The 60,079-nt window shown below is 36.0% G+C and overlaps 3 protein-coding genes across 6 annotated transcripts; 1 reads left to right on the plus strand and 2 right to left on the minus strand.

The window, feature by feature from the left end:
• Positions 1 to 30,503: 30,503 nt before the first annotated feature.
• On the plus strand, positions 30,504 to 33,922 carry LOC112697412 (uncharacterized RNA-binding protein C1827.05c). Its single transcript, XM_025750575.2, has 9 exons — positions 30,504 to 30,760; positions 31,792 to 31,911; positions 31,995 to 32,109; positions 32,203 to 32,258; positions 32,492 to 32,539; positions 32,633 to 32,730; positions 33,120 to 33,189; positions 33,288 to 33,398; positions 33,517 to 33,922. Exons 2-9 carry the CDS (start codon positions 31,807 to 31,809, stop codon positions 33,562 to 33,564), a joined length of 651 nt encoding a protein of 216 aa, XP_025606360.1. The 5' UTR covers positions 30,504 to 30,760; positions 31,792 to 31,806; the 3' UTR covers positions 33,565 to 33,922.
• Positions 33,923 to 34,454: 532 nt separating this feature from the next.
• On the minus strand, positions 34,455 to 39,019 carry LOC112697413 (uncharacterized). Of its 4 annotated transcripts, none has more exons than XM_025750579.3 (9): positions 38,650 to 38,848; positions 38,490 to 38,542; positions 37,426 to 37,500; positions 36,926 to 37,052; positions 36,775 to 36,828; positions 36,068 to 36,141; positions 35,842 to 35,959; positions 35,437 to 35,495; positions 34,455 to 34,823 (listed from the first exon to the last, which is right to left on the minus strand). In XM_025750579.3, exons 4-9 carry the CDS (start codon positions 37,016 to 37,018, stop codon positions 34,745 to 34,747), a joined length of 477 nt encoding a protein of 158 aa, XP_025606364.1. In that variant the 5' UTR covers positions 37,019 to 37,052; positions 37,426 to 37,500; positions 38,490 to 38,542; positions 38,650 to 38,848; the 3' UTR covers positions 34,455 to 34,744. The 4 variants fall into 4 exon arrangements, with proteins under 4 accessions (XP_025606364.1, XP_025606362.1, XP_025606361.1 ...); XM_025750577.3 differs by having other exon boundaries at positions 37,342 to 37,500; positions 38,650 to 38,826; XM_025750576.3 differs by lacking the exon at positions 38,490 to 38,542 and having other exon boundaries at positions 37,342 to 37,500; positions 38,650 to 39,019.
• A 1,204-nt stretch (positions 39,020 to 40,223) lies between these two features.
• On the minus strand, positions 40,224 to 49,407 carry LOC112697414 (histone-lysine N-methyltransferase ATX5). The gene is made up of 23 exons (XM_025750580.3): positions 47,558 to 49,407; positions 47,404 to 47,459; positions 47,063 to 47,276; positions 46,590 to 46,718; positions 46,393 to 46,461; positions 46,229 to 46,297; positions 46,033 to 46,124; positions 45,757 to 45,849; positions 44,772 to 44,907; positions 44,179 to 44,281; positions 43,975 to 44,074; positions 43,513 to 43,637; positions 43,137 to 43,282; positions 42,890 to 42,994; positions 42,635 to 42,699; positions 42,242 to 42,455; positions 41,860 to 41,946; positions 41,668 to 41,724; positions 41,497 to 41,586; positions 41,291 to 41,377; positions 41,110 to 41,184; positions 40,773 to 40,873; positions 40,224 to 40,626 (listed from the first exon to the last, which is right to left on the minus strand). The coding sequence occupies exons 1-23, from the start codon at positions 48,497 to 48,499 to the stop codon at positions 40,536 to 40,538; spliced, it is 3,246 nt and encodes a 1,081-aa protein (XP_025606365.1). The 5' UTR covers positions 48,500 to 49,407; the 3' UTR covers positions 40,224 to 40,535.
• Positions 49,408 to 60,079: the final 10,672 nt, after the last annotated feature.

Here is a 60,079-nt window from a genome sequence, read left to right on the forward strand (position 1 = left end):
GGTAGAGGCCGTGGTAGAGGTCGTACTAATGCTCGTGCACCGGAGGTTAACCCTAATGACCCGGTGAACCTTATGACTACGTTGGAAAACATGGCTGCTACGATGCAAGCCACTGCTGAAGCTCTTGGGCAACGGATTAATAATCATGGCAACAATAGAAATAGAGCTCAGGGACCAATAGACGTTAGAACTTTCTCTGTGATGGTAAATAGGTGTAGGGTGGCTGAAGAGTGTGTGAAGAAGGCAGCCGCTGAGAGAGGAAATCACAAGGGACCATTCCCACAGAACCGAGGAAAAAACTTTGCACCTAGAGGTCTGCCTTTCAAGTGGGGAAGTTCTTTCAGGAGGCCCAACAACAACAACTCCCAAGGGAAAATGTTTGGGAAGCAACCTCAGAATGAGCAAGCTTGTGCTAGATGTGGAAGTCACCATCCGGGAGCCCCGTGTATGGCCGGATGGGGTTTGTGCTATTACTGTAGTAAGGCGGGACATAAGGTCCCAAACTGTCCAGAGAAGCAGAAACAAGGTGCTAGGAAAGCACAACAGACTAGTCGGATATTCACCACCTCAGCTATAGGTGTCGTGGGATCTGATACACTCATCCGAGGTAACTGTGAAATGACTAGTCAAACTTTAAATGCTTTATTTGATTCGGGAGCATCGCATTCATTCATTGCATTTGAGAAAGCCCATGAGTTAGGATTGAAGATCGTAACTTTAGGTTATGATCTAAGAGTATATAATGCTACCCATGAAGCCATGGTGACTAGGCTAGGATGCCCGAAAGTTTCCTTTAGGTTCAAGCAGCGTGGTTTTGTTTATAATTTAATCTGCTTACTGATGATCGGTCTTGATCTTATCTTGGGATTGGACTGGTTAACTAAGAACCATGTCCTGCTTGATTGTTCTACAAAGTCGGTGTACTTTATGCCGGAAGATACAGAAGGGCCGGTCGTGGTAAATAATTATTACTTGAATTCGATGATGGTGAACTGTTCTGGAATCGAATGTCAGGGTATCCTGTTGTTAACTGCGGGTGTTTCAGGTGATGATCAAAGGTTGGAGCAGATTCCGGTTGTGTGTAAGTTTCCGGAAGTGTTTCCCGATGATATTGATGAGTTTCCACCTAACCGAGAGGTTGAGTTTGCTATTGAATTGGTGCCTGGAGCGGGACCAATTTCAAGTGCTCCTTATAGGATGTCACCGTTAGAGATGAACGAGCTAAAGTCTTAGTTAGAAGATTTGTTGGGAAAGAATTTTATACGACCAAGTGTCTCTCCGTGGGGTGCGCCAGTGTTACTGGTAAAGAAGAAAGATGGGAGTATGCAGCTCTGTGTGGATTACAGGCAGCGGAACAAGGCCACAATAAAGAATAAGTACCCATTACCGAGAATTGATGATCTCATGGATCAGTTACAAGGAGCTGGAGTTTTCCCCAAGATCGATTTGCGATTCGGTTATCACCAGATAAGGGTGAGGGGTGAGGATATCCCTCAGACCGCTTTCAGGACTCGTTATGGTCATTACGAGTACACTGTAATGTCCTTTGGGTTGACGAACGCTCCTGCGGTATTCATGGATTACATGAACAGAGTTTTCCGCCCGTTTCTGGATAAATTTGTTGTTGTCTTCATTGACGACATACTGATTTACTCCAAGACTGAAGAAGAGCATGCGGAACACCTGAGGACCGTGTTGCAGATTCTAAAGGAGAAGAAACTTTATGCAAAACTGTCTAAGTGTGAGTTTTGGAAGAGTGAGGTGAAGTTTTTGGGTCACGTGGTGAGTAAGGAGGGAATAGCCGTGATCCAACTAAGGTGGAGGTTGTGATGGATTGGAAGCAACCAACCACCGTAACGGAGATAAGGAGTTTTCTGGGCTTAGCTAGCTATTACCGAAGGTTTATCAAGGGCTTTTCACAGATAGCCTTGCCAAAGACAAAGTTAACCCGCAAAGACACTCCATTTGTTTGGACTCCTGAGTGCGAGGAGAGCTTTCAGACATTGAAGAAAAAGTTGACCACTGCACCTGTGTTAGTGTTACCTGAGCCGAATGAGCCATTTGAGGTGTACTGTGATGCCTCATTAAAGGGTCTAGGGTGCGTGCTGATGCAGCATCATAATGTGTTGCGTATGCCTCACGACAGTTGAGACCTCATGAAGTTAATTACCCTACGCACGATTTGGAACTCGCTGCGGTTGTGTTTGCCTTGAAGGTGTGGAGGCATTATCTCTATGGGGTTAAATTCCAATTTTTCTCCGATCACAAGAGTTTGAAATATCTCTTTGATCAGAAAGAGCTTAATATGAGGCAGAGACGGTGGATGGAATTATTGAAGGACTACGACTTTGAGTTGAATTACCATCCGGGAAAGGCGAATGTAGTGGCGGATGCGTTAAGTCGGAAGTCGTTATATGCGGCTTGGATGATGCTTCAAGAGGAGAAGTTGATCAAGGGATTCGAGAGTCTAAAAATTGGTGCTCGAGAAGTATCCGGAACCTTATGTTTGAGCCGATTAGAAATCTCAAGTGACTTTAAGTTCAAACTCCTAAAGGCTCATCAAAATGATGAAGCGTTATGGAAGGTGTTACCGGCTATTGAGCAAGGAAAACAGTGGAGAGTGTTGGAAGAAAAAGATGGGTTATGGAGATTCAAGGGTAGGATCATTGTGCCGGATGTTGGCACTTTGAGGCAAGATATTTTAAAGGAGGCACACAAAAGCGGATTCTCCATTCACCCGGGAAGTATTAAGATGTACCATGATTTAAAGGCGATGTTTTGGTGGCCGGGTATGAAGAGTGATGCGGCGGAATATGTTTCAAAGTGCTTAACTTGTCAAAAGGTAAAGATTGAACATCAAAGACCGTCCGGGATGTTGCAACCTTTAGAGATTCCACAATGGAAGTGGGAAAGTATTGCAATGGACTTTGTGTCGGGATTGCCAAGGACTAGGGCTGGTTTGATGCTATCTGGGTGATTGTGGACCGACTGACGAAGTCAGCTCACTTTTTACCCATTCGTATGACTTACGCCCTCGAGGAGCTAGCACGGTTATACATAAAGGAGATTGTGAGACTTCATGGTGTACCTGCTACTATAATCTCTGATAGATATCCTCGTTTCACTTCAAGGTTTTGGGGTGCATTTCAGAAAGCTTTTGGAACCCGATTAAGCTTGAGCACGGCTTACCATCCTCAAATAGATGGTCAATCCGAGAGGACGATCCAAACACTAGAGGATATGTTGAGAGCTTGTGTTTTGGACCAACCGGCGAGTTGGGATCGGTATATGTCATTAGTGGAGTTTGCATACAATAATAGTTATCATGCGAGCATTGGAATGGCTCCGTATGAGGCCTTATATGGGAGGAAATGTCAATCTCCGCTATGTTGGTATGAAGCTGGAGAGAAAAGCTTGTTGGGGTCGGAAATGATAGCTGAGACCACTAAACAAGTCAAGAAAATCCGAGATAGGATGCTTACGGCGCAGAGTCGTCAAAAGAGTTACGCCGATCAGAGGCGAAAGCCCTTAGAATTTGAGGAAGGAGACCATGTTTTCCTTAAGGTTACTCCGACTACGGGAGTAGGTAGGGCGATTAAGGCAAAGGAGTTGAATCCTCGATACATTGGTCCATTTCAAATCCTAGAGAGGGTTGGACCGGTGGCGTATCGGATGGCTCTACCACCTCATCTTTCGGACCTGCACGACGTGTTTCACGTGTCGCAGCTTCGGAAGTACACTCCTGATGCTAGTCATGTGCTGGAACCTGAATCAGTTCAGTTAAGAGAAGATTTGACGCTTCCAGTAACTCCAGTCAGAATTGATGATACTATAAAACGGTTGCGTGGAAAAGAGGTTTCATTAGTCAAAGTGGCATGGAGTCGAGGCGGTGTTGAGGAACACACTTGGGAACTTGAGTCGGAGATGCGAACGGATTATCCGCACTTATTCTCAGGTAATTGCATTTGAATTTTGTGGGCAAAATTCCCAATTAGGTGGGTAGAATGTAAAACCCAGTTAATTAACAGCTAATTAACCCATAAATGAGAATTTATTCTAGAAAGCCTAAAATGTGATTTTTATGGCTTAATATGATAGGGGAGATTGAGACGAGAATTTCGGTACCAATTTTATAGAATTCGGACCAAGATTGGACCGAACGGTCCAAACTGAGCCAACCGGACCCAAAGTGGGCCCTTGGCCCAACTAAACTAAATCAAAACCCTAGTTTTCAGCACTCTCTCTCCTCATTACACACACACACACACGCTGAAATGGAGGCCATGAGGGAAGAATACTCTCTCAAACTTCTATCTCTCACTTGATCTTCAAACCACCATAACTTTTGATCTAGAGCTCCGATTGCCGCACCGTTTATGGCCACGCGTTCACCGCGGAGAGCTCCACAAAACCCATACAATCAATCTTGAGGTAAGCCACGTTTTGCTCTTCGAATTTCTATCCTTATTTTCGAGTTTCATGAGCAAAAATGTTGAGACTTTAGGCTCTTTGATGTTATAGGACCCAACTCTCTTGAAGGAGAAGGTTAATCTTGTCCCCTTGGACTTTGGGTGTGGTAAGATTCTCAACCCTAGTGTTATTTGTGGTTCTATGATGTTTGGATTTTGAGATGTTGTGTATGGGTGTGATTATTGTGGCTTAGGTTGTGTATGTGTGAATATTGGAGCTTGAGTGGTGATATTGAAAAGCTTAAAAAGGGATTTGATGGTGAAAAATCTGTTCTTGGAGGTGTTGAGACCTTGAGAGCTTGTGGATAAGTGGTTTGGAAGTGCTCCGATTGAGCTTGGGAAATCGGCTAAGGTATGGTCTCGGTTTCTCGTATCTAATATGTAATGTGGTAGGAAATACTTAGGCTAGAGGCCCTAAGATAGGCATTGAATTGTTGATGTTGTTGAATGGTTGATATATATGATGTGGTCATATATGTGATGATGATTACTGATGCCTTGATAGTATGATGTATGAGAAATATGCATGTTGTGATATATGCTTGATGATTGGTTATGGTTGAATTATGGGTTGAACCATGTTGATGGTGAGTATGATATTGATTGTGTACAATAATGATTTATTGGAATTGGTGTTGTTAAAAATTGGCATGAGGAAGAGTATGTGATATGTCAATGTGTTTGGGTTTGAGCCACTTAGGTGAAGTGGGTTAAAATGATGGGATAGTGCTTTTGTAAATTGTGGTAAAATGTCAACGTGTGAGTTGAGGAGGCTTGATGTTGAATTTGATATATTTTGATTGATTTCAAAGAAAAGGGATGAAATTGGCATGTTTTGATTGATTTTGAAAAGAGTTGAAAATGGCTTGTTTTGAAAATGGCACTTTGAGGTTTTCATGAAAAACTTAGTTTTTGGGCATACTTTGACAGGACATAACTCGGACTACGGATCTCTGTTTTGTGCCAAATCTGTTTAGAATGAAATTGGATCCGGGATGTCCACGGCATTCGAAGAACGGGTAAAAAACGATTTAAAATGAGAAAGTTATGTCCGTTGGAAGATTGGGGGTTGAATTTGTGAATTCTGCAGCTTTTAACTTAGAAAATTTTTAGCAGAATGACCCCTCGCACGTAGGCGCACTTGGCGCATACGCGCCGTTCTTTCAGAAAGCGCCATCCACGCGTGCGCGTGATGTGCGCGGGCGCGCCGAATGTACTGCACCCAATGCCCAGCCATTTTCCAGAAAGTTGTGCCAATGCTGTGCCAGATTTCTGCCTGGGGCACGACAGTACCCGCGCGTACGCGTGGTTGACGCGTGCGCGTCGATTGGCTAATTTTTAATCCACGCGTTAGCGTGCATGACGCTTACGCGTTGATGAGTTTTGTGACCATCCACGCGTGCGCGTGGAGTGCGCGTACGCGTGGCCCTGTTTTCATCCCAAAGTTGATTTTTGAGTTTTATAAGCCAAATCTCATACTTCTAAGCCTCCGATCTCACCACTTATGTCTTAAATCATTATGATATGCCTAGAAATTAGAAAAGGAGCTAGGGGATGTGGTAACTTGCGAGTGAAGCAAGGGAAAATGAATGATCAATGAGGATCAAAGATGATTATGTGAGAGGCGGAGGATGGCGGTAGAAGTGCTTGTTATGCCATGGGCCCAAAGGCCGTAATTGTTAATGAAATGGCTGGTTATGGATTTAACCGTGAGCCGGATGGCTGGATTATTGCCGTGTTACGGCGGAGCCATGATTATGGCTAAGAATAAATGCATATATATGATGTTGAATGAATTGTGAATGTTGCACTTCCATTATCGGAGATGAGAGTTTCCTTGGGAGAAAGCAGTGGCTAGCCACCACGTGCTCCAGGTTGAGACTTGAAGCTCTTTTGACCCTATGTCGTCAGGGTGTCTGGGCACTGTGAAAGCCCCGGATGAGCTCACCCCCATAAATATTCACCAGCGAGGGTGATGGATATGGATCATGATTATGATCAAGTTTATATTGAGTATAACTCGAGTTGGGGAGACACGACAGAGGGACAGTCCAATGGTTAACTGCCAGGACTTGTCGGGTTGGCTCTATAACCGGCATATGATATCATCAGCTACTAGGGACAGGCATTCATCATATGCATACTATATGAATTGTTTGAGATTGCCTATTTGACTGCATATTACTTGCTAATTGTCTAAATGCCTTAATTGTTCCTATTTGTATATTTCTTGTTTGATATAACTGTGTTTGCTACATTATACTCCTGATGGTGGTTGGGAGGTTTGAAGGAATTGGAAAGGAAAGTATTAGTTAGACTGAAGAATCTTTAGTCAGATGCCCTTATATGGTCTAGCTTGTTTATAAGCTTTGATATTATCTGGAGGAAGTTCTAGGATTGCCTTCGGCTTTCCTCTATTATTATGTATTATATATGTGGAAGCTGTTACCATGCTGGGGACCTCTGGTTCTCACCCAATGCGGATTTTGTGATTTTCAGATGCAGGACGTGAGGTTTCCCGCTGAGGCATACTGGAGACTTCTAGATTTGCGAAGATCCTTTGTTCTCGGGACTATGTTTTGGTTTATATGTTTTGCTTAGATACTTTTATCTCCATTAAATAATACAAACTGTGATGACTCTTCTTATGGAAGATTTTGGAGAATAGGTTTTATGTATTTGTGTCCCTTTGGGTTTCCTTTGGGGTTTTCCTTATTTTATCATATGTATATATTGCTATGCTCAGACCGGCTATCTTCGCAGCCGGATTTTGAGTCTTGATATTCCTGTTTTTGACCCTCCTTTGTATATATATAATCTCGCGTTGGTTATCCTTGTTTGTTACGTTATCGATCGGAGTGTTGCGTTTTCGAGTTGCGATTTTTGTTTACCCCTTTTTCTATAAAGGCTCCTAGTTATAATCAATCATTCATACTACTATACGTACTAAATTTTTATTTTAGAGGTCGTAATACCTTGCCATCTCTGAATTATGACTTAAGCATAAGACTCCGTATAGTAGGGTGTTACATGTGGAGCTCATGTAAATTTTTTCTCTTTAAAGTTGCGAAAAAAATTTATGCAGAAGTACAAATATCGGTAAAAATATAGAGTTACCATTTGAATTGTAATTTATATATAATATATAAAAATATTAATATAATTTTACTCCATTATAATTTTTTCTCTATTTTCTTTCCATTCATTTTTTCTTCATCTAAACAACAACACACAAAACAATACTTTTCTTTTCTCTCATTTTTTTTTCTCATTTTCTTTCTTTCCATTTTCTTTCCTCTTATTTTCCATCTTATATCCAAACAATAGCTTAGTGTTTATCCATTTATCTTCTATTAATATTGTTATAACAAGGATATATGTGACTTTATAAAAATGATATAACCTAAACTTTGATTATCTCAAAATTTATTGAGTGGCTAGAATAGCTCCATGTCACGAACCAATAAATGCTAGCAATAGGGATGATCACAAAAACAGCCGAAACGGGTATTTGCAAGAATTACTCGCGTTTTGGGGCTAGACAGGAACTCGTGAAATCCTCAAGACCTGCCACGCAAAAATAGATAGGGGTGGTAAATGGGCTAAAATCGTTAGACTGGCCCGCATAACCTGCCAAAAGGCAGGTTGGATTGAAAAAATGAGACTGCCAAACTTAAAAAGCCCACCAACCCTGCACCGCCTAACCCATAGGCTTTGGCGGGCTTCAGCGGGGTGGGGGCGGGGCAGGATAGGCTTCCCACTGAGTCAAACTTTTATTTTGTCAGGGCCATTTTTTTTTACAAATTTCTATAATGTTATTGATCTACAAGAGGATGAAGATGATAATTGAAGATGTTCTAAGTTATATTTTGCATTATGTTTTATGTTTGATCGATTATAAATTTAAAGATGTTTAAGTATATATTTTGGACAATATTTATTTTTCTTTGGACAATATTGGTTTTATTATTTTGTTTCAAAAAGTTTGGTTTATAATTATACTTATTACATATTTATAATTATAAAGACTTTAATGTGTGTGAATTTAAAAATTATAATTTTTTATATTTTTAGAAATTATAAATTTATTGAAATTATTGTGAAATTATATATATATTTTTTAATATTTGATGGTTTATTAAAAAAATGAGAGCCCGCCAACCCGCCAGCCTATTATTAGGCGGGGAAAAAATTCAAGACCGCCTTATTAGGCGGAGTGGGATAGGCCAGCCCACCAGATAGCGGGCTTTTCTGTTTGTCACCCCTAATAGGGACACAAACATAAATACCCGCCCTATGAAACCTATTAAATATACGCGAATATAAAATTATTAATTTATCTTAATTTATATATATATATATATATATAAATTCATTTTTTGAATTTAGTAACCCTAATTTCTGCCTCCAATTCGAATTATTTCTTTTTCTTTCAGACTCATTCTCAGCTTCGATCCTCTCTCTCTCTCTAACTCACTTTCTCTGTCTCTCAAGTCCGTCACTACGTTGTTCAGTATCATCCCAAAAAATTGTTATGTTCTTATGTTGGAATATGTTTTTATGTTTTTTTTTCTTTTGAAATGTTATTTTTCATAAGAATATGTTATAAATTGTGTTGAATTATATTGAATTGATTATTTTATGATTATTATATTATGTCTTTTGTGTTAATTATTTTAAAAAAAATCAACGAATATTCATAGATACTCGAGGAGATCTGCGTTTTTTAAGGGGTAATTAAACAGGAACTTGCAATGACAGAGTACTCATTACCGTATCTAACTAGCAACGAAAATTCAATCTAAGTCAATTTAAGAGGGGATGTATGGACTTTATCTACATTGGGCCTTTAAGGTAATGAACCTAAGTGCTCGTGTTTGGCAAATTTCTAGTAGTAAAAGTAAAAGTACTAGAAAAATAAAAAAAATATCTTTTTTGAGAAGTTGTCATTTACATTTTTTTTAAAAGATCTTTTTTCTTAAAAAAAAAGATATTTTTCATGTAATAAATAAATAAAAAAGTACTTTTATATCGTTATACCCAAATATAATTGATAAATAAAAAGATCTTTTGTATGAGATATCCAAACATAAAATTACTTTTACTTTTCTATAAGATCTTTTAAAAAAAGATAACTCGAAAAAAGATCTTTTTTTAAAAGCTCACCTAAACAAGCCCTAAGTTGGATTTGGGACTCTAACAATGGATTTTAGTTGATCTTGCTTGTATTGAGGTCTTACTAGGCCCAAATATATTTTAGATTAATATTTTGAGTTATTGTTATAGCAAATATTATATTATTTAATATTATAACACTTAATATATGTAAAAGTTGGATATATTTACAAGATATTTTTTAATTCAAATTAAAAAAATTAATTATCTCTTTTTTAGTTTTAAATATTATTTTCTAATGTAACAAAAAAATAAAAATAACAATAATCACTCACATAATTAAAATAGATAATCTTAATATATACATATACATGACACTATATATATCAAGGATTATTATATATGATATATAATTTTTTTCTTTTCTGTAATTATTATTTATATAATTTATTGAACAATTTTTTCATCTTAATATTTAATAAATTTAACATACAAAATAAGTAACTTAAGTTATCATCTACGACAATAAGTATAATAGTGCAAATACTTATTTATTTATTATTAGTGAAAAATATATAAATAGTATAAATTGATATTTTTTTAGTATAAAAGTAATAATAAAAGTTATTAATTAAGTTAATTACATAATTTTAAATTATGAAGAATTTATTTAATAATAATAAAAAATAAGATCACTATTTTCACATATTACAAAGTTTATGAAAAAAATTTGGATAATAAATCAATCCTCAACAAATTATACATTAATTTTGTAAAAAAAAATAATACATTAGATATTATTATTTACATATTAATATAATATATATTATTGATTATTAAGTTTATAATTAATTTTTAACCCAATTTTTGGTAATTAAAATTTTTGGTAATTAGTATAGTATGATCATTTACTCTTTTTTAATGGTAAATATTATCAAATAAAATGGTGGAAGAAATTAGAAGAAAATGTATTTACAAGTTTAGAAAATATTATTTTATTTTTTAATAGAATAAATTATATATTGAATAACAAAGTTGTTATTGGTTTCTCTTAACACTAACTAATACTTAATGATGGTGTTTCGGTACACCATGTTACCAAGAAATATTAACCGATTTAATAACTTTTGTAATGACATAAGTTTATGAATTTGAAAATTAAAAAATTATTTCATAAAATGTGAAGTTTTAACAAGTAACAATGTTAATCATATTGTTTTGATTTTAAGAATAAATACAATATCAACAATAAAATTGTCCCAAATAAATTTCAACAAAGACAAAAGTCCATAAGTATTGCCATTAATACGATGACTAATCCACCACATATTAATGCTCTATTTATTAAGAGTCTGTCGCTAACTAATGAATTGTTGTACACACAAGACGAAATTCAAACTCAAAATACTTACTTAAACAGACAAATGAGATGACCATTCAACCAATTCAAATTGATTAAAATAAATAATTATTTTTAATATTTTTAAGTTATAAAATATTTATAATAATAATTATTATATATATTTTTTATTTAAATTTTAATAAAAAAATTTATATAATTTTATATATTATCCGTGTATAACACGAAAACATACATTAATTATTATTAAATTTGTAATTTTTATTATATGTAACTCTTATTATTTTAATTTAAAAGTGATTAGATTCTTATTTTTTGTTACTTTTATCAACTTCTTCATGTTAGAAGAGTTTGATCTTCTTCTACGTAACATTAACAATTGTAATTATAATTATTGTAGTGGTAATGGTTGTGATTTGATATTAAAATAATAAAATAAAATAAAATATTCGTTATAAAAGTTGTCTATGAAATTAAAATTTAACTTAAATATTAAAAATTAAAACAATGTATGCATAACTTTTTTTTTTTTGTTATTTACTCTTTGATATATTAATTTTTTTAAAACCCGATTCCAAATTTTTCTCTAACAAATCATACCACTTTGGGTCAAAATTTAAATTTATGGTGAAGTGGATTTAGATTCTTATCTTATGTGATTATATTACATTAATGATTTCAAATACTTGATGTATAGAAATTTGGTTGCACATATGAGAGACAAACGAAAATGGATCTTTTTCATTTTTTTTTTTTGTTATTGGAGAGAATAAAATGTAATCTCCTACCTTTAATTCTACAAGTGAGACAAAAAATAAATGAAAGAGAAAATACAATGAAAGGTGAGATCTTCCACTAAATACCATCCAATTTTTTTTCCACTAAAAAGAATCCATTCCCGAGACAAACGGATCGAAATCTGTCAAATTGACCTACTTAACGCATAAAAAAATAGGAGACATACTAAAACTTTAAGATTATCATAATAAAAAATTAATTTAATTATTTTATTAATTTTTATAATTTTATCAAATTTTTAATTAAGTTTTTATATATATTTTTTTAATTGAGTTTTTATACTATTTTTAATTTTGTAATTAGATCATTTTCATATAAAAAATATTGAAATTAACAGAATATATTTTTTAAAATACATACAGTCAAATCTAATTAAGTTTTAATTATGAATACCTTTAATATATAAAAAAATATTTATTTAAATCTAATATTTTTTATACTAAAAATTATCTAATTATAAAATTAAAAACGGTATAAAAATCAAATTTAAAAAACATAAAATTTAATTAAAAATTTAGTAAAATTATAAATACTAATAAAATAATTAAACTTAAAAAATTTTGCCTAACTCGTATGGTTTGAGCTTTCAAAAATCTTTTAATCTAACTAAAACTAAAAAAAGGATATATTAAAATATGAGAATAAATCCTACCACTTCTGGTCCTGAGATTTCTGTGCTTGAAAAAAAAAACCTGGGACGTATCGACCAAATAATAGGTCCGGTATTGGATGTAGCTTTCCCTCCAGGGAAGATGCCAAATATTTACAACGCTCTGGTAGTAAAGGGTCGAGACATTGTTGGTCAACAAATTAACGTGACTTGTGAAGTACAGCAATTATTAGGAAATAATCGAGTTAGAGCTGTAGCTATGAGCGCTACAGATGGTCTAATGAGAGGAATGGAAGTGATTGATACGGGAGCTCCCCTAAGTGTTCCAGTGGGCGGAGCAACTCTAGGACGAATTTTTAACGTACTTGGCGAACCTATTGATAATTTGGGTCCTGTAGATACTCGCACAACATCTCCTATTCATCGATCTGCGCCTGCCTTTATACAATTAGACACAAAATTATCCATTTTTGAAACTGGAATTAAAGTAGTAGATCTTTTAGCTCCTTATCACCGTTGAGGAAAGATTGGACTCTTTGACGGAGTTGGAGTGGGTAAAACATGAGCTTGTCCAATGGATACGCCATTTTGTTTTTTTGGGCCTAAAACAAACTTAAAAAAAGAAAATCTAACCTCATAATCCAGTCTCTCTTGACTTAAATTTGGTTTGGTAGAAATTTTAACTTTTAAAAATTAGAATATTTAGCGACAAATTTTTAAATAAAAACCAAAAAAAATTATAGCACTATGTTTGATAAATTAAATTAAAAATAACTTTTGATAAACATAAATAACAACAAATATATATATTTAATAAAATAATTTTTAAATTTTACAAATATTATATTAGACATTAATATACGAATTAAATTTAAATATTAATTAATATATAAAATTATATTAAATTTTTTAATTTTGATAACAAATTATCTTTAAAAATTTCAATTTTAAAATTACAAGTACAAATACATAATTTTTTTAGGGTAAAAAACATAAACAAGCCAAAGGAAGAACAATTTTACACAAATAAGTCAAAGCAAAATCTGATTCATCAATCAACCAAAGCACATTTCTATGTAGTTCGAACCAAGCTGGTTCGAACTCAGTTTCTACGTAATTCGAACCAAATAGGTTCGAATTACACATTGTAACCCAGAACCACATAATTCGAACCAATTAGGTTCGAATTCTAGCTTCATAATTCGAACCAATTAGGTTCGAATTACACTCCTGAAGTAATTCGAACCAAAACCATATTTTGTACTAGACTGGTTCGAATTAGTGAGGACCAGACCTGTATATATATATATGGTGTGAACGTGAGTTGCTATCAGTAGAGGGGGGTAAGATGGCAAGTGAGGATAGTTTCGTAGTGTTGGTTCACCATAGAGGATCCATTAAGGAGAAAACTCGTTCCGGCGTGAAGTTCACTGATAAGGATCCTCTGTGTGTTATCGTCAGGCCTACGACGAGGTATGAGGACCTTGTTAGCTCTGTACTGCTGAAACTTGGTCTAGAAGTTGTGAAACGGGTAAGAAATTTTTTTATCGAATTCCAATCACGGTGCTCCAGGAAACCGTAAAGTACGATTGTTTCACGATCGGGAGTGATGAGGACTTGCAGGTCATGTTTCATTGTCGCCGACAGTTTCCAGAGGTGAGGACACCAGAACTGTTGGCAAAGTTAGTTGACGTGGTGTCCAGCTCAGGGGGTTCGAACCGGAATACCACCACTTTAGCCATGGTAGCCGGTTCTAGCTCCAGACATGCCGTTGTATCTTCCTCCGTCCCTGCGTACGAGCCACCCATCCAACATGTCGCCTCCCCTTCATTCGCTGTTGATCTCAACGGCAGTGTAGGTGACAAACCCCATTTTGAGGATTTATCTTGTGCTGATTTCAGGGGTTTTATCAATGATTCCACACACTTTCTGTATGAAAATACAAGAATTTGCATTCCTTTCCTAGTTTTGCCCCATGGATGAAAACATACTTATTTTGCATTAAAATAGATACATTTCTAATCCTCTCTTGATGCCATTCGATGCCGTGACCCGTGTGTTAAGTGGTTCCAGAATATAGGACAGGGATGGACCGGAAGAGAGAAGGAGGATGTGAGCAAAGGAAGGGAGCAAGAGAATTAAGCCTTGGAAATCTCAGCATGGGCGCGTGCGCGCACTTGACGCGTCCGCGTGGATAGAACAACTAGAAGCCGAAGCCAAGAGTCGAGCCACGAGGCGGCTTGCGTAGCGGCTAAGCCATGATCTTCTTGGGCGCGCACGCGTACGTCACGCCTCCGCGTACATTTCAAAATGCATCTGTGGCGCGCGCGCGTACTTTGCGCGTGCGCGCCGATGTTCGAATGTGATTTTTTTAAGAAGCCACGTGACTTAGGCGTGGAGTTGGTTGGAGATCCCATTTTTGGGGAATGCCTTGGCGGGAAAAGCTTAAGAAGACCAGAGGAGCAAGGGTTAAAGAGACTTAGTTCATTTTCTAGATTTTAGATATTTTGAGGGATAGTTAGTTACACTCTTGGAGGAGAGGAGATAGATCTCAAGCTCTCACTAGGGTTCTTCTTCATCCAATTTCTGAATTTTCAATCACTCTTTGGTGAGATCCATTGCAATTCTCACTTTGCTTTGTTCATGTCATAGATTTTCTTCCTCAATTTCAAGTAGTAGTTGTAATTGCTAAATAATTCAACTTTGTGTTTTGGATTTTATCAATACTTTGAGAATTTGATCCTTATTGTTGCTCTTTGATATTTGTTGTTAGTTCCTTGTGTTGCAATACTATTAGTTCTACTTTTCTTTTCATTTTACTATGACTTTCTTTCTTGCTCATCAAATGTTTGATAAAATGTCAACACGAGTTATGGAGTAGAAATTTCTCACTTGGCATAGGGTTGGACCATTAGAAGAAGTTGAATAGTTGTGTCAATTGTTGATTTGGAATTAGGGATTGCTAATTGACTTGGAGTGCACTAAAGCTAGATTCCTATGAAGTGAAGCTAGGACTTGTGACTCAAGTTGATTATCTTCATTTGACTTTCCTCTATACCTAGGGGATAACCAAATGAGGCATGGCCTAATTGTTGTCATCGTTGAAAGAACTATAAGGATAGAAGTTCTAATGCCAATCCTAAGCCAAGTCTTTTAATGATTGATAGTTTGTTTCCTACTACCTTGCTAAAACTTTCAAAGAATCCTAACAAAGCTTTCTAATCAATAAGATGCACATTTTGGCAATTCCAAGGGAGGACGACTCGGGAGACTAGTACTCTTGGATATAGATTGTAGGATTGTTTGATACGAAATTTAAGTGTCGATTAGACTATACTCATGATCATATTCATCTTTGAATTCTAAATCGACATACTAAATTTCGTTTATCAAAATGGCGCCGTTGCCGGGGAGTTTGCTTAGTGTGCCATGTTATTGTTTGGATTGAGTGTGTATATGTACATAGTTACATTTCATTGTAAATTGTTTAAGTGACTAACCCCTCATCGTTACCATGAATTTCATTTCCCCTTTATTGCATGACGCGTTCACAACCGAATCCGAGCTTAGCCCCTTTTGATCCGGAATTAGAATGAATTTTGTTTCATATTAGACAAGCTCGGAGGTGGCTAAAGTTTGGGAAAGGTGAAGAGGTTCTCACCACCTCAACCACCTTACTAAAAGTGAACATTGAACCGTCACTGAAAGAAGGCATTAGTCATACTTCCATCAATCTCTCTAACAATTCTTCTTTTGTTTTAGGTACTAATACCATGGATGCTCCGAGGAGAGTTACCATCAAGGAAGCGGGTGCACCGGATTATGTCCTTCAACCCCTTCATGTAACTCACCCCAACTTGAATGCTAACTTTGAATTGAAGACCGCTTTGATCAACCTCCTACCTAAGTTTCATGGGCTTCCCGCCCAAGACCCTATTCGACATCTCAAGGACTTCCATCGCATATGCTCAACTACTAGACGGGAAGGGTCCGATGAGGTTGCTATATGGTTGTTTGCTTTCCCTTTTTCTCTTGAGGACAAGGCTAAAGAATGGTTCTACACTCTATCTAGTGAAGTCACCTCCGATTGGGACCTACTTAGAAGAGGATTCTTGGACAAATTCTTGCCTCCGGAGAAGATGGATAGGCTAAGAAAGGAAATGTCTTGTATTGTACAAGGTGAGATGGAACCACTCTACGAGTATTGGGAACGGTTTCGCAAGCTACTAGACGCATGCCCTAATCACATGCTTGATACTCAAGTATTGCTTGGATACATATGTCAAGGGATGCGAGAGCAAGATAGAACTCTCTTGGACACCTCTAGCAATGGTTCTTTGTCCAAATATAAAACAGCGGAGGAGGCATGGCAACTCATCATTGACTTAGCCGAATCCAATCAACATATGAGACGAAGAGTCAACCGTCCAAGGACTGTGAATGAGGTATCAACAAGTAGTGAAACCACCGCTTTAACTCAATCCTTGAGCGAAATGACATCCATCTTGAGGCAACTCCAATTGAACCAACAACAACCACAACAACCTCCATCATACCAACAACAACCCCCACCCCCTCAACAACACAACCAACAATTGGTCCCTCAAAAAGTATGTGGCATTTGTTCTTGCTATTCTCACTACACGGATGAGTGCCCAAGCCTTCAAGAAGACAACACTTTGGCGGCTACCCACAATTTCTATGACCGCCCAAATCAAGGATACTACCAAGGCGGTAATTCTAACCAAGGGCACCCTTATCAAGGAGGAAGCTACAATCAAGGAGGTGGGTACCATAATCAAAATTGGAGAGACAATCACCAACAAGGAAATAGGGACAACAACAACAACAACGGAAGAGGTCAAAGATGGAACAACAACTCACAAAATTTCTCACAAAACCGGCCACCATACAACCAACAAAATCCACCATACAACCAACAAAACCCACAAAGAAACTACCAAACATACCAACCACCACATCAAAGACCACCACCCAACCAATCACAAGCTCCTCAACTCACATATACAACCACCCCCTCCAACCAAGACGAAACACTCCGGACCATTATCCAAGGCCAAAAGGAACTACAAAACACACTTGCTTCCGGTCTTACCGGCCTCACCTCTACACTACAAGCTCTTCTTGCACGCATGGATACACCATCAAACCCCATTCCTCAACCCCCAATCCAAAGTGTTATTCCCTCTCAACCCCAACCAAATCCAAAGGGGGGCATTAATGCCATCACCCTTAGATCCGGAACACAATTAAAAGAGAAGGAAGCAAAGGACTCAAATCCTATCACAACCACCCAAGAGGATGAGAGAATAGATATGGAAGAGGTAGAGGAAGAGGAGACACCACAAGTCATAGTTGAGGATGAAGCCCAACCAACAAGGGAGATAACCAAGGCCAAGAGAACCTTGGAAGAAGAAGAAATTGCTCAACCACTTCCATTTCCAACACTTGCAAAGAAAGCTAAAAAGCGCATAGAACTCGACCCAAAAATGGTAGAAATGTTCAAGAAAGTTGAGGTAACCATCCCCCTCTTTGATGCTATCCATCAAGTTCCTAGATATGCAAAATTCCTCAAAGATCTATGCATAAACAAGGATAGAATTCTTGAATTGGAAACCATCCCATTGGGGAGTTCTATTTCCGCTTTAATGGGAGCATTGCCCGAGAAGTGTGATGATCCGGGCCCTTGTATGGTCACTTGCACCGTTAATGGAGTTCAATTTATAGATTGTATGTGTGACCTCGGAGCATGTGTTAGCATCATGCCGCTCTCCGTCTACCGGGTATTGAAGTTGCCACCACTAAAAAGGTCGACGGCAAGATTTGTCCTAGTGGATAAAAGCATAATAACCGTAACGGGTGTTGCGGAAGACGTATTGGTGAATATTAAAGGGTTGGTGTTTCCAATTGACTTCTATGTCCTTGATATGCCATCAAGCGAAACCGAGAGAGCATCGTCTATCCTACTTGGAAGACCATTCTTGAGAACTTCTAGATTTAAGCTAGATGCCTACTCGGGAACCTATTCATTTGAAATAGATGGGAGAGTTGTAAGTTTCAGCCCAGAGGAAGCAATGAAGCATCCACCGGAGAATCACTCTCTATTCCGGTGTGACCCAATTGATAACATAGTTGCCGAAGTGCACCTTGCGAAGTTAGATGAGAAGTACATGGTTGAAGAAGCAAATGAAGGTTCAAACGAAATAAACATCACACACCATACAAACCATCCGAAAACTCAAACTTCAAAGAATGAAAAGAAGATGGAATTGAAGCCACTACCACCCCATTTAAGATACTCATATCTTGATGAAGCCCAAGAACTCCCTGTGATAATTGCAAAAGAGTTAACCCCTCAACAAAAAGACAAATTGCTAAATGTATTGAGGAAAAACAAAAAGGCAATCGGGTGGACTTTGGCGGATCTAGTGGGAATAAGCCCCCAAGTATGCGAGCATCGCATATTTCTTGAAGAAGGAGCAAAATCGGTCCGACAACCTCAAAGGAGACTTAATCCAACTATTCTTGAGGTTGTGAAGAAAGAAGTCACTAAGCTACTTGAAGCGGATATCATCTATCCCATCTCGGATAGTGAGTGGGTAAGCCCGGTCCAAGTAGTGCCAAAGAAGTCCGGGGTGACTACAATCAAAAATGAAAGCGGTGAACTTATAGCGACAAGAGTGCAAAATTCTTGGCGAGTATGCATAGACTACCGAAGGTTGAATGCGGCCACAAGAAAAGATCACTTCCCACTACCGTTTATTGATCAAATGCTTGATCGACTAGCCAGTAAATCATATTATTGTTTTCTTGATGGTTACTCCGGTCACTTCCAAATTCACATTGCTCTAGAGGACCAAGAAAAAACCACATTTACTTGCCCCTTTGGAACGTACGCTTACAAGCGTATGCCATTTGGCCTATGCAATGCACTGGCAACGTTCCAAAGATGCATGATGAGCTTATTTGCGGATTTTTTAGAACAATGTATGGAAGTTTTCATGGACGACTTTAGTGTGTACGGTGATTCATTTGAGCATTGCTTAGGCAACCTTGAAAAATTCTTAGAGAGATGCACCAAAACAAACCTTGTCTTAAATTTTGAAAAATGTCATTTCATGGTCAAACAAGGCATTGTTTTGGGACACATAGTCTCCAAAGAAGGCATCTCTGTAGATTCGGCAAAAATAAATGTCATATCTAGTTTGCCTTACCCCTCCTCCGAGAAGGAAGTCCGCTCTTTTCTTGGACATGCAGGATTCTACCGGAGATTCATCAAAGACTTTAGCAAGGTGGCCCTACCTCTTTCTCGATTACTACAAAAGAACACTGAATTTGAGTTAAGCAAAGAATGTATGGAAGCATATGACAAACTTAAAGTAGCATTGACACAAGCCCCTATCGTGCGAGGACCAAATTGGACTCAACCATTCGAAATCATGTGCGATGCCTCAAATTATGCGATAGGAGCCGCGTTAGCACAACGCGAAGGTAAGAACCCCTATCTCATAGCTTATGCTTCCAAAACATTAGACGGTGCCCAATCCAACTACACTACAACCGAAAAGGAACTCCTAGCCATTGTTTTTGCTTTGGACAAGTTCCGAGCCTATCTTCTTGGTTCCAAGGTTGTAGTGTACTCGGATCACGCAGCACTAAAGTATTTGTTGACCAAAAAGGAATCAAAACCGAGATTAATTCGTTGGGTGCTTTTGTTGCAAGAATTTGACTTGGAGATCAAAGATAGGAGTGGTTCCCCAAACCTAGTGGCGGACCATTTAAGTCGCCTCGAACACACAAAAGGCGACACCACTCCTATCAATGACTCTTTTCCTCTAGATGGTTTGCACACAATCTCGGAAGTAGTTCCTTGGTATGCCCCAATAGCAAACTACTTGGTTTCACGCATCTTCCCTCCCAATCTTAGCAAACATCAAAAGGATAAGCTGAAAAGCGAATCCAAATACTATGTTTGGGACGACCCTTATTTGTGGAGGTGTGGAGCGGACGAAATAGTGCGAAGGTGCATACCTCAAACCGAATTCCAAGCAATCTTGGACGCTTGCCATGCTTCCGAAGGAGGTGGCCACTATGGCCCCCAAAGAACGGCAAGAAAAGTCCTTGATTGCGGATTTTGGTGGCCAACTCTTCTCAAAGATGCTTCCCTCTTTTGCAACTCTTGTCCCCAATGCATTCGATTTGGAAATATTTCCAAGAAGGACGAAATTCCCCAACAAAATATGCTTTTTTGTGAAATCTTTGACGTATGGGGAATCGACTTCATGGGACCATTTCCAAATTCCAATGGCTTTCTCTACATCTTGTTAGCCGTCGATTATGTGTCAAAATGGGTGGAGGCAATCCCCACCCGAACGGATGACGCTCATGTTGTTTATTCTTTTGTGAGGAACAATATCATTTGTCGCTTTGGCTCCCCAAGAGCAATCATAAGTGACCAAGGATCCCACTTTTGCAACAAAAAAAATGGAAGACCTCATGAGAAGATATGGCATCATACACAAAGTCGCCACGGCTTACCACCCTCAGACAAACGGCCAAGCCGAAGTTTCTAACCGGGAAATCAAGCATGTGTTAGAAAGGATTGTGAAGCCGAATAGGAAGGATTGGAGCACTAAACTCTCCGATGCACTGTGGGCCTATCGAACAGCTTACAAAACACCTATTGGCATGAGCCCCTTTCGGCTTGTATATGGTAAAGCATGTCACTTACCGGTAGAAATCGAACACAAAGCTTATTGGGCAATAAAGGAATGTAATATGAGCTTGGGTGGAGCCGGAGTAGAGAGAAAGCTTCAATTAGCAGAATTAGAATGCTTAAGATTAGAAGCTTATGACAACTCTAGACTCTACAAGGAAAAGTTGAAGGCCATCCATGACAAGAACATTAAGAGAAGAGAATTCCGACCCGGTGACCTAGTTCTCCTTTACAACTCAAGATTGAGATTACTACCCGAAAAGCTTAGATCAAGGTGGGATGGACCCTACCAAGTGGAGAAGGTAGAACCTTTTGGGGTCTACCACTTGCGCCATCCATCAAGTCCAGAAATTTTCAAGGTAAATGGGCACCGTCTCAAATTGTACCATGGTGAGCAAAGAAAGAACTCCAAGGAATTTGAAGTATTCCTCTTGAGGGATGCACCTCTTGAACAAGAACTCTGAGCCATTGAAAGTCCAACTTAAGGACGGTAAACAAAAGTGCTAGGTGGGAGACACCCCACCATGGTAAGATCTTCCTTTGTATATAGCCATTGCATCATTCTTTGATTGACACTAGCTTAACACTTGACTTCATGCTTGATAGTTAGATTTCAATCCTAATTCTGCTTCATTTGTTGAGTTCATCGGTAGTTTATCAAAGTAAGACGCCTTACTATAGTACTGAAGTGGCTGTTTGGGGGGTTGGAATGTCATAAGTGGTGCAAAATCCTGCAAAAATTTTGAAAAAGCACCTTACTGCGCGCGCGCGCACCTAGCGCGTGCGCGCCCTTGAGGCATTTGGCGACAACCCACGCGAACGCGCACCGTGCGCGGACGCGTGGATTGCGAGAAACACCCTCCATATATTTACCCGAGAGTTACACCCACACCAAGCCAGCACCATGCCTGAAGCATAGGCAACTCGCGCGTGCGCGCACATGACGCGTACGCGCGCTTGGGCGAAATCTGCAGATCCACGCGCTAGCGTACTATGCGCCCCCGCGTCGATCACTTTGTTGCACCCCTGGTACATATTCCAGAGAGTTAAGCCACTCTCGGGCCCGCACTAAGCCACCCACCCTGCACCTCTGCCGCGTGCACGTACGCTGCGCGCACGCGCCCATGCACTACCAACACAAGGTGCGCGCGCGCGCCTTAGCCGCGCACGCGTCCCTTGTTCTGCACTTTCCTCTAGGCCACTCCACAGAGAGTTAGGCCCACCCTAGGCCGATATCATGCCTGGGGCATAACCCCGTTGACGCGTAAGCGCACAGTGCGCGTGCGCGCCGTCAACCCTGTCGCCAACTTCTGGTACCTCGTCCAGAGAGTTGTGCCTCCTCTATGCCACCATTGAGCTACCAGCCCAAGCGCATGGACGCGTGCGCGCAGCGTACGCGCGCGCGCGCTTTCACTCCTTCGCACGAACGCGCACCGTGTGCGCACGCGCGGGTGATCGACGCCAACTTAAGACGGGAGCCTACGTGCCCCCTTCATTTTTCTTCTTCCTACCTCTTCCTCTCATTCTCTCTATAGTACCCATCCACTTACCACCATCTTCTCTTCCAGTCAACCACCTCCCACCACCTACCTCCGGTGGCCCCACGTCACCCCACTCTACAACTTCTTCTTCCATATCCTTCTCCATCTTCCAAGGTACTATACTAAGGTACCCTCTCATTCCACCTATCTTTTTTTATTCTTAATCATTTGGTTTCACTTTCTTTTAAAGTAGCCTCTTTCCTTCCCTCCTCCCTCCTTTTAGTTATTCCTTTAGAATGTCTTTGTTTTCCCTTTTCTTTTCTCTTTCTCAATTTAACTCTTCATAGGCATTTGGGTCTCAACTTCTCTTGCATTGGTAGATGAGATGTGTTGCTTGATTCTCTTACACCCATTGTGTACTTTAGTCATTGATAATGGATTGTGGAATGTTACATTGCTTTCATCTTCTTCTAATCACATACTACAACAAGGATGCACGCCAAGTGTTCGATGAAAGGCATACTTGAGTTTTGAGTCCATTTTGACTAAATTGCCTCTCAACTAATCACTTTTGCGTGCATCCCCACATTCCCCAATCCATTCACTCATCTTTTCGTAACTTGCTTTCCACTTGTGGTCTTTAAGGGTGTATGCCTCTCATGCTTCTTACTTGCATACCTAACCTACCCTTGTACCACATGCAAATGAATTGCCTTGCTCTTCACATGTTATCTTAGTTACATGTTGCAGCTGTCATGTAATAATGATACCCACAGTTTATGGCTTAACTTTTCATTGCATCATCACATTTATTTACGCTTCTTTGGGTTGATGTTATCCCCTTTCTCTGCTATCACAGGATGGTCATCAGAAAGGATAAAGGGAAGGCTCCGAAGAAGCCAGCTTCCACTAAAGCGCACCGAGAACTAACGGCCAAGCCGCTCTTAAAGAAGACTAAGGGCCCCGTTGATGTTCTCGAGAAGGACAACCCTCCAAAAGATTCAAACAAGTTCCCCAACCGCTACTGCGAACTTGTTTATTCAAAAATGATTGAAAGGAACTACCACCCGGAACCCCTTCTAGTCCTACCGGCTCATCTCAATCCAATTGTGATGCCACACATTGACCGGAGACAATGGAGGTTCCTCTTGAGGCAACCAAGGGAGGCTAATCTCTCATGGGTGGTAGAATTCTATTCCAACTACCACTCACCCCTTCTCACATCGGTATTTGTGCGCCGAAAGCAAGTGTCAGTCACAGTGGACGCCATCCGAGAGGTCCTTGGGATTGAGCCATTGACAGGTCACTATGACGCTTACCAAGAAGTCTTGATAGCATGTGATGACCGTGCGTTCGATTGGAGCGCTATCCTCCGCATAATTGCTATACCCGACGCATGTTGGATTCGGGGGGACCATAAAGCGATGACGAAAGGGTTTGGATGCCCGATACCTCACTCAAGAAGCTACGGCATGGGCCCAAATTTTAGCTCACTACGTGCTCCCGAGCACCCATGGGTCATCCATTACCGCCGAGCTTGCCTTATTGATATGGTGCATCTTAACCGAGAAACCGGTCGACATTTTGCATGCCATTCGCCAACCCATGGGGCGCATTCATGCCAAAGGAAACCTACCATTTCCCGTTATGGTGACCGAATTAGTTGCAAGGGCCGGCGTCAACCGAGAGGCAAAGGATAGGAGAACCTCAATTCCAGTCGAAGGCGATGTCATTCCGACCAAGAGGTGCCTCAAGCCCCCGGAACTCACCAAGGACTTTGGATTACCCACACTAACAAGCAACACTACCACATCATCTACACCACAAAAGTCAGCCACCCAACGCCTTGAAGACCTTCACAAGAAATTGGACCGTTATGAGAGGCGTAACCAACGCCGATATGCTCATGTGAAGAAACTTCTAAGGGTAGTCACACCACCTATGGAGGAGCCCGATATCTCCACATCCACCGCGACTTCAAGCGGAGATACCGATGACAATGAAGATGAGGGACACTCGGGACTCGACCACCCATTGCGCTTAACCTGTAGCACGGAGGACCGTGCTAAGTTTTAAGTGTGGGGAGGTCGACCGACCGATCTCCGTAGGTAACACCCAAATAAATTCTTATTCCTTGAACTCCATCATAATTAGGATAGGTTGCATGATTAGGTTTTAGTTGGCACCATTCGCATGATAAGTCTACTTGGTTGGAACAAGGAAACTCTTTCTTAGAAAACTAATACTTTGGGGGGCAACCGTGGCATTGCCAAATTTAAAATACTTTGATGCCAAATTTGCATGAAGAATTATATTTTGGAACATGGGTTTGAGTTAAGAACACAAGCTAGTGAGTTTTGAGCCTAATTGCGTGGTTACATCTTATAACCACTTATTCTCCTTCTTGTGTGCATTATTCTCTTCCTATGATTGTAATCCTTGATTTGTTTGATTCTCTATGTCCGTTATTTTGTGTATTCATGCATCTATATGATTGAGGCCATCATTTCATTAGCCCACTTACCCAAAAAGCCTTACCTTTTATCTTCCATTGTTATCCAAATTTGAGCCTACGATTAACCCACTTGTTCTTAATTTTAGCACATTACAAGCCTTAAAGCGAAAAACAATAAATGTCCTTATTTGGATCTTTGATTAGCTTAGGCTAGAGTGTGTGAGTATCATTCAAGTGTGGGAACCTTGGGACATTGGGTGAATAAAAGGGTAATTTTGTATTATTATTGGAAATATTGGGAATTGGGTACATACTCATGTATTGATCAAATGTAAAACCTTATGCATTGAGGTTCTTGTATATAGAAAGAAAAAAATGAGAAAAACAAAAGAAAAAGAAAAGAAAAATAATATGAAAAAGGAAAAGAAAAAATAGAAAAAGAAAGAAAAAAAGAAGAAAAAGAAAGAAATAAAAAGGGGACAAAATGCCCCAAAGCAAAGTGTAGCTCAATAAAGTCAATGCATGGGTGTTGTGAAATGAAAAGGAAATACATGAGTATGTGAAAAAGTGAAAAATGGATAGTTAGGCTAGAACTTAATTGTATAGGATGTCGTAGGCTAGGTGGGAAGTCTAAGCTTATCAAAGGTTCAAATCTCAAGCTCACTTAACCAACTATGCATCATACCTTGACCCTAACCCCAATACAACCAAAGAAAAGACCTCATGATACTTGTATGCATACATGAAATATATGTCGATTGTTAGAAGAAAAACAAATTTTGGAAAGCATGATTAGGGGAGAATTGAGTGAATCAACCCCAAACACCGAGCGGTTAAAGTGTAAACACTTCCGGTGAGGGTTCGATGCTCAATTCCTTCATTCCCGGCTCTCACGAGCATTCCTCATGCAAGGTTGCCTATACCGCATTTGGTGCTTAGAAATTGGCAAGTCCCATACCTTGACCACCATTGTGTCCCATATGCTCGCATATGTCATGGGAAGGTTGATTTGTTCCTAACCAAGTAGGAAATAGCACTAGTCATAGTTGCATTCATATAAGTAGGTTGCACTTCATGAGTCTTATACTCTTGTGATCCCTCGGTCTTCTGTGTTTCTTTTACATTTCTCTAAGCATGAGGACATGCTAGAATCTAAGTGTGGGGAGGTTGACAAATCCCATTTTGAGGGTTTATCTTGTGCTGATTTCAGGGGTTTTATCAATGATTCCACACACTTTCTGTATGAAAATACAAGAATTTGCATTCCTTTCCTAGTTTTGCCCCATGGATGAAAACATACTTATTTTGCATTAAAATAGATACATTTCTAATCCTCTCTTGATGCCATTCGATGCTGTGACCCGTGTGTTAAGTGGTTCCAGAATATAGGACAGGGATGGACCGGAAGAGAGAAGGAGGATGGGAGCAAAGGAAGGGAGCAAGAGAATTAAGCCTTGGAAATCTCAGCATGGGCGCGTGCGCGCACTTGACGCGTCTGCGTGGATAGAACAACTAGAAGCCGAAGCCAAGAGTCGAGCCACGAGGCGGCTTGCGTAGCGGCTAAGCCATGATCTTCTTGGGCGCGCACGCGTACGTCACGCCTCCGCGTACATTTCAAAATGCATCTGTGGCGCGCGCGCGTACTTTGCGCGTGCGCGCCGATGTTCGAATGTGATTTTTTTAAGAAGCCACGTGACTTAGGCGTGGAGTTGGTTGGAGATCCCATTTTTGGGGAATGCCTTGGCGGGAAAAGCTTAAGAAGACCAGAGGAGCAAGGGTTAAAGAGACTTAGTTCATTTTCTAGATTTTAGATATTTTGAGGGATAGTTAGTTACACTCTTGGAGGAGAGGAGATAGATCTCAAGCTCTCACTAGGGTTCTTCTTCATCCAATTTCTGAATTTTCAATCACTCTTTGGTGAGATCCATTGCAATTCTCACTTTGCTTTGTTCATGTCATAGATTTTCTTCCTCAATTTCAAGTAGTAGTTGTAATTGCTAAATAATTCAACTTTGTGTTTTGGATTTTATCAATACTTTGAGAATTTGATCCTTATTGTTGCTCTTTGATATTTGTTGTTAGTTCCTTGTGTTGCAATACTATTAGTTCTACTTTTCTTTTCATTTTACTATGACTTTCTTTCTTGCTCATCAAATGTTTGATAAAATGTCAACACGAGTTATGGAGTAGAAATTTCTCACTTGGCATAGGGTTGGACCATTAGAAGAAGTTGAATAGTTGTGTCAATTGTTGATTTGGAATTAGGGATTGCTAATTGACTTGGAGTGCACTAAAGCTAGATTCCTATGAAGTGAAGCTAGGACTTGTGACTCAAGTTGATTATCTTCATTTGACTTTCCTCTATACCTAGGGGATAACCAAATGAGGCATGGCCTAATTGTTGTCATCGTTGAAAGAACTATAAGGATAGAAGTTCTAATGCCAATCCTAAGCCAAGTCTTTTAATGATTGATAGTTTGTTTCCTACTACCTTGCTAAAACTTTCAAAGAATCCTAACAAAGCTTTCTAATCAATAAGATGCACATTTTGGCAATTCCAAGGGAGGACGACTCGGGAGACTAGTACTCTCGGATATAGATTGTAAGATTGTTTGGTACGAAATTTAAGTGTCGATTAGACTATACTCACGATCATATTCATCTTTGAATTCTAAATCGACATACTAAATTTCGTTTATCAGTAGGCGACGAGGTCGGAGAAGGGGAACATCTGCGGACCTCTTTACAGTGTGTTGCACCGGCTGGGATTGGAGATGGATTCTTGGATGATCCAGAGGACGATGATGTCGAGCCGGATATGATTGCTAATGACAGTGGCGATGATGTTGGAGCAAGTGAGCCTGCTGGGGCGGGCGGTGGTTCTAGCTCTGGCACGCAGCAGTACCCTCCACATTTTTCCTTTTTGGACTTGGATTCCATGAGGCAGGATGGGGTTCCTGGGCAGCCGGCTGGATTTGGTGCTAGAGATGCTGAAGGGTCTGCAGGTCTGACAGAATTTCAGGTTGGTCAGCAATTTCCGGATAAAGAAGAGGCCCTGTTAAGTGTCAAGACTTATAGCATCTGTCGAGGGGTACAGTACAAGGTCGTGGAGCCTGACTATCGCCGGTATGTGGGCAAGTGTTCTGAGTTCGGCAATGGGTGCATATGGTTGATTCGGCTTAGTCTCCGACAGTGCAAGGGACTTTGGGAGGTCAAACGTTACAACGGACCGCATACTTGTCTCGCCACCTCCATTTCCAGCAACCACAGGAGTTTGGATTACCATGTGATATCGGCATTCATTATGCCAATGGTTAGGGCTAATGCATCTGTCAGCATCAAGGTGCTCCTAAATGCCACCGCTGCACACTTTGGGTTTAGGCCAACTTACAGGAAGGTCTGGTTGGCGAAGCAGAAGGTTGTTGCCCTCATCTATGGTGACTGGGATGAGTCGTACAACGAGCTCCCAAGGTGGGTGTTAGGAGTCCAGTTGACGATGCCTGGTACTATTGCAGTCCTAAAGACAAGCCCTGTTCATGTGGGTGGACAGTTGGACGAGTCTCGAGCTTATTTTCACATACTATTCTAGATGTTTCCACCGTGTATCGAGGCATTCCGTCATTGCAAACCCCTAGTTAGTATTGACGGCACCCATCTGTATGGCAAGTATGGTAGAACGTTGCTTGTCGCGATTGCACAGGACGGGAACTCCAATATACTCCCTGTTGCGTTCGCATTAGTCGAGGGTGAGAATGCTGAGTCGTGGTTCTTCTTTCTCTCCCACCTGCGTCAGCATGTGACACCGCAGCCGGGTCTGCTGGTTATCTCGGACAGGCATAACGGCATCAAGGCCGTGCTTGAGGCTTCTGACGGAGGCTGGTTACCTCCGTCTGCGTACCGGGCATTCTACATTTGACATGTTGCAGCAAATTTTGCCCTCACCTTCAAGGGCAAAGACGCAAGGAGGCTACTTGTGAATGCGGCGTACGCTAAGACCGAGGTCAAGTTTCATTACTGGTTTGATATTCTTAGGTCCGAAGATCCGGCGATGTGTGACTGGGCGAACCGGATTGAGTATTCGTTGTGGACACAGCATTGTGATGAGGGGCGTAGATTCGGACACATGATGACGAATATATCTGAGTGTGTGAACTCGATCCTCAAGGGTGTCAGAAACCTTCCTGTGTGCTCGCTAGTGAAGGCAACATACGGAAGGTTGGCCGAATTATTTGTTCGCAAAGGGAGAGAGGCTGAGGCGTAGATGGGAACCGGAGCACAATTTAGTCAACACTTGGTGAAGTGTATAGAGGCCAACTTGAAGACGGCTAGGTGCTTCACGGTTACTGTGTACGACAGGGATAACTCCGAGTTCACCGTCGCAGAGACAACTCCGACTGGTTCTTTCTCACTGGGTAGCTACAGAGTCTCGCTTGCATCTCACAGATGTGAGTAGGATACTTCCAGGCACTTCATTTCCCGTGTCCCCACGCACTGGCATGCTGTGCCTATTCACGGCTTACATGAGAGCCTTACGTCCACCAGGTGTATCATCTTAGTTCGGTCTTCAGTGTGTATCGGATGGGTTTCACACCTCCCATTTCGGAGGGTTTCTGGCCACCATATGACGGGCCGACTGCCATCCCTGACCCCAACAAGAGGCGTGCGAGAGAGGGTCGTCCGAGGTCCACTCGGATACGGACCAATATGGACGAGGCAGATCCGAACCGGCCAAAGTGATGTGGGCTTTGTCGGCAGCCCGGCCACACATGTCGGAGCTGCCCACAGCTCGGAAGAGCAGAGCACACATGGGGACATGATTAGATGTATTGGTGGCTTTGGTACTTTTGTTATTTCAATTTCGCGTTTAGATTTCACTATTATCGGTTTTCTTAGTTGTAGTTGGTGACTGATAGAATTTGTTAACGTTAGTGCGATGTACTTTGAATGGGATTTTAGTTAATGAATATGTTTTGTCTACGCAATTTTAAACGAAATGTATGTCTAATGCACACCGGAATAAGTAACTGTACGAGTTTTATTAAGACATGATGCAGAAATTATGTTCGTAACTTAAATTACTGTCTGGAATGACTTCTGAGTAATTTGAACCATCCTAGTTCGAATTACTTAGTGACTATTTCTTCAATGTAATTCGAACCTAATTGGTTCGAATTATGAAGCTATAATTCGAACCTAATTGGTTCGAATTATGTGGTTTTGGTTACAATATGTAATTCGAACTTATTTGGTTCGAATTACGTGAAAACTGAGTTTGAACCAGCTTGGTTCGAACTACATAGAAATATGCTTTGGTTGATTGATGAATCAGATTTTGCTTTGGCTTATTTGTATAAAATTGTTCTCCCTTTGGCTTGTTTATGTTTTTTACCCATTTTTTTAATATACCAAACCAAGCCTTACAATAAAACCTACTCGGTGGCGCTAAAAGCCCGGAGGGCCTAACACCACTGTTTGTTTGGGGAAAAAAAAAAAAAAACATACCCAGACCCGTAACCCGACCCGATTTGCAAGAAACCCTACTCGGTGGCGCTAAATGCCCTAACACACACAATAGCAGCCTCCACACCTGCGAGCACTCTCGCTCTCTTCTCCGACGCCGTCGCACCTCTCCCTCCATTCCTCTGTGGCTGCGTTCCTAGCTTCTAACCCGCCGCTCTCGCGTTCCCCCATTCCTCTGCTTCGTCCCTTCGCCGCCGTCCCTCACTCGTCCAAAGGTCTCATTCGTGTTCCGTTTCTGTTAGTGATTGTATTTTTTTAGTATAAGCAAGTTGGCCATGTACCTATTCTTGACTATTTTCAATTTAAGTCATTAGTTTGTTCCCAATTATGTTTTTAATATTTTATTGTTTGGTTTCTATATAGACTTTCTGCAATATTTTATGTTCATATGTTGTGGTGTAATCTTAATTCCATTATGTTCCTCGTTTCTTTTGAGACCTATATAAGTCATTATCACCTTTTCATATGTGTTCTGTTTCTGTTAGTGTTTGAATTTTGTTCTGGCTGTTAGTCTTTTCTTAGGTCTGGAATTTCTCTCGAAACTGTTTCATTTTTTTACTATAAGCAAATTTCCAATGCACCTCATATTGACTAACATCAATTGAAGCCTTTAGTTTCTACTCGATTATGGTTTTTTTTTTATATATATATCTTGGTTTGTTCTTTTTGTGTTTGGACTTACTGCAATATAAATTGGTAGTTATGATGTTCTTTGGATTTTTTGGTTCTGCACTCATTTTAGTCACCCATTTTTTTGAAGACTTACACCAGTAATTATTTCCCTGTCAATAGTGTTATGTTTATGTTAGTGATTGATTTTTTTCCAATTATCTGCAATACTTTCTAGCATCTCAAAACCTACAACACTACTTGCAGTTGTTTTCTTTACCCCATTTTGAAATATTAGCCTTTAATGATTAATTAGATTTTCAAATCAATGAGCTTTACTGGCTTAGGGTTTAAAAACTAAGTCAGATTTTTGTTAAAAAATGATGCAGATTTTTTTTTTGCTTTGAGCTTTACTGGTTTAGGGTTTAACTAAGTCAGATTTCTTTATTGAAATCTTTGTGAAATTATATGATTTTTTCAATATTTAATGGATTTAGTAAATTTCTTTCTTAAAAAAAAAAGAAACCGGAGGGCTAAAACTGTTCAACAAGTAGCAAACTTGTTACTATTTAAAATTTGCCGGTATTTTTTTTCTATTAACAGTGTCTGAAAGTGTCAAAAATTTTCTCGCTCTTAGGATTCGGTAAGAGAGATGGGGGCCAAGGCAAAGAAAGCTATGAAGAAGATTTTGAAGAAGGCTACTTCTACCAAGCCATCATCTTCTTCCATCAACAAATCAGAGGCTCCTGATTATTTGGTATGAATGAATGTGAATGAATGTTGACATTGCTTCTAATTTTGTTCTTTTTTGGTTATTTTGTTTTATTTTATTTTTGCTAGCCCTTGGAAGGTGGTCCTGCTCGCAAGCTCCCTGAACAGAAGCCTTTGGAGAGTGCCGCAACGGTGTTGTATATCGGCCGCATTCCGCATGGGTTTTATGAGGAGGAGATGCAAGGTGCAACTCTTGTTTCATCATTTTCCTTTTCCATGTTATATAAATTTTTTCCAGCCTAGATATGTGTGTGTAATGAAGCTTAATTAATTGTAGGTTTTTTTGGACAATTTGGAACGGTCAAGAGATTGAGAATTGCAAGAAATAAGAAAGTATGATTCCCTAAACTTGTTTTCATGTGTTTGTGTTTGTTCACACTTGTATTAGTCCATCTATGGTGTTAGTCTTAAATTGTTATTATAGTTCTTATTTTTTTATTTGTTAATTTTTTAGAATGATCTCATAGCTAGTGCGTGTATGAGTTGCTCAGCATTGAAAATATTTTGATAATTTTATTTTTAATTATTGTTGATTGAAACTAACCATATCTATTTCTTATATTTAGACAGGAAAATCAAGGCATTTTGGGTTCATCGAATTTCAGTCTCCTGAGGTAGTAGATCTTTCATGTGATCCGTGTTCTGACTTTAGTTTTTCAACATGTCATAGATTTCTATTTCTGTGGTAATATCGCCTTGATATGTAGGTAGCTAAAGTTGTAGCCGAAACTATGCACAATTATCTGCTTTTCGAACACCTTCTCCAAGTCCACTTGATACCCCCTGAGGAAGTTCATCCACGATTGTAAGTTATTCTTTCTCTTCCACTTCAATTCACGTTGAAATGTAAAGAAAATTGGCTAGAAACCCTTGTGAGATATTTATTGCTCTATCTTCTTCCAAGGTCTTACTCCAAAAATGACAATAAATAGAAGAAAAAAGTGAAAGGCCTCTGAATACAAGGTTTTAGCTAGAAACAGAGCTAAACACATGCATATTTGCCTCCTTTCTTACCAATGCTAATAAAATGGCATACTTGGTCATATTTGATTGAACTAATTCAGTAATATCAATATGTATTAGCATAAGTGCAAAATAAAATAAAAAAAATAACTAAATTTTGAAAGAAAAAAAAGGTTTCTTATTTTGAATACCAAGAAGATAATTTGAAGACGTGGGGATTTTAATTTGTAGATGGAGAGGTTTCAATTACAAGCACAAACCAATCGATTCAGTACAACTTGAACGAGGGCGACATGACAAGGTAACTAATTGAGGAAAAGTATATGTTTCTGAGAGTTTTCAATGTGATTCTCAGTATTATAGCAAGTGTATAATGTTCTTTGGCAACATTTTATTTAGGAAAGAACATTGGAAGAGTACAATAAGTTGGTAGAAAAGATTGTGAAGCGTGACAATAAACGACGAAAAAGGTTGGAGGCTGCTGGCATTGATTACGAGTGCCCTGCGATTGTGAGCTTTTTACCTGCTTACCTCCATTAATCTGTGTTGCTTAGATACTTTCTTTTTTCAGTCATAGGAAGTTTTGCGTCTGGAATTTCACTCATGATATATATTATTGTTGTTCCAGGTTGGTAACATCCATCCCGCACCGAAGAAAATAAAGTTTGAAGACTAAGGAGGAATGGATCTTGCAATATGCTGTTCTTGATGTTTGTCAGGGTGCATATTTTCTATATACCATACATAATGAAAGATATGATTTTGCTGAGTGTACTGAAGAGTTTGGTAGAGGAAGAATGCTGTTCTACTAGGGTTGACGTGAGAATTGCCGTTTTAGGAATTTGTTTATCTTTGGCAGTGAATTATTGAATTGTTATCTTTTCTATAGTATTAGAGCCTACAAACATACTTAACCATGTATTCTCAGAAGTTAGGATTTTCTTATAGAATTATGCTGTGGAGATCCACACATTTTCACCCGACTTTTATGTTGGCAAATTCAAGTTATCTTCTAATGAAACGAACATTGCGAAGATCAAGTGCACCAAAATTGGATTCATGTAACATCACCCTCAATTCCTCATCATATAACCAAAATATTGGATCTCCCTAATTATGTTATTTGGGGGATGATAATGGATTATAAATTTCACCCGCATTTTCAATAAAGAATGAGAAAAACAACTAATGGCATGATGAGTAATTTTCTTGTTTATGTTTAAAGGAGTGGTATCAATTTCATTCAAAAGATGGAATTCATACTGGACTAGATCATCAAGCGTTTATAGAAATGGTTAATATATTGCAATTGGTAAATTTGATAATTTGGTTTTTGAATATTTGAACAGGTACATAGAAACAAAAGGGAGTACCAAATATCTAATTTGCAATCTATTTAAAAAAAGAAGGCTTTCACAAAACCAATTCTCCAGGTACTTGTATAATTAAAGTTTATACTAACCACTTTCTGTCCTAATGCCAATGGAGGCTCCCATTGGGTGTTTAATTGGTTACGATTAGAGACTTACTGTCCAGAGTTCACTTTCTGGAATTAAACCCTGCAAGTGGTTTGTTTCAGACTTACCTTGCAAAAAAATAAAATAAAATTTGATTTACATCACATTCTTATATTGTTTCTAGTGAATGTAGATGATTTGGGGAAAATAATTGCAACTCTCGTCATTGCTCAAAATGACGTTTCATAAGCACAAACTAATGAAACTATGTTATAAGAAACTTATGAAGCTCACAATCAATCAATAATTTTAATTGAATTACAAATTAATCTATATATTAGAACAAACAACCAAATCCACAGCATCAGCATCAGTTGCATTTTTCTTTTCTTTCTTTTTTCAAAGTTCTGTGTCGCATAATCGAATCATCAACTCAGAAACCATTCTACGAGCAAAAGGTATGTAGCTTAAGCTGTACCTGTGATAACTTGGAATAATTAATGATCTTAAACGTAAGTAAAACATGACCATGCTTTAATTAAAGTTCCTCTTAAAATGCTTCATCTGTGAAATAGTTTTCAAGACACAACTTTATCTCTAGGTCTATTTGGTTTTTGTTTTGCGTTTTCAGTATTTTCAAAGTTTTAGGATTTGCGAACGAAGAAACAAAAACAATAAAATCCTGTTTATTTTAATTTTCTTTTTCATTATAGGGTAAAGTATGTTTTTTGTCCCTAACGTTTGTATTTTTTTTTCAAAAATACCCTTAACGTTTAGTTTTATTCAATTTTGTCCTTAACGTTTTCGATTTGTGTCAAAATTACTCCTGAACATTATTTCCATGTAAAACTTTAGGGACAAAATTAAAAACTTTCAAGGGTAGTTTTGACACATTAAAAATATTAGGGACAAAATTGAATAAATAAAAAGGGTTCAGGATATTTTTGAAAAATATTGCAAACGTTAGAGACAAAAAGTATACTTTACCCTTCATTATATCATTCATAAAATTATAAAACTCAGGCACTAAAATAAAAACAGAATATAGAAACAAAACCCAAATAGACCCTTATTGTCCAAGGTAAACTTACCAAATAAGAGCACCAATCTCAATTATGATAGCAATTATAGTCAACAACTTGTCATGAATCTACAAAAAGAAAGAAGGATATCAATTGTTATGAAAAACAATACGAATTGATCAGACTCCACTATCAAATTGGGCAAATAGACAACAGCAAAAAGGTTGCTGATGATTATTCAACATGAGAAATATTACCTTGTCCCCATAGGATGGAGTATGGTCCAGACTTAAAATGGGTCACATTCAATCCTAAGTAATGACGGGGTAAGACTAAGCGAGTATACAAAGAATTAGTCATTAAATCTCTTCCTTTTACCCATTTCTATTGTTCAATACTCAAGAAAATTAAGGCTTGCAGAATTATCAGCATATTAGAGAAATGACTCTGTATTATCAATGGTGTATGACTTACCAAGAGCGCACATATGAGTGCTATAACCACACATCCGATGTATATGGCTGTTGCAAAAACACGAGCAGTATCAAACATCATTCCGAGTTGTTGTGCAGGTCCAAGAAGAAAGGCTGTGCTGCCAGATATACAACACAAAAGTTGGAAGGTGCATTGAATTGAATCCAGTCTAGGGGAAAAAATTAACTCTAATACAACCAGAAGTTCGAGGACCAATCGAATCTACCTTCCCACTGCTAATACGTTTCCAAAGGTGAATAATAATGCAAATTTGATGGGTTTGGCAAAAACAATCATTGACTGCAAAATAGAAAAAATAAATAAATAAAAAATGAAATATCATGTGTTCAGTTCTCAACATTTGACTTGCGGTTCGTATTGTACAGAAATTGAAGAAAAGAAAGCTAAAAACCATTGATCACACGGGAATAGAAAATTTATCACTTAAAAAATATCACTATTTTTACATTAAGTTATGCACAAGCTTCAATGAAAAATAAATACACCATTGATCCTTGGCTCTGGTTCGTGATGTTTCTAAGATCAATTAATTGGTATTCATTGCTATAGAGTCCTGGGTTAGAGTAACACAAAAACAAGAAAAACATTCGTTGAGGGTGGTCAAGAGATCCTTATTCTCAGATACAGATGCTTTCTGATAAACGAAAAATACCACGAAAATAACTAGAATAGCAACAAAATAACAAAATATAATATCAAAAGCCGTTGTGCTTCCAATAGTTTGAAAAAGCTTTGCACTTTAACTGTTTTGTTTCTAATGTCCTAAATTGGACAAACGTTATTTATATACTTTCTCTTAAAGTAAATTTATACTTGGTGAAATAGAAATATACAAACAAGGCAAATAAAACACATAAATACCGCAGAAGCATAACAAATATAAAAGTAGCACAGTTTCTCTTATGGTCTTACCAGTAACATGCAAGCAAGACCAGCAATCAAACAAGCTGCAAATCCGTAAATTCTCTGCTTCGTCAAGACACAAAAACAGAAAAAATGTTTAGAGCCAAAAGATCAAAATAAGTTTAGCCAGCAAGGCTTGTTTGAAGAGTTTTGGAAGTACCTGTGTTGGAGAGAGGGAGCAGAGGCCACCTGAAGCCTCACCCAACAAGCTCTCCCCTTGCTCTTCATCATCTCCAACTAAAGACTTCCACATTTTTTACACGAGAATTTCTTGCTCACTATTCACACTACAGAAACCAGGAGGGGGAAAAAAACTCAATATAACCTAGTGTAGAAATGAAGCAACTTTGTGGTTATAGGGATATATAGAACAAATTAAACCAGATACAACGCAACACTTCAATTTTATCCTATCATATAACCAACGTTTTAAGGCTTCAGAAGAAGCATGCAGCAACTGACGCTTCAGCATATGGCTTAGAAGAATTGTACTAAATTTGTATTGTGTCTAATCTTTCCATCCAAATATCAAACAAAAGAACAAGTATCGGAGGCATCACCAAGGAATAGCCTTACCCACAAGGTGATTTTGGAATGGGAAATCTCAACCTTCTGGTAATGTCTATCTGGATATAACTCAATATAATGATTTAGTCACACCTTTAGTTTTGACACTAGAAAATAAGTTGTTTTGTCACTGTTGACTTCTTGAGCATTCCATGCATCCAAAAACACCTGAAAAATCACATTTTAAGATGTTATCTGCCAACATTTTCAACAAGAAAACTTTTAACACATTTCGAACATCTTTCCCTTAACAAGCGACCTCATGCACTACCATTGAACTCTAAATGTGACCAATACACAAACTCACCTACCTTTGCTGAAATGCGGCAGCATAGGTACCATAATCTAAACCACTTGGTGATGAAAAGTAAATACTTTAATAGAATGATTTCATGGATCACTTCTATTAAAAGCTGAAGTGGTTGAGTAGAGACAAATGAGTGACTTAAAATGGTTTTCTGTCTTTCACTCAAACTTTGGGATTAATGCCCAGAAAATAAAACTAAGCTACAATGTCTCAAGTCTCAACACAAGAAAAAGATCCTACTAACTCTTACCAGAAGCCTAATTAAACTTCCACATTACAATTATTTTGGTTTTCAAAGGGTATCCATTGCTGGATAGACTAATCCCCTTCAATGCCGAAGATGAGATTCGAACTTCCACATTACAATTATTTTGGTTTTCAAAGGGTATCCATTGCTGGATAGACTAATCCCTTTCAATGCCGAAGATGAGATTCGAACACCCAACCCCAGGTTAAGAGACTAGATAATGACCCACCATAACACATCCACAAGGTTTTTCTCCATTACAGATAAAAATTTATACCAGACTCCAGTACCATTTTCTTGATACCAAACTCGAAACCTATAAACAAAAAGCTCAGCAACAATGATGAAACAAGCTACTATTAAAGTTTTATACTAGTTAACCAACATCAAAACAAAAAGAGAAAATGAATGAAACACGTTATTATTATTATTATTATTATTATTATAGAAGCTTACGCTTTTCAGTTAGGATTTTGTTTAGGTGAAGACTCACATAAGCGAAGTTAATAGTTGAAAATCCTTAGAAGATTTGACATATTTGATTAAATTATCATCTAATAATTGTTAACTATTAATTTTACATGAAAACAACTAAGTTTCTACCTGTATTTACTTGTCCCTGAAAGTAAGAGTTTGAGAAAAAACTCGCAACAAATCTTGCAAAATCAGTAGTTACCGGAAATGGCATCAATGCAAAATTCGAGTATATAGAAGAGTTTAATTTGGTCATTCTATGAAAGTGGAGATTGGAAAAGGTAGTTACCGGAAATGGCATCAATGCGTTGGTGTTGGAGGAGTGACAAATTCTGAAGGAAAATTTATCGCAATTTTTTGGCTTCTCTTTTTCCTGAAATCCACCTCAACTGACTCACCGTACTCCAAAGCTCTGCAAATGTGTGTTCAACACGAAAGCGTTGAACATCCTAAGGCCTCGTTTGGCAAAGGAAAGAAGTGGAAAGCACAAAGGAAATTTAATTTCTACAATGTTTTGTTTAAATTAAGAAATTTGAAAATTTTTTATTTAAATTTTAATTAAATATATTATTTATCAGTCACCCTCATTCAATATAATTATTTTGATAAAAATAATTTCATACTCAAATCTACAATACATGCATTCACAAATAAACACCAAAATGATCAAAGAGACATCTTGTATTCTTAATTGAAAAAACATATATTATAAAATACTAAAATATATTTCTAATAATTTTGTGTATCTATTTAATTAATACTATTTTAAATACATTTATGGAAAAAGATAAACACGCAGCAAATTACTATATATTAAACAAATTTTAATTGAATTTGTCAAAATGAATACAACCTAAAATAAAATTTACAGAAACAAAATGAAATGCGTATAAAAATTTTGTATTGTTTTAGTTGAGTTCACAAAATATTGAGAATTAAATATATTGATTAGAGATATGTGGATATCTAACTAGTTATTTGTTTATATTCTGATTCATGATAAGAGTTCAAATTTAAAATGACTAAAACCTAATCTATAATTTATAAAATAAGAGTTTAGGTCTACACCACATAACTTATTCGAATAAGATGAATTTCAATTAATTTCTATAATCTCTATTACTAATTTAAAAAGGAAATCACAACAATTTTTCTAAACAAAAAGGAGAAACCACCCACTATCAAAGATGGAACAGCTTCAGAAGTGTTGACTAGCTCATCAGGTACTTCTATAAATATTCTAACACATTGAGGTATTTTTCGAACTCTAACTCATAAAAATTTGTCTCAAACTTTTAGTAACTTAAATATCGGAGTCCTTTGCATATACTACCCATCAACCTCGCCGGAGAACTCACGATTTCACCTCGTTAGAAAAGACATCAGAATATTCCATAAAAAAATCTTACGTTCAGACCCAAATGACATTGATTTTGGGTAAGTCTTGAAACACTACTTAATAATTATATATCAAATAGAGGCATATAATTTAGTTAAGGTTTTGACAATGAAAATGAATAATTAAAATAACAAAAAGAAAAAAAACTTGCAGATTAAATAGAAAAAGTTGCATTCAGTGAGCTTGAATGGGTTCACAGCATGAAATTTCTTGAATGGTTATTCTCACCTCACTTATGAACACAAACAAATAATAATCTAACTTCGCTAACTTGCTTAACACACTCATTGACTTGTTTAGCAAGCAACCAAAATTAGGGAGCTGTAAGCTTAATTCTAATAAGAAGTATCCAACAATTCAAGATTTTTTTTTAGTTTTATTTTTCGCGTAAACGGTCTAACAATTTTCTTCTAACGATATAATCGAAGCTTTTCCTTGCAATTTGATTGGTAAGAGAAGATACATACGAAATATACTGAGGCTTGCACTAGCTTTTATAAAACGAAGCAATATTATGAGTCCCATTTACAAATCGCCAAGAGCCTAAAGCCACTACGGCTTTTATTCAGCGCCATAATTCCAAGAAAACCAAACACTAAGAAATTGGGGAAAAATTAAAAGAAATTTTTTTTCACTTTTCTGTTTCCTTTCCTGTACCTATGGTTTGATTAAAATTACAGCTTAGGTTAACTATGAGGTTCCCACTAATGAAGGGGATGGGTTAGGCTCCTTGTGGAGAAACAATAATGTCATCCTGATCTGTGTATATTATAGTCCTAATTCATGAACTTGCGGCAGTTCGGAGCTTTGCATAAACAAGGGACTTTAAATTCATCTGGCTCATCAGGATCAAACAAGTAGTCATACCTGTCAGATACATTCAAGATTAAGTTAATTTGAACAAACAAAATGTATGCTGAAGTTGCAACACAAGCACAAGCACATTGCATGAACATGGCAGCACAAGCATGAAAACATGCAAACATGAAAAGATCTTAGAGAGAGAGAGATACGTTAGCTCATCGCCAGCCGTTACATCAGTCTTGGCAATGAGTGCGATCCGGCTCTCATCATCACCTACACTCATGATCCTTGCATAGCAATTTGGCATACACTGTGTTACATGAACGAAGATCCGGTAAAGATGGGAGTATTAATAATCAATGGTAAGGGTACAGGGGGAACAATAATATACAAAACCAATAAATATCAGCCATGATTGGCCTCTCCAACAGGTACATATTCAGCTTCAAGGATTTCATATTCATACACATTAAATGATTTCACAATCACAAGTTTCAACAAAATAGGTTGACTAGTTTGATGTTGTTCTAAGTTAGGTTGACTTACAGAATGGTTAATTAGCCTTGCTATATTTCCTTTATCAGTGGCATCTACTACCACTTCTTCACTTATCTTAAATAGCTGCCAAGAGAGAGAAAACAACCCAATTTAGTATTACAGAACATGAACAATGAACAAGAACAAGAAATATGAATCTAGAGGCCACAAACACAAAGGATTAACTCACATAGCAGTCTTTCCCTTCTAATCTATAGCGTGCCTCCCTGAGATCCGCAACGCTACGTCTCACTTGTTCACCACGATATTCAAGAACCTGTTTTGAAATAAATCATGCTAATTATCAAGGGTTGTGTTCCGATTTACTGTGAAATTTAAAATACATAATGCATCAATGGGACTTCAGAATCTTTTCATATTTGAGCATGACAATACCATTTCTCCTTCTTGAATATTTCTACGTGCAAAAAGTCCCCATCCATGAATGCCTGATCTACCAAAGCAAACCCTTTCATTTTCGGTTCTCTGGAATCATGCAAGTTGTACCCACAACATAATCAGAAATTGAGTACAAGGGCCAATAAAACACTTAAGAGATTATTTTACCTGTAAGTGGTAAAGCCGCTCTCTGAAAGAAGAAAATGCCTGAGGCTCCTGTACCACCTGCTTGAGGGAAAGAGATAAGAAAGAAAGCAAAAGATGAATCCTTTATGTACCCAGGAAAAAAAAAGGAAAAAGAAAAAAAAAACGTGAATCTTTCATTTCTTGAGAAAATATAGGAGAAGAAAGAGTATTTACTTTGGGAGCATTCAAACTCTGTATTGCATCTAAAGGATGATGGTAGGGACCCCTCACATGATGAGGAACGGCATCAGCTGCTGATTTCTAGCAAGTGGAAATCCCAAAAATGAGTGAAGGGGCATAGTTTATGAGGAGAGATAACAGTGCCATGGACATACTAGAGAGATGAAGATAGTGTACAGAGAAGTGAACAATTCAAAGAAAAGTTCATAAACCATGGTATTTCACTGGTAAATTCCATTAATTTATGATCGAAAAAACAATTTAACTTGAAGTATGAATTGCACCGAAAATGTAAAGAAGTATCAAGAGTAAATGTTACATTGACAAAGCATTATGTTACAGATTTTGCAAATGAAAATAAATCTCTGCATCTTACCTTTTTGGTGTAGTTTGTTCTTTGAAAGATTCGACATCTAGCGGCAGAGAATGGCTCATGTTCAGTATCATCTGCTTGAGGGGTTTCTTCTACCTTTGTTCTTCTAGAGGAAATTAGCCTGGAACCCGTTTTTTTCTTAGTTTGTAGAAGACTTTTAGTTGAAATGACCCCAAGGGGGGTTTGCATAATCAAAACAGTGTCTGGATTGGGAGCCCTGCAAGTAATATTAAAACAAAAAGCTGACAGTAAGATTCAAATGAATCTTAAATTCATACTTGAGGAATTCAAAGAAGAGTAAAAAAAATGTGGCAAAAGCAAACTCTGAAAAAGCAACCGTATAAAGGGACAAAGAAGAAAGTATTGTCTCTTTTGTTGTAATTGAAGATTCTATACCTGTGATAAGCACAATAGGAAACCATTTTTGTTGTCTGTTTACCATTTTTCTCCGAAATGTGCAACTGCATTTAAGCAGGAAAATTTAGAGAAAAAAAAAGTCTCTAAATTATCTATAAGAAAATGCAACATGTCAACTAAACATTAGTCATGATGCATAACTGAACTGAAATCCAAATTGTAAGAGGTTAACAACAATTCGCAAATGGAAGCCCGAAATAATAAATAAAAAATAAAAACCGGAGTTGATCCGACCTCCATTCGGTAGCCAGCCCTTGATGCACACATGGCATGGAAATAAGTAGAACACTTGCAACATTGTGTGCATGAACCATGAATTTGCTTACAAATAACACAAATCTGAAATTCAACAAACACAATTTAGATTAACATAGGCATAAAGAAGGAACAAGAGACGTCAAATGAAAACCATTTAGGAAACCTGTAGTCTATATCATTTTACAATTACGTTTTCTAAACAAACTGGGTATTGATATCTCACCTTAACAAAAGAACTTGACGGAATACTAAGAATACCCAAAGCAGGCTCCATCTTCTCATCACTAGCAAAAGCCACTTCAGGCCGAAACCAAGCACAAGTGACATGAACCCATAATGTGTCAATATCTGTTGGCTTTAGAGCACCACCTAAGGAACAATAACACATTAACATAGTGAGGATAAAACAACTTTACCAAAGCTTCAAGATACTATAATATAATTTTATAGCAATACATAAAAGAGAGGAGGAAGAATAACACATTTATATGAATTTACAAGGTTGAAAGAATCAAGTCGGCAAATGGGAAATCCAGAAAATATAATTCACAAGGAAGAACTGTGTGTATAATGCATTTTAAACATCGAGAAATACCCACCTTTTACGGGACAAAGACAACACTCCCGTTTAATTTCAGGTGTTTCACAAGCTTTACACACCCATGATGTGAAGTCTCTAACATTTCTTGCACCGTAGCATTCTTGATGAACAGCTATTTGACATCTGTAAAATGTAATGCATTGCAATGCAATTCAATAGATAGTGATGATGACGGAATCAACTGTAAGGATGTAGCAAGTTTGATACTATATCAAGTACCAATTCTCCCAAAAGCTAAAACCATAAAGAGACACATCAAGGTTTCTTATATTAAAATATTTAAAGTTACAGATATAACTACTCATGATTTATTTTTCTAGAACATCTATGATCTCACTACATTTATCAGCTACAAAATGTTTACACCACACAGCAGCTTCTTCTGATCCTTGTATCTTGATGGTTTGACTATTTAAAAAAACATATACAAACAGATATTAAATTGAAGATGCTGTTTTACCTGTTGCAAATGATAATTTTGTTGTAGTCCCAATCTTCAACCCATCTGCAAACAGCACATCGTTCTGTAGTCCACTTAGCACAAACCGGTTCATACTTCTCTGTCATAGAAAACAGTCTTCAGCAACATTATCACTCTCAGGAATTCTTCTAGGAAAATCATGATATTATGAATTTGTACAACAAAGAACTATGATTAATGTACCTTGCAAAAATGTAAGCAACTTCTGCTTCCTTTCTTTTAAGGAAGGTTTTTTGGGTTTGATAGAAACTACGGCATTAGAATGAAACTCAGCCAATTGCAGCATCTGAGAAATTAAAATGGGTTTTATTAGTTACAAATTAAGTCATGTCTTAAGTTAAAATTTTGGCCCCATAAATCTAATCTGCAACCTGAATCTTTCTTCCTCTAGGCGTGCCATATGCTAAATCGTAAAGAGACTAATATTATAAGTTTGCAGAGCTTCTCAAGAGGTCAGCATTATTGGCATTCACTGAAGACTTCATAATTCAAATAAAATATTGATATTGGTGAATAGTTGTATTATTAAATTTTAGACCTAAATCACAAGATGCAGAAAACTTAAATTAATAATAGTATTTGTAAACTATAACATGACAATAATATATAGCCAGACTATGAGTTCATTGACCAAATTACGACTCCAGAAAGAGAATGATTAGACTCTTAACAGTCAACTATACTACAGGAACCAATTAGTATCACATTTTCAGATAAAAAAAAAAGTATATGGGGACATTATGCACCAAAATCAAACAATACAGATTTGTACAAACCCATTGTTCCAGTGATAGCATGGAGCCTTTCACCCGAACACTTGTTCTCCAATTTCTCAATTTGGAACCTGTGTGGCGTTCCCATTCGTTAAGCGATTGCTTTTCTGTCTCACAAAAACCACACTTGCAAACAACTCTGTAAGAGAACATGAAAAACAAACCATTAACAAACAATTCTTCCTATCATAGCCAAAAGGAAGAAATGAATCCTTCAGAAGTCAGACAACATCGTCCAATTTATGATTAGCATCAATTAATTTCAAATGTGAAATATAATTGGATACCAGATAACCATCTTATATGATTTATTGCAATCATGAATCTGGATTTCATATAAATGCCAAATCATAATAAATTAGGATATAAGAAAATTATATTTTAGAGAAACCTGGAAATAGTGCGCTGTTTAGGTGAGCTTAGTTTTAGCTTATTTATGCCCCTACATTATTTTCACCTTAATATTTCATGACTAACAAATTGAGCTATCAGAATAAGGCCTTAGTAATAGGTTGATACCCTAAAACAACATGTAGCTATGTTAGCCCCCCCCCCCCCCCCCCCCTCCAAAAAAAAAACCAAAAAAAGGGAACTCTTTTTATAACCACATTCTTTTTGAAGTAACTATCCAGAAGCTATCATTTTCTACTTTAAACAATTTTCTTATGACAGTAGAGCTTATCTAAGAAGTAAGAAGTTCTTTTGCAATACGGAACTAGTTTGGGTGTTTACACAAGGAAGAACTAAGACTAAACTAAAGTTTCCTCAACATTGCCGGGGACAAGTATTGGCGCAAATTTGGTTAACTTACAAATTGCTAAAACTAGAATCATTCATCTGAAGCAACAGAGGACACACAACCATTTAACTGTTAAGGAACATAAGATCTACCACCAAAAAGTAATAAATAACCATAGAATCAAAAGTGATGATGATAGTGATAAACCTAAAATAGAATAGGAAATGAATTCTGTAAAAAAATACTTACAAGTGAAGGCTTGGATGATAGATTCCTTCCACACCATTGCATAGAACATTGACCCTTTTTGGAAGCACTAGCTGCCCATTGTTTTTGCTCCATCTAGAACATAAGCTTCCACCATAGTCAGAAATCCAAATAATAATTGTAAAATGACATATTTTCTAAAAGAGCTAAAATATATATATAATAAATCAGTAGATGAACACCACTCCAAACAGGGCAGATACTTCCAAGGAATATTAAGAAAAAATGGGTAAAAAAGTAAGAACTGTATACACTTACTTGACTTTTGGCTGTGATTTTTCGGAATCAGATAACTCAAAATTAAACTTCACTTTGCAACTAGGGCAGAAATAATCAGTGCCTCCAAGATTCTTCACAAAACAGAATATATTGATCAGAATAAAACAAATTGTCTCTTTATGAGCTTCAGATGCTGAGAAGATAAATACTCAGATATCAAGAGTAGCAGATAAACCTTGAAAAGGTTGCCGGAAATTTTGTCACATTCTGCATGCACCCACACTTTACATCCATCACAACGTACCTAAAAGGTGGAAAGAAATTAGTACCCAAAAAAACAGGTATTGCATTGAAGACACCAAAGTGCCTTAAATAGCTAACAGAATTCAACTATCTCACCCAGCTTCCACTGTCTGAATGATTCCAAATTTTCTTGCATATGCCACAATAATGCTTAGATTTTGTTAACTGTCCAAGAGAAATATATTTCAAACATTATAAAAGATGGAATTTCAATAATAAAAAATAGTTAAATTATAATGTTTCTGTACAGACTCAAACTAAATGGCTAGAAGAAAAAGGCAAGTTATACATACCCCAACACATGTTTTGCATAGGAGTTGGCGAATAGGAGTTGAGTTCTTTGTTTTTTTCGACATTTTGAAAGGAAGGTTCACTCCACATGCTTCACAAGGCCGTGTGTCTATTTTCTTATTGATTAAATCCTACATAAGGAATTGAAATCAATAAACCTTTACTTAAACATGATCAGATGTCAGTAAACTTTCCAACTCCTGATTCTACAGTAACATATAAGAAAAAGGGACTGACAAGGGCATAAGCAATCTGAAGGAATTGGTATATGCCAAATCTACAAGCCAGTATTTGACTATTTGGGCCTTTTACTCAGAAAGAACCAAGCAGTGGCACAGTAAACTCAGTTACAAATTTGAATTGAATTCACAATTTCTCATCCATCCTTAAAATCCTCAAAACTTAATGCATGAGCTGGTAAAAGGCCTTCTGGATACACCAAATGAATAAATATTCCGTGCTGCTGATGACTTACCAGATTTAGAAAGCGTTGCTCAGCATGCTGGTTTGCATGAGTAACCTCCTTCAATCTCTTTACACCCGAATCACTGTAGGTAGTGTTGATAGCTGATGAATTAATATCTGCTATCAACTTCTCTGTAAATCCCTGATCCGCCAAAAATGCCTCCTCTATTGCAGTTTGAAATTCAGATGGATTACAGTAACTCAACTCAGACTGCCCCTGAAACCTAGAACAAGTATAATACTAAGCCAGTAAGCACAAATTCTTGAAGCAAGAAAAAAAAAATCAAAGAATCAAAATTTTAGTTCTAGAAAACAAATGTGAGTAAGCAGACAACTAAACAAACTGCTCACCTGTCTACATAATCCATAAATGGAAATATCATCCCATACTTCACCCATGCATAATCCTGCTTAAATATCATCATCAAAACACAATAAATGGCCATTACATCAACAAATAGAAGTTGCTAAAAAATTATTTCATTTTTTTAAAGATGGTCAATACCCTTTCATTTTCTTTCCCCGAGTATCCAAGAAACATGACACAAGCCGTATCAGCTATGCATGTCCTCAAGACAAGGTCAGGTGCCTGAGTGGTAGGATCAATGACAATGGCAGGCCAAAACGGTTCCTTCTTTCTCGCTTTTGCCCACACGATATCACCTGCATAAAAATCTTCTGGTCCATACAACCCTTCTTCCTTATTCTTCCTCTTCTTCTTCTCTTCTTCTTCCTCTTCTTCTTCTTCCTCTTCCACCTTCAGAACTCCCTCATTCCTTGTTATGTCAACTTCCTCCACCTCCACAAATCCAACATCCTCAAGATACACCTCACGCTTCCTCAATGCCATCGAGCCGCGCGAATTCGAGTTCAAACACAATGTGGCATAGCTCTTACTCTTCTGCCCATTCCTTTCCCCATTTCTTCTCTTGCAAGAAGCCTTTGGTGCCTCTTCCACACTCTCAAATTCACTCGTACCATCCTTCCTCCAATCATCCATAACCGAATCGTTGAAGCGCGAAGGCAGCACCTGAACTCGCCCCCGCGAAGTCCGCACAAGCGGCGGCCGAGACACATTACTATCCTTCTTCCCTCTAACCGCCACTGCAACTTCCTCTTCTTCAATTTCATTCAAATCATTCGAATTCGAATTCGAATTTACCTCCACTTTGCCCCGAGAATAAGATATCTCCGTGGTGCACATATTAGAAAACGTCTTCTCCGGTGGTAACACAGCAGCTGCAGCGCCGAGTAACCCGCGAAAACTCGCGGGAATTACGCCGGCGGCGAAGCCACAAAGGATGTTAATTGGATAATACCCGTTGGTAGTTTTCTTCTTCTTCTTACGAGTGGACGCGGCTGATTCGTCCCCTTCACCCGCCGAGTCACCGAGTCTCTTCCGTTTCAGACTCGGCATTTGGAATTTCAGGTTCCGCTTGATTATCATTGTTTAAAGAAAATATTTAACGGTTTAACGAACAATCACCGCAGCTGCATTGAGTAAATTAAACCCCGAAGCTCCGATTCGAGAGAATTCTACAGTTTCTCTAAAACCCGAGGATTTGGCTCCCTTGGGAGGAAATATAAACCCTAATCTGGAATTTGTGAATTCCGATAAAACAGAGCAATAAAGGAAAATCGGAAAACGAAGGATGTGTTGAAATGTTGATTGAGAAAGAGTTACAGAGAAGAAAGAACTGGTTTCGCGGAGAAAGAGAAACTGAGTTACGAGAATGTCGCGGGATTTTGATCCACGAGATCGAACGAACCAGCAACTCTGACAATGAAAAAAGAGGGATCTGTTTTCGGCCAAACTCGAAGACAAACTCAGAAGAGAGAAAAAATATATATATAACAAATAATTTAATATTTAATATATAAAATAATATTGTGTTACGTAAATCCGAGAAAACAAATTGTAATGTGAATTGCTTTTGATGAAATTTTCTAAACGATTTTATTTTATTTTATTTTATATATTTTGGAAGAGAGAAGGTAGAAGGAGAAGAAAGATATAGAGAGAGAAAATAGTTTGGGCGTTAAGTTGGAGTGCGTCAATGTTGTAATTTACGGGAGATGTGAATGTGAATTTGCATTAAGTGATGGAGTAGCGAAACTTGGGCGTCACGTGTTGCCAAATTCGTCATCGTAATTTTCTTTCTTCTCGCAATAGATTCGGAGTAGTGAAAATGTGAATAATAGTGAAGACGTGATGAGCCAGATCCTCTGCTGAATGCAGTAATGTGCTTCATAGTGTTACGTACAGGCACAAGGGGGAAAAAATGAATGAAAGATTTCCGAGAAATTCGGAACCCTAATAATAACAATTTAACGATTACATTTATGAATGTGTGTGTGTGTTTATATATGATTTTGATATATCTATAGCAAGTTTTGTATTTTCCGGCGACGAATATAAGATTCTCTGTTTTTTTTTTGGCCTTTCTGGTAAACTATTGGTTCTGTTATGTTGAATCCTTCTACTTCGCACAACAATTAGAGCTACGGAAAATTACTAATGAGTTGGTTTTCTTTTCTTTTTCTTTTTTTCAGATAAAGGAGGACGACGTGAAACAGTGCATAAGGAGCACCGGCAGGTTCCGAGGAAAATAATTTTGTTGTTAGTTTTTAAATTTCTTTTTTGGGTTGAATTCATTTTTGTAATGGAATAATAATTTGGTTAATATATGTGAATTGAATAAATCGTTGGTAACGGTTATTGGTCCGCGGAAAACATGAGCTTCCCCACCCACCCACCAATATGTTGGTCGATGGACACGAAGAAGTTTTGTTTTGTTTTTTATTTTTTATTTTTTTCTCATGATAGGTGGTGGCTGAATCTTCATATAAATTGATTCGATTACGCCCAATTTTGCCCTAATTTCGTATATCAAATTATTGGTTGTTTTAATATTTATTTATTTATGTAATATTTGAAAAAAAAATAAAAAATAAAAAAAACTCTAGGGTTTGCTGCAGATCGTCAACCACCACCATCCACCACCACTACCCTGTCGAGAATCCATTCCCCTGTATTACAGTTTTTTTTTTTTTTTTTTTTGCTATGTAGTTAAATTTTGATTTCTAACAAAATAGAATTTTTTTATTTAACTCTGTTGTTCAATCATTTGAAGAAGAAAGCAAATGGTGGCATGGAAGTTTGTACAAGACTACAAGTACAGTTGCCATTTGCAAGGTTAACATGATATATTGATATACCTTTTTCTTTTTTATAGAATTCTGGGCTAATAGATTACGTTATTTATACTTACAAAAACAAAAATAACGACAACAGAGGTTGTTCAGTTAGAAATATCTAAACGATTATTGCTGAAAAAAGAAGCTGTTTGTTTGAAGGCTGAGATGCAACATGATTATTGCTGAAATGGGAAATTGTTTGAAGACTGAGATACAACAAGTTAAGGCAGTAAAGAAAAAGAACGTTTATAGGTTTATTGTATTATAATTTTATGTTCAATTTTAAAGGTAGAAAATAGAAATAGATAGTGACCGGGGTGTGTGGGATGTATTCATTCAGTTGATTTCAGGATCCGATCCCTATGGTAATTTTGAATATCACTACTTGAAACTCACAAGTTCTTAGATTGGTAAATCTTTATCTAAGTTATATAAATACAATGGGGTGCATATCACTTCCCTTCCCTTTTTACATGGCCGGATTCTAAATCCACACTAAGATGCTAGTAGTAGCCTTTAGAATGTAGCATATGGGGTGGTTCCAAATCCATGATGATATTTATCATTATTATTATTAATATTATTAGATAGCAGCTTTGAAAGATTACTATATGTTCATAACATGCAACAAAAGAAAAAAAAAGTAATTTTAAAAATTTATTTTGTGTTTAAATTTTATTTAAATAAATAATATATAGATCAGATTTAAATACCTGTGTACGTTAGTAAAAATCACTTTTTCTTTTGATGGTACGAAGGTGTTATGCGTATTCACACCGAAACAAACCTTTGTTGTCAACTCCTTGACCAATAGACATCTGATCTAAATTGAAAATTTTCTTGCAACTTTTTGCACGCCATAAAATTCTTCTCTAAAAATTAGGCTCATATATGCTTATGTATATAGAGGTAAAGGAATAAAATTCTTGTGTTTTATTCTTGTGTTATATATATATATATATATATATATATATATATATATTATGAGACTTGTTACTGACTTTAAATTTGAATCTCAATTCAAATTTAAATCGTATATTATTATTTTAAACTTGAATATTTCAAATTTATTAATTATATCTTAATTCAATTTCAAATAGAATCGGTTAGAATCTCATCCAAATTTAGAATTCAAATTTAAAAATAGAATAACTAATTATTCTCAAATCTCATTTAACATTCTCAATAAGAGAAAGTATAAGGAGCCAATGAAATATTTGTACAATGTGTACAACGGAGGTTTAGAGAGTATTAAAGATATAACTATTAGTGTTACCCTTTTCCTTAGCTGAAGCTTTTGGGATAAGTGGTATCATGACATGGTATTAGAACTCTATATCCAAAAGATTAAGAGTTCGATCCTTGGTGAACTCCAAAATTAGTTTAAAATTTTAGGATGAGTAGTTTCATGACCTGAGATGTTTATTATCCCTAATACTCGGATGGTTATTATGGATGATGTAATGATGTTCATTTTGTAACTCAATAGTCCATTGTACACATTCTACACTTATTATTATTATATTCTTTGTATAATTATTTATTTGATCAGATCAAAATAATAATTTAATAATTCTACAGCAAAGTTAGAATACTCGTTAGTGTGTGACCCCATAAGTTCAATACTAAGCGGGTAGTAAATTAGTCATACTAAATTTACTAATCAATTAGTTTAAAATTTTAGGATGAGTAGTTTCATGACCTGAGATGTTTATTATCCCTAATACTCGGATGGTTATTATGGATGATGTAATGATGTTCATTTTGTAACTCAATAGTCCATTGTACACATTCTACACTTATTATTATTATATTCTTTGTATAATTATTTATTTGATCAGATCAAAATAATAATTTAATAATTCTACAGCAAAGTTAGAATACTCGTTAGTGTGTGACCCCATAAGTTCAATACTAAGCGGGTAGTAAATTAGTCATACTAAATTTATTAATCAAGGTTAGTGTCTACCAACACTCCTTAACGACTCGATATTATAAAGTAATATATTTTTACTAAGAATCTAAGAAGAATAAAGTAATATATTTTTCCAACTCTTGGTTAACCCTTAAAGTATGGTTTAATTGTCAAACTCTAACTTGTTACCATTATTATAATGAACTATGAATGACCTAAGAAACTCATTTCTTCAATCATTCAATCTCCTTGGCCAAGGTTTTATTCATCTCAGTCATTATAATCATAGAGCTCAAACTCTTTACCGATAGTTGACGGATTCCTTATTGACTAATCATTAATTCTACAAGTATTTAAATCATACACAATATCCATTCAACTAGTACCCTAGGATATTAGGTGTCCGGAATCAAAGTATAATAAATATATTGTTAATTACTATGACAGTTGCAGGTCAAAGGAAACTCTATTACTATGTTCATCGTGAGAATATGCTGTTGACAAATATGCAGTAATTATAGCCATTAGGAATTCTCAAAGTGAGTCAATTCAATGGTGATATTTATATATGCACCATCTATATATATAATTTAACAAATGAGATCTATTAATCTTCATCCGATGAAAACCATTATATATATATATATATATATATATATATATATATATATATATATATATATATATATATATATCTTTTCAGATTATAATGTCATTTTTAATAATCATATGAACAAGAACAATTTAGATTAAAATATAAAAGATTTATCTCTCAATATTATGATCATTATTACAATGATAAATCTCTAAATTTAATCAATGACCTTATTATATTAACATTTTAATATAATAACAATAACAAATTATTTGACACATGATTGATTGGATTGTGATCGTACTATTTATTCCCAACAATCTCCCACTTGCACAAGAGCCAATCATGATAGATTGGATCTTGGGCATACTATTATCTCAATAATCTCTCACTTGCACTAGAACCAATCAATCATGTGTATACTTTTTCAATGCACATTTGTATTTATCAAAACTCTTTTGATCTTAAACACCTTAGCTCTTGAGCACGTGTGCTTGATTTTTTTATAAAATACACCTAGTGCATAATAAATATCCCGTTTTCTCAAAACATAAAATCTCCACTACAATAGTGCATAGTTTTATTTTAAGGACAATCATTATTGAACATGATTATAAAAAATATAAGTAAACATTAGATCTATCTTTATAGAATTGTATCATTATACGAATAGACTACCTTTTAAAAAATTAGTTTGACGATCAAACCTTTTATACTTTTAGGAGAAAAATATATCGTCTATTGAGTAGTAAACAATTATAATAAAAGTAATTGCACTCCCACTATGACTTTATCAAGTTGTATTTGTTCACCTTATCTTCCTTTGGGAGGGAATCTCTTTCTCTAAAAAAAAGAGTTCAACCTCTTATCACAAATATTTTATCTTAAGAAGGGTGATAGAAATAATACTTATTATTTTTTAGGGTAACTAATAAATTTCATTTATTGAATATAATATCAATCCTATTGTTATGTCATATCTTAACACATATAAAATATTTCCAAACTCTAATGTTATAGAGTTTCGGCTAATACCCTCTCCATATCTCATATAGGTAAAAAAATTGATTTGGTGAGAAATTTGTTAATTTAGCAACATTTCTAAAACGTAGTCTAAATATTTAACAAACAATGATCCTCAGCTAAATCAAATTCCATATTTCTTTAAACATGATGGAGTACATAGAGTACTAGTATTTGTGCATTGAAAGAATATTATTCTCTATTCAATAGAATATCAATTATATATTGGAGATTTTACTTCAAGCTCTTATAATAAAAATACTTAATGAAGGTTGTGGTAGGCTTAGAGAAGGGGGGTTGAATCTATGCCTTCCTTTTAAGTTGTTGTTTTGACCCCTTTTTTTTAAACAAAGTTACAAATCTGATTCTGTTTGAACTCTGCAGCGGAAATTTATGAGACAATTTATTTTTGTCTCATGGATATCAGAAAACAGAACATGACAGAGAAGAAAAAGCTAACACCAGCATATATCCTGGTTCGGTTGCTTTGTGCTATGCAACCTACATCCAGTCTCCTCCACAACTATGGAAGAATTTCACTATAGTTAACAGTATTACATACACCAATTTCACACTCAAGTTCTAACCTAACTTGACATTGGCTATGCTAACACTCAACTATTCACTCTTAGTGCTATCCTAACTAAGAAAGGGATACCAAACAGGTACAAGATGCAAGACACTTAATCAACCTATAGAAATCTGAAAATAACTCTAGACTTTTCTCTAAAGTGTATCTCTCAGCCTTTTTCAACTCTTGGCTTTTTCTCAAGCTTTCTCACAATGCTTTTTCTCTCAAGAAATTACAGAAAGATAAGCTTAGAAAAACACATCACAATCAGTAAAACATGAAGGAGATTGACTTCATCAACAGCCTCTGTGCTATGCGAAAAACCAGATTTGCAAGCCTCTGATTCAGTTCTTCATACTGGCGGAATGCACCTTTGATTAGGTTACACTGTCCAGTTAGTTGAACTTCTTCAAAGAGCTTTCTCAGAACAAACACCTCAAGTTCACTGGTTATCTCTCCTTATTTCAGAATGAACAACCAGCTTCTTTTTATCTCCTTGCATGTTCCTTGGTTCTTCTTCCAAGGTCAACATCTTGAGCCTTGAGCTTCACCATTCTACAAGTTCACTTTTTCTTCTCAATCATCAAATTGGAACCTTTCCTTCTGACTTTTCCAACTTGACGGAAAGCCATGAAGGAGTAACCGAAATTGTTTTCCAATGGTCAACCAAATCTGAACCATAGAGATGTAACTTGGTCCCCAAGAATCTCTTGTGACCGTGGATTTGTAGCAGTGAAGAACAGAGATCAACTTTTTCTTTGAATGCCATTTTCGGATAGAACAGAGAGTAGGGAAGAAAGGATGAAGATATGATGCATGCAAGATGAGATGGATTACCTTTCTTAAGCTTGATTTGAATTAGATTTTCTGCTTTAACTTCTGTGATTCAAGCTTAGATTTTCTCTTTCTTGCTTCTTTGGTTACTGGCTTATGGAGGAAGCTTTTCTTCTCTTTCTCTTTCTTACTTTACTGAAGTCTTGATGTGACTTGATTAGAGAGGTGAGGAACGTTGCTTTGGTTGGAGCAAGATGGTGGGAAATTGAAAACAATTTCAAGCTTGGATCGGGTTCTTCTCTTTTTGGCCCGTGGTGCCTTGCTGTGCTTCTATGGAACTTGTTTGATATGAATGACTTGGGTTTGTCTTTAATCACACTTTTCATTCAGCCCATTAGCTTTGTTTTGTTATTCATTCAACTTGGGCTGCCAAAATTGAGTTATGGCCTGCAACATAACATAAATAATTAGCAATGTATACTTATTAATTTTAACAACTCTAATTATTTATTTTGCCAAAAATAATGTTTGTCATCATTAATTAATTTTGTTAATTTCTTAACTCAACACTTAATATTTTTATTATTGGTCAAACCAACCCTTAAAAGCAATTTTGATTCGCATCCTCAATACTCATATTGAGTTTTTTCAAAAAGATCACTAACCTTAATCATATTAAGGCCAATTATAAACTATTTGTAACAAAATAAATCTCAGAAAAATACTTACAAGAACAAATTTTGCTAAACTATTTGTTTAATGGCATTCCAACTTCTAAAGTTGTTTAATGTAAAGTATATTGTCCAATACTTTCACTAGTTTAAACACATTTTTTTAATCTTCATACTATCTTACTTTGAGCACCATACATCTTCTCAAGATGTTCATTAATAAATAGTGGATATATGCCTTTGAAATTAGAACTCATTGTTGTCAAAATAACCTATACTATAATAAAACAATATTTCAAATACTTCACAAGTTCTAATCGTTCCATAACTAATTTTATTGGAGGATATTATTTCAGTAGGATTATCATCTCAACGATAACCTTTTGAAAATACAATTCTCAAAGTGTATTCAATATATTACTTTCAAGTATGCTATACAAAAAATGGACATATTTAAAAATTTAAAATATGAAAATAAATTAAGAAATCTATATTTCTGTCAAAACTATTTAGAATAATGAATAAGTATCTTGGTTGTCAAGTTGTTACTCATACCTATTCTAAATAAACATGATTAAATTGTATCCTAGACAATTATAATCTCAAATAATTATCTGATTGTCAGACAATTATTTAACTTAATTATATTTTATACCCTTGGGTTGTCTAGGTTCAAGTATAAAATTAATTCTCCTTATACATTATCATATGCATAAATAAATTCTAAATTCTATCTTTGAGTACAAATCTTCTAGTTGTCAGGTTGCTCCTTATAAATAAGAGATAAATTTATTTTTTTGACAATCTCTTAACTCTTAGAATTTATCTCCATTGTTAGAGAATTTTTTATCAGTACTCATGGATTAAATTTTATATTCCTAGATTGTCTAGGTAAAAATATAAAATTAAATCATAATACATTAAATATATATACTGATTATTATCTTGAAAATAAAACTCCTAGTTGTCAGGGCGCTCTTTATAATCAAGAACATTAGAAAAGTTAATTTCTAAAATTATAGTGTTCAAAACACATTAATCAAATTAAAATTTGATTTTTAATAGACTAACATTTAGTCTTTTAAACTATCAAATCAAATTTGACCTTTATATATACATTTATATATATTAGAAACAAACAAAAAATATTTTGTATCTTATTTCTTTTATTGTGATCAAAATCAGGATAAAATTTAATAAATAAATATAACAAAAAAATATTTGATTATAAATATAACGATTATTTTAATAGAATAATAATTTAATCACAATTAAATAATTAAAATAAATTAACTATTAATTTATTAGAAAACCATTTTAAAGGAAATAACTGCATCACATACTAAAAAAAGTTTGAATTAATCCTATTAATTTATAAACTTTTAGAAAATAGGAATAAAATTTAAACACAAAAAACCAAAGCTCTAATACCACTAAAGGATTACCATGTGTTCATAACATGTAACGGAAGAAAAGAAAGTAATTATAAAGATCTATTTTGTGCTTAAATTTTATTCAAATAAATAATATATAGATTGGATCTAAATACCTATGTATGTTAGTAAAAATCACTTTCTCTTTCGATGGTACGAAAATGCTATGCGTATCCACACCGAGACCAACCTTTGCTGTCAACTCCTTGACCAATGAACATCTTATCTAAATTGAGAAACTTCTTGTAACTCTTTGCACGCCATAAAGTTCTTCCCCAAGAATTAGCCTCACATATGCTTATCTGTGTAGAGGTAAAAGAATAAAATTCTTGTGTTTTATTCTTATCTTTTTCCTTTACTCTTGCCATACATATATATAGTATGAGACTTGTTATTGACATTAAATTTGAATCTCAATTCAAATTTAAATCATATCTTGTTATTTTAAACTTGAATCTTTCAAATTTATGAATCATATCATAATTCAATTTAAAACATAATCAATTAGGATTTTATCAAAATTTAGAATTTAAATTTAGAAATAAAATAACTAATTATTCTCAAATCTTATTTAATATTCTCAATTATTATATTATTATTATATTCTTGGTGCTAGCAAAGAATATAATAATATTCCATTTGAATTAATATAATTATTTATTTGATTAAATCAAAATAATAATTAAATAATTCTACAGCAAATATTATAATAATCGTTAGTGTGTGACTCTATAGGTTCAATACTAAGCGGGTAGTAATTAATCATGCCAAATTTACTAATCAATGTTGGTGTCTAGCAACACTCCTTAACGACCCGATAGTATGAAGTAATATCTTTTTTACTAAGAATCCAAGAAAAACAAAGTATAATTCATTCCATCTTTCCAGCTTTTGGTTAATCCTTCGAGTATGATTTAATTGTCAAATTCTAACTTGTTACCATTATTATAATTAACTATGAATGACCTACAAAACTCATTTCTTCAATCATTCAATCTCCTTGGCCAAGGTTTTATTCATTTCAGTCATTATAATCATAGAGCTCAAACTCTTTACCGAGAGTTGACGAATTCCTTATTCACTAATCATTAATTTTACAAGTATTTAAATCATACCCAATATCCATTCAACTAGTACCTTAGGGAATTAGGAGTCCGGATTCAAAGTATAATAAATACATTGTTAATTATTATGACAGTCGCAGATCAAAGGAAACTCTATTACTATATATGTTCATCTTGAGAATATCCTATTGACAAATATGCGGTAATTATAACCATTAAAATTTCTCAAAGTGAGTCAGTTCAATGGTGATATCTCTATATGCACCATCTATATATATAATTTAATAAATGAGATCTATTAATCTCCATCCAATGAATACCATTATATATATATATATATATATATATATATATATATATATATATATATATATATTTTGATCTTTCTGGATTATAATGTTTTTTTTAATAATTCTATAACCAAGAATAATTTAGATTAAAATATAAAAGATTTATCTCTCAATATTATAACCACTATCAAAATGATAAATTTCTAAATTTAATCAAAGATATTATTAAATTAATATTTTAATATAATAACAATAATAAATTATTTGACACATGATTAATTAAATTGTGATCGTACTATTTATTCCAACAAACTTTACTTATAATTTACCGATTACATTTTAGATATTCATATACAACCCAAATTATGATGACAATTTTACTATTTCAATGTTCTCTATAATTAGATTATAGTTGCTTTAGCGGCTATCTCATATTCTAGGATCAACATATTCAATAAAAACATCTAAGTTAAGTGATAAAGTAGAGACAAAATAATAAATTTAAATTTAAATTCTATCTTTTTTTTTTGTGCAGCTATAAAAAAATTTTATTCAATCCTATTTATTCATACCATATATTTATCATGAAATGAATATAATTTTGTTATTTATTAAAATTTAAGTATAACTACAATTATTTATAAAGTATTTATATTCTCTTATTTATATTAAGCTCAAATTTGTTAGAAATCAACTTGACTTGTGAAAAACAATAACTCATAATAAAATAGTCCAAACTAAATGTCATAACGAAATAAGTTTAGAATGAGACAGAAAAATTCAATTACTTTGGATACTCTAAGAATTATATAATCTTAAAATTTTAGAATTAAAATGTTATGTTGTTAGCATAACGAGCAAGTCATAAAGATGATTAATTAATAAATTCGTTATCTTAGTAACAAAACTAATCACGTTATCTAAAGAGAGGAATGAGCCAAAAAAATAGGTAAGTGGAGATATATTAAGCACACCTAAAATACTCTCTAAGTAGAGTATGGAGTTTCTTTGTAAGTTTCTCTACGACTTAGTTTATAGATATTGTTCGCTTTGGCATCTTAACTTTACAATTTTATTCTTGATAGTAAGAAAGATGATATAGCTCACATACTCACTTATTAAAACGAGTCCATAAAAAAAAATCTTGACTTTCTTGTAAAGCATACGATACTAATGCCATTTGTAACAATTTAGTCCATCTACTTGTGGATATTGTCCTTATACCATTGTAACAACTTAATCCATCTACTTGTGCATATTGTCCATTTTGACATTTCTAGCTTCACAATTTGGATTTTGTTTGCAGTTCTTGTAGAAGTGACGTGCTAATGAGATTTGGAAATCCTAATTTGACGATGTTGGAACTAGGCTAAGAAAGCAACTTGTAAAATACTCTAATGCTCAAGTCAGTAGTATTTTAGGTGATAATGTATTGAGAAGAAATATCTGTTAAATTTTCTTTTTCCATTTATTTTTATCTTATGAGGTAACGG

The sequence above is a fragment of the Arachis hypogaea genome, chromosome 6, assembly GCF_003086295.3.
Source record: "Arachis hypogaea cultivar Tifrunner chromosome 6, arahy.Tifrunner.gnm2.J5K5, whole genome shotgun sequence".
Classification (NCBI taxonomy): domain Eukaryota; kingdom Viridiplantae; phylum Streptophyta; class Magnoliopsida; order Fabales; family Fabaceae; genus Arachis; species Arachis hypogaea.

Bases quoted from the DNA above. Each gene is read 5' to 3' on its own strand.
- LOC112697412 (XM_025750575.2), top strand. From the start codon at position 31,807: ATGGGGGCCAAGGCAAAGAAAGCTATGAAGAAGATTTTGAAGAAGGCT. The intron at 32,259-32,491 runs GTATGATTCCCT...TCTTATATTTAG, and splicing joins GAATTGCAAGAAATAAGAAA to ACAGGAAAATCAAGGCATTT. The intron at 32,540-32,632 runs GTAGTAGATCTT...CTTGATATGTAG, and splicing joins TCGAATTTCAGTCTCCTGAG to GTAGCTAAAGTTGTAGCCGA.
- LOC112697413 (XM_025750576.3), bottom strand. From the start codon at position 37,018: ATGTGGAAGTCTTTAGTTGGAGATGATGAAGAGCAAGGGGAGAGCTTG. The intron at 36,142-36,774 runs GTAAGACCATAA...TCTATTTTGCAG, and splicing joins GTCTTGCTTGCATGTTACTG to TCAATGATTGTTTTTGCCAA. The intron at 34,824-35,436 runs GTAAGTTTACCT...AAGTTATCACAG, and splicing joins GAGATTGGTGCTCTTATTTG to GTACAGCTTAAGCTACATAC.
- LOC112697414 (XM_025750580.3), bottom strand. From the start codon at position 48,499: ATGATAATCAAGCGGAACCTGAAATTCCAAATGCCGAGTCTGAAACGG. The intron at 47,277-47,403 runs GTGAGCAGTTTG...TACTTGTTCTAG, and splicing joins TTTATGGATTATGTAGACAG to GTTTCAGGGGCAGTCTGAGT. The intron at 46,462-46,589 runs GTATGTATAACT...TCTCTTGGACAG, and splicing joins TATGCAAAACATGTGTTGGG to TTAACAAAATCTAAGCATTA.